Source organism: Nicotiana sylvestris, chromosome 1 (genome assembly GCF_000393655.2).
Source record: "Nicotiana sylvestris chromosome 1, ASM39365v2, whole genome shotgun sequence".
NCBI lineage: Eukaryota > Viridiplantae > Streptophyta > Magnoliopsida > Solanales > Solanaceae > Nicotiana > Nicotiana sylvestris.
This window is the reverse complement of record NC_091057.1, coordinates 72,437,846-72,509,934: the sequence shown is the minus strand read 5'-3', so window position 1 is coordinate 72,509,934 and position 72,089 is coordinate 72,437,846. Positions and strand designations below refer to the sequence as shown.

The window sequence follows — 72,089 nt, the reverse complement described above, 5'->3', positions numbered from 1 at the left end:
TGGACTGTAATAACTTTGTAATAAACGATTGGTATGGCTAGTGAAAGGGGGGGGGGAATAACTATGTATGTAAAAGGGGTAGATATCCTGCTTATAAGGAATTTCTGATCTCTGCATATTACATAGATATCATGCCTATAGGAATTCTGCACTTTTATATGTAGATACTATGCCTATAAGGAATTCTGCACCCATATAGATGTCCTGCCTATAGTTTTCTGAAATTCTGCATTCATATGGATATCCTGCCTATAGTTAAATTTTTGCATCTCTCATATAGATACCATGCTCATAGTTAACTGGAAATCTGAATCCTACATATGCATCTATCACTAGGCAAACCTGTTTATAGGGATTAAATAACTAACTGCACCTAGATATCATGTTCATAGGCTTAAACGAAGTACAACATTTAGATGCCATGCCTATAGGATTTCTGCACTCTTGCTATGTCTGTAAAAGTGTCCAAAATCGACAACACATAGAATGCATGCCTATAGGAGCTTTAATCGAATCTGAACCGCTTCATTTGCTTATAAGTTTAAAACCAGTCACAAATGACATGTGCTCTTTCGCTAAAACTCGCCTTTCTTTAATAACAAACGTTTTTTTTCTTAAACTAGTATGTATTCATGTTTACTTTATTGTTTATGGAATCAGTAGATATCATGTCTATAGTGTCTTCGTCTAACGCTTAGGCAAGCCATAAGGTAAAAGTTTATAAATTGAATAAGATTTTATATGCTACAACCAGCAGGCAGGCCTGACTCGGGCTTCTTATCTGAACTATGTAATAAAACACTCTGCCTCGATCCTTTAAGTTTAATCAGACCCTAAACTGTATGTGTAAGTCATGCTATCTACTTGCTTTTTCTCTACTAAGAGGAGGTCTGTTTGAGTCTTTTTATTTGTTTATATGCTTCCCCAAACATGCTATATGTGTTTTATTTGTCGCCTTAGTATTTTACCTTTCAAAACCACAGATAAGCCCAATACATCCTCCTTTTAGGATTAGTAGTCCCAAGTGCCTCCGGGGCTGATAGGATTGGGGCGGGTAACAGCATGCAATAAGTAAACGAGACCGTTCCGCACGTTAATACCTGAACAGGGTGGGAAAGGGTAGATATGAATATGATGACCACGCGATAACATCACATGTAGCCCCTCACTGAGGAGTGATTACCGGATGTTGGGTGGGGTGATCCATATTATCAGTAAACCTAGGACCCCCCCCCCCCTTCCCTTTGTTTTCTTTGTTTCTTTTAAATCTTTTTAAACCATTTCTTTTAAGGAAATCAACTCTTTTTAGTTCCTTTTTTCTTATTTTTGTTTATTTGTAACCATTACGTGAAAATCCCCTCTTATTTGAAGCCTTCATTTGCCTATGTGTTATTTGCGCTTATGTCCCAACAATAGTTTGGCCGGGAACCACACTAGTGGATCTTGAGGGGTGCCTAACACCTTTCCCTTGAGATAATTTCAAGCCTTTAACCAATCTCTGGTTATTCAAATCATACCTTCCCTAGTGTCCTAATGCACTCAAATCATTAGGTGGCGACTCTTCACTTCAAACCCAATTCCCGAAAGGGAACGAGTTGTCCTCCCAAATGTCACAAACCCGATTTCGCGAGAAAAAGGGGGCGCGACAGCATGGCGACTCTGCTAGGGATGACTTTTAGGCTTTTACCATTTCAAGCTATTACTGTGACATTACATTTCTTATGTGCTTTGTTTGTTGAATACCTTTAAGCATTTAATTCCCTCTTCTACTACAAAAACTAACTTGTCTCTTGTTTCTTTCCCTTATTTCTTTACTGTTTTCCTTTATTGCACTCCTTTATTACTGTTTTAAATTATTGTAATTATTACTTTATGAACGTTTAAATACATCATAGAGGATGATTGGGATCCCAAAGGATCGATCAGTTTAATCATAGAAGGTGACGAACCAAAGAAGCCAATAGTCACCCTCAATCTGATTGTAGTCCAGACTCAGCCTTCTGGGGATGCTGATATAAACATGTCTGTACCACTTGAGTTTAAAGCACCACCCCCGACAAACACGCCAACACCAATAGAGGTCGAGTTTGGGTCTCCAGCAAATGCACCCGCATTGTTTAAAGTTGCGGTATTACCCTCCAAAATACATGCTCCGTTCGGAGTAAAGGTGCCCATCCCAGTAACAATGTATGCCGTAACACCGTTCCATACAAATGCCATACCTTGGGATTACACAACCGAGGCGACAAGGAAAGGGAAAGCTAAATTTGGGGAAATAGTTGCGGCACAGGGTATGACAAGAACCGGCAGGGTTTATACTCTGGAGCATTTAGCTGAGTCGAGTAAGCAGGCCTTTGGTCGGCCGACCATCACTGAAACCGGGCCCGATGATCTCTGGAGAATGATACAAGCCAAGCAATACTCAGTCATTGATCAGCTGAACAAAACACTGGAACAGATTTCTATCCTAGCTTTGCTGCAAAGTTCCGACGTACATAAGAATGCCTTGTTGAAGGTGCTGAGTGAGGCATATGTACCAAGCAACATCACCGGAAGAGAAATGGCAAACATGGTAGGGAAGGTATTGGAAAGTCACAAGATCACTTTTCATGAAGATGAGCTGCCACCAGAAGGGTTGAGTCACAACAAAGCGTTTCATATCACCGTGCAATGCGAAGATTATTTTATCACTAGGGTCCTGATTGATGGAGGGTCCAACCTCAATATTTGTCCATTGGTAACACTCAGAACATTGGGAAAAGGTATGCATGAGATCAAGGAAGGGGCCATCAACGTCAAAGCTTTCGATGGTTCCCAAAGATCCACCATTGGGGAAATCAGCCTGTTTTTGCAAATGGGGCCTACTTGGTTCGACGTTGATTTTCACCTTATAGACATGTCGGCATCTTACAACTTGCTGTTGGGATGACCGTGGATTCATGCCGTTGGGGCTGTAGCGTCAACACTGCATTAGGTGGTGAAATTTGAGTGGAACCACCAAGAGGTGATCATTCATGGCGACGGTAGCAATCCCATATACAGTCGCCAAACCATCCCAGCGATTGGAGGAAGGAGAAAGATAGGCGGGGAAACCTATCACCACATCGAGCGAGCCAACGCCTTTGACAAAGACAAATGGTGGGACAACAAAATTGAAAGCATATTGAACTGGAGCAGATATGAGCCTGGCAAGGGACTTGGGAAGAACCTCCAAGGAATTTCCAATCCAATCAAACTAAAGAAACATGGCACCACTTTCGGTCTGGGATACGAGTATACTTGGGAGGAATTCAACAACCGGTCGCCACTATGGCGCGGCCCATACTACCCACTGGAGCAGGCAATACCACATTTGGAGCAGACTTTCCAGCTAGCCGATGTTATCTATGGGTCGGAAAAAGAGGAATCACTGGCAGCAGTGAGGAATTTGTTCCTAGAATAAGATGACATGGATTGTTGTGTCATTTTCAAGGAGGGGGGAGGAAGTCCCTTCCATACAAGTCGTAAGCCGAGGAGCACGCCTCAACAATTGGACCATCAGAACCACCAGAGCTCGAAAAGCCTCGGGGTAGCAAGGCTGAACAAAGCATCATGCACAATCTTTTATTTTTACTAGTTGATTTTCCTTTCGCATTTTTGAATTTTCTCAATAAGATCTTCCAATGTTCAAAACAGTTATGAAATTTATCAAAGCATTTCGGTTTCCTTACAAACCTTACTCTTATTATTTTCTCTCATTACTTTACTTATACAGCATTACTATTACATATCTTGATGAACCAATGGTTGTGACATGCAACGAGATAACGTAACAAACTGACATAGATTCAGAGGAAGATGATATACCGGAAGAGATTGTTAAAGAGGTTGAAAATTTTTAGAACAAACATAAGTCCAACCTATAGGAGGCCGAGATTGTTAACCTGGGAGATACAGAAAATATCAAAGAAACTCGGATAAGTGTTCATTTGTCACCGTCAGAAAAGAAAGAATACACAGAATTTTTGTAGGAATATGAGGACATATTCGCCTGGTCATATGATGACATGATTGGTTTGAGCACATCAATTGAGGCCCGCAATCTGCCAACTGATCCGACATGTCCACCGGTAAAACAGAAGCTCAAAAAGTTTAAACCCGACATGAGTCTGAAAATCAAGGAAGAAGTAACTAAGCAGGTCAAAGCTAAGGTCCTCAGGGTAGTAGAATATCCAACATGGTTAGCCAATATTGTGCCGGTGTCGAAGAAGGATGGGAAGGTCAGAGTCTGTTTCGACTACTGGGATCTCAATCGGGCCACTCCAAAGGACGACTTCCCCTTGCCGAACATAGACATCCTGATCGACAATTGCGCGAAGCATAAGTTGCAATCATTTGTAGATTGCTTTGCTGGATATTGTCAGATCTGGATGGACGAAGAAGATGTGAAGAAAACGGCTTTCATTACGTCGTGGGGGATGTACTGCTACAAGATGATGCCATTCGAGTTAAAGAATGCAGGGGCCACCTACATGAAGGCCATGACTACTATCTTACATGATATGATACACAAGAAGATTGAGGTGTATGTAGATGATGTCATCATAAAGTCTAAGAAATCCACTGACCACATGGAATATTTGAGGAAGTTTTTCAACAGACTGAGAAGATACAACCTAAAACTGAATCTCGCGAAATGTGCATTTGGGGTTCCTGCCAAAAAACTACTTGGGTTCATTTTGAGACACCGAGGGATAGAACTGGATCCATCTAAGGTCAAAGCTATTCAAGAACTGCCACCGCTACCAGATACATGCAGACATGATAAATGTGCCTCCAAATAAGCTTAATGCAACAAGCTTGCCGTGGTCGTTTGCCGCCTGGGGAATGGATGTTATCGGACCAATCAAACCCGCTGTATCAAATAGGCATAGGTTTATCCTAGTAGCGATTGATTATTTCACCAAATGGGTTGAAGCAGCATCTTACAAGGTAGTGACTAAGAAAGTCGTGGCAGATTTCATCCACGACCGTATCGTGTGTCGGCTTGGAATTCCAGAGTCAATCAATACTGATAATGGCTCCAACCTCAACAGTGATTTGATGAAATCCATGTGTGAAATCTTAAAGATCAAACACAAGAATTCTACAACCTACAGACCTCAGATGAATGGAGCCGTAGAGGTCGCCCAACAAGAATATCAAGAAGATACTAAGGAAAATAATAGAGAAGCATAAGCAGTGGCACGAGAAGCTATCATTTGCTTTATTAGGATACCGCACCACAGTCCGCACATCGACATGAGCAACCCCCTATATACTGGTCTATGGTACAGAGGCAGTCATTCTCACTGAGGTAGAAATTCATTCCTTAAGGATCATATAGGAAGCAGAGCTCGACGATGCAGAATGGGTGAAGAGTCATTACGAGCAACTAGCTCTTATAGACGGACAAAGAATGAATGCAATTTTCCACGATCAGCTCTATCAGAACAGAATGCCCAGAGCCTTCAACAAAAGAGTCAAGCCGAGACAATTCACACCGGGGTAGCTGGTGTTAAAGAAAATTTTTCCGCATCAAGACCAAGCCAAAGGGAAAAACTCTCCCAACTGGCAGGGTCCGTACATGGTTCACCGGGTTCTGATAGGAGGAGCCCTCATACTTGCCAAAATGGATGGAGAAGTTTGGCCAAAGCCAATCAATTCAGACGCAGTTAAGTGATACTACGTGTAATTTTTATGCTTTCCTTATATGATGTAATTTGAACTATGCGTGACCTAATTCCCATTTAAGAGGGGATATGTAGGCAGCCCTATGGGTTTGGTCACAATTCAATAAAATTTCCATTTCCCCCGCTATTGGAAACTGGGGTAGAATTTTAAGGAGGACCTTCAAAATTCTGAAGTCGATTCCAGCCATTTATCATTAACAGTCGTCAAAAGCAACAACCCAGTAAACTAGGGCAAAATTTTGAGGAGGACCCTCAAAATTCTGGAGCAAGAGAAGTTGCAATATCTTGAACCACGTCGCAGTCGTTGGTTCATCTAAAGAAAACTATTTTTAATTATGTACTTATGTTATGCTTTTACTAAATCATGCATGTTTATTACTAAAATTTCCTTGTTTAGCAACGCTACCCCAGTGATATATATGGTATCGCTGGATCAAAGCCGAGCAGGTCGAGCAAAGCCAACGGGGATACGAACTAACCTTTCCCCCTTTACAAACTCACGATTTTTCTTTGGATGCAGGCACTTGAGTTGCAAAATCATCAAATATAATATACACTCACTCACAAAGTTCAGGAATACAACTCTCTGAACCATTGCACTCGCAACTGCTATCCGCACACAACAGTGTCCCCAGAAGGCACAATATCCCTAGCAATCACGATACTGCAATCCGCTATCAGCTAAGAAAACTCTATCGTCGTTTGACCTTTTTACTTCCTGCATAAGGCTACCATTCTGCCTTCCGAGACTAAGCATTGTCTCCATCTTCATTTTCTTGCATTGCATAAGGCTAACATTCTACCTTCCGAGACTAAGCACTGTCTCCATCTGCATTTTCTTGCATTGCATAAGGCTAACATTCTGCCTTTCGAGGTTAAGCTCTACCTCCATCTACATTTCCTTTCATTGCATAAGGCTAACATTCTGCCTTCCGAGACTAAGCATTGTCTCCATCTGCATTTCCTGCATTGCATAAGGCTACCATTCTGCCTTTTATGGTTAAGTTCTACCTCCATATGCATTTTCTTGAATTGCATAAGGCTAGCATTTTGCCTTTCGAGGTTAAGCTCTACCTCCATCTGCATTTCCTTACATTGCATAAGGCTAACATTCTGCCTTCCGAGACTAAGCATTCTCTACATCTGCATTTCCTGCATTGCATAAGGCTACCATTCTGCCTTCCGAGGTTAAGCTCTACCTCCATCTGCATTTTCTTGCATTGCATAAGGCTACCATTATGCCTTCCAAGACTAAGCACTGTCTCCATCTACATTTTCTTGCATTGCATAAGGCTAACATTCTGCCTTCCGAGACTAAGCATTGTCTCCATCTGCATTTCCTGCATTGCATAAGGCTTCCATTCTGCCTTTCGTGGTTAAGTTCTACCTCCATATGCATTTTCTTGAATTGCATAAGGCTAGCATTCTACCTATCGAGGATAAGCTCTACCTCCATCTGCATTTCCTTGCATTGCATAAGGCTAACAGTCTGCCTTCCGAGACTAAGCACTGTCTACATCTGCATTTCCTGCATTGCATAAGGCTACCATTCTGTCTTCCGAGGTTAAGCTCTACCTCCATCTGCATTTTCTTGCATTGCATAAGGCTACCATTCTGCCTTCCAAGACTAAGCACTGTCTCCATCTATATTTTCTTGCATTGCATAAGGCTAACATTCTGCCTTCCGAGACTAAGCATTGTCACTGCATTTTCTTGCATTGCATAAGGCTAACATTCTACCTTTCGAGGTTAAGCTCTACCTCCATCTGCATTTCCTTGCATTGCATAAGGCTACCATTCTGCCTTCCGAGGTTAAGTTCTACCTCCATCTGTATTTTTTTGCATTGCAAAAGGCTACTATTCTGCCTTCCAAGGTTAAGCTCTACCTCCATCTTGCATGGATGAAAGATCACCACTTCATTTACATCTTGCATGGCTAAAAGATCGCTACTATATTTACATCTTGCATGGCTAAAAGATCACCACTTTATTTACATCTTGCATGGCTGAAAGATCGCCACTTCATTTACATCTTGCATGGCTAAAAGATCTCCACTTCATTTACATCTTGCATGGCTGAAAGATTGCCACTTCATTTACATCTTGCATCGGATGAAAGATCGCCACTTGATTTACATCTTGCATGGCTGAAAGATCGCCACTTCATTTACATCTTGCATCGGCTGAAAGACCACCACCTACTACATCTGATAGGCTAAAAGATCGCCAAATCATCCAAAGGCATCATTGTTCGGAGGCACCCTTTTCATAGTCCGAAAACGCCATGCCATGGCCTGAGGACCCCTTTTATCTTTTGCATATCATTATTCAAAGGCATCATAGTTCGGAGGCATAATTCTCATGGCCCGAGAGCACCATTTCATGGCCTGCGAATCTTTATTATACGCTTCATGGACTAGGACGTCATGGTCTGAGGACGTCATCCTAACCGTCCAAAGACAACATTTTATGGTCCGACGGGAACTTGCATCAGGTTTAAATTTCCACACAACATATTTTTCATTTGCAGGTAAACCGGCGAGCAACGGCCGTCTCAGCAGGAGCAATCCCTCTCCAGTTCCCGCAGCCCTATTAGACTTTAACCATCCATCCTAACCCAAATATCGCGTCCGTCTTGGAAAATCTCCATCGTCATATTCCTCCGACGGATCCCAAACTACATATGGCCTGATTCTTGTAAGACCAGGGATATGTAGGTAGCTTAGGAGCTAGAGCTCGGTCAAATTCTTCAAACCATTCCGTTCGTTCAAAATTGGCCATCATATCTTTACCCGATAGCTCTTTCATCCTTCCCGGGTAAACAGGGGTAGCTGTTGATAACCAATTTTTCCCTGTATATTTTTTTAAATTACTTTAAAATAGCATATGTATGCATATATAAGTGTGTTCAAATATTTTAGTATTTTTCCTAATTTTTTAAAGATTTTTAAATCAATTTACTACCCTATTTTAGTAGTACAAAAACCAATAATTATTCTTCAAATTATCATTTTGTTGATTAACTTATTTTTCTTATATTTATATGAAAATATAGTTAAGGTAATATTAACACATTTTTACAAATTTATTTAGTATTTTTAAAGCTAAATTGCATATAATTGCAATTTTAGCCTATTGTAAGATTTAATTGCATTTATAATTAAAAAATTGATTCCAGTATTTTTATTTAATATTTATACTTATTTATTAGTTTTGTACCTTTAATTTATTTCCATAAATCATTTATTATTTTTTATTATTTCCATAAATCATGATCAACGACCACGATTCTACCTTTCCTTTTTTAATTCACAAACACCCCAACCCTAAAATCATTTTCATTCACCCACCACCTCTGAAACCCCTCTCCTCTCTCAAACTCTCTTGAACCTTCCCTAACCCTAGCCACCTCTCATCATCTTCCACCTCGAAACCCACCGGAAACCAGGGCTTCCCAAGCTGTGAAGGCCCTATACTCACCTCCCCTTGCTCCTGCACACCTGATACCTGAAGATTCGAGGCCAGGACTTAAATTTTTGCACCCAGACCTCTGTCGATTCAAGGTTCCAGAGTCATCGCCGGCCTTGCTCCGGCGTACCATGGTGTTTCGAGCCTGGTTCTGACCTCTTCGACTCAGATCGGTGACCTTTTCAAAGCCTTTCTTATTTCTAGGGTTCTTCTGAAACCCTAACCCTTCGAGGTTTTCTCCGATCTCTTTAGATCCGTTGTGTATATGTGCTCTCTTTGAGTTTTCAAACGATCTCCCTAACGTTTCTTTCGAAAATTACTTTTCAAAGTCTTTCTTTTACGATTTAGGGTTTTCTGAAAATACTTAAGTGTTTCTCTGACTTTCTTTTCCTTTTCTTTTGTGTGTATTTGCCTGTACTGTGTTCTATGTTTTCCTTCTACCATGTATGTTCTTCTAATGTGCTTTCTATATTCCGTTCTTTTATGTTCTTCTACTGTGCTTTCTATACTATGTTCTTGTATATTTTTCTACTATGTCCTGCTATTTTCTTATACTATGTTCTGGTATGTTTCGCCTACTATATTATTCTACCGTGTTCTTAAGTTTTCTTACTATTTTTCTTCTATTGTACTTTGTTTAAGTTTCTTTTAAAAGGATCTTCTTAGGCATGCTTTCTTCTACTATTCTTATCAGTCTTTTCTTATGTTTCGAATTAGTTTCTTTACTCTGTTTTTCTTGAACCCATCTACTGTATTTACATGCTATTCATGAGTTCTGTTTCTGGAAGAAGCATGTTAGAAGTTTCAGTTCTTTTCTGAAACCTCTAAACATATTTCGATTCAAGTACTTGCCTCCTCATCTCTGTACTTGATTCAAGGTGGAAACCCTAGAATTTGGGGGTTCTGCCGAGGTTTGATTGAACTAGGGTTTTATTTTAGAAACCTTAACTCTTTCAGACTGACTTTAAGTCTCTGAACTGAGTTTGGACATCTTTATTTTCATACAATGCTGAACTTTTTGCTAAACTCTTGTACACTAGATTTTTTCTACTGATCTACACGACAGTCTTCTTTCATGCTCACATTTTCCTTATGTATGATGAATTTTCCTCTAAATGGTTTTCAAATTTGCAATTAGTGCAAACGTCCTTCTGTATATAGCTTGATTGATTTATTTCCATCTTTTACTGATTTCCTCTGTTACAAACCGTGTACTGTCAAAACTCTGTCCTTAAATAACCTTAATGTATTTGCCCTCAATTGTATGCTTTACACAAAGTGTTTATTCAATTCCTTTCCTTAAATTGTTTTACTCGTTTTGAATCTGAATCCCTTAAATAAGGGAAGCCTTGTGTAATTGATTGACTATCAGTTTTCAAACTATTTTCTTACCTTATTTCTGCCTTTTTTCTACTCTATAAAAGGCACGACCCTTTTCATAAACACACACTTCAGACTTTACAATTTCACAATCTCTTCTGAACTCACACTTATAGTATTTTGTCTTCCTGTTTGCACTTTGACTTTTATAAGACTACTGCCTTTTCTACTTATTTCTTCGAAACTGGTATGTCTTGATTTAAATTTCAGCATCACCCAAATGTGTTTACTCATAGTCTTTGTATCCAGGTCTATTTATTGTTTTCTGTAGAGTTCGACATTTAGTTTAGTATGCCTATGTTGTTCTGCCTGTTTCTGTTGTGAATCTTTGCTCCCTATTTCATTACCCCTATGTGTTTGTAAATGGTGGCTTAGGGCATGGCAATATGAGTTGTTGTCCAAGAACTGAGCTTTGAACCAATGGGTTCTTAACCTCTAAGCAAGCTGGACGGTGTGCCAATATATCCCATTGCTAGGTATGCCCATCAGGCTGCTCTTCTTGTGCTCTCGCAATCCCACATTCCCTATATCCCTATGTGTATTGTTTCCCTTCCCTTTTTCCCTTTCAGAATTATGCACTTGCACTCTCTCCTAGTCTCTAAGTTCTGCCCCTTCTTATGAGCCTCGCCTTGGGACCTTGAGTTCCCTCTGAACTTGGAGACTTGAGGGCTGGCCCTTCCACACTACACTTTGGCTTAATATGGCGATACATTTGGATGTAAGCACTGCCCAGAGTTCTTATGAAACTCTTAGGGAACTATGACACACCCAAGTGGTAGAAAGGCTTTGAAACATGATCTTTGGAGTTGGTTTACTTCATACATCAGGCAGGAAGTCTGAATCAGGCTCTCCTTGGTTGTAATTTTCAACTTCTGATGTATTTTCTTTACTTTATTTTTCTGGACTGTAATAACTTTGTAATAAATGATTGGGATGGCTAGTGAAAATGGGGGGAATAACTATGTATGTAAAAGGGGTAGATATCCTACTTACAGGGAATTTCTGATCTCTGCATACTACATAGATATCCTGCCTATAGGAATTCTGCACTTTCATATGTAGATACTATGCCTATAAGGAATTCTGCACCCATATTGTTACGCAACACCTTCCTGATGTTCTTTGGAAGGGCAACGTAAGGCTAAGAAACCGATGTCAGTGCGGTTGTTGTCCACCAATGAGGTCCCCTCCGCACGCTAGACTAGATTGTCAGTGCCTTGCGGGAAAACCAAAGTCATGAGCAATTTTGGAAGCTGAGAGAGAATTGGGTTTTGAATGATGATGATGATTTTATTGATGACTGAAATGATGATTACAAAGATGCGGTGTCGAGGGGGAGAGACACCAGAAAAATGCTTGCTTGAAATGTTTGATTGTTTGGTCCCCCTTAATAATGCTTAAAAAAAATAAATCAACATTACATGACTAGTCCTAATAAAGCTGTAGAAGCACACTGAAATGGAAATGATGTAAACTAGCCTATAATTACAATGAAAAGGACTTAGTGTATTACAAGGTAGAACTAAGTCCGATGGCAGCAACTTTGTCTTACGGGTCAGGGTCTGCGCGTGCGTTGCTGTGGGCGCGCGCGACACTTGCTGTGTTGGCTTGAGGCTGGGCACTGGTGCTTGGCATCAGGGTCTGTGCGCGAGGCGCTGCTGGAATGGGCCTGCAGCTAGGCGCTGGCGAGGCATCAGGATCTGCGCGCGCGGCATTGTCATGGTGCGCGACGCTGTTGTCATTGGCCAGCCCTTGGGCGCTGGCGAGAGGCATCGGTGGGGCGACAGAGGCGCATGCGCGCTTGTCACTTGGCGCAGCCAAGACCACGGGGCCGACCATGGCGCTAGGAATTGTGAGGCTTGCTAGGCCGCCATGGTCGGCCCCGCCAAGGGGTCATGGGGCGTGTCTGGAAAGCAGCCCATGACATTCTCCCCCACCTGAGTTGGCGCCGTCCTTGGAGCCTTATGATGATGATGATGATGATGATGATGATTGTTGGATGGGAGGTCTGCGCCCCTCTGTTCTATGATCTTGTTTTTGTAGCGACGTAATGATTTCATGCGACTGACATGGAAGACTGGATGGATCTTCCACCAGGATGGAGTTTTCACCTGGTATGTGGACTTCCCAATGCGTTTTTCAATGGGCAGGGGCCCGATGTATTTTTGTTGCAGGCGAGGGTCATGGGTCCTTTCTGCAAACAAGTACCGCTTTGGGATGCATAGCATTACTTTGTCCCCTGTTTGATGTTGGCAAAGCAAAGCTTTTGTTCGGTGAACCTTTTTGCCCGCTCTTGGACTTTGACGAGATAGCTCCGCACTATCCACATGTTGCGCTCCCATTCGCTCGAGAAGTTGGCCGCTCGAGGAGATTTCGGCATGGTTGATGCATTCACCGTTCGCGAGAGAAGCGGTTGCTGTCCGGTAACAATTTCAAAAGGTCTTTTGTTTGTATGAAGGTTTTTTTGAGAATTGAAACACGGTTGAGCAGCATCCAGGAGCTTCACCCAATGCTTCTGTGATCCGGTTGCAAAGTTGCGGAGATATTCCTCCAGCATGTCATCGAACCGGTCTGTCTGGCCATCCAATGGTGGATGGATGTCTAAGTTGTGACTCAATGTTGACCCAAAACACCTGAAGAGATGGGTCTAAAAGTTGCAAGTGAAGCGTGAGTCGTGCCTACTAACAATGTCTTTGGGTAGGCCCCAATGTTTGACAATGTGCGAGAAGAAGAGTCGAGCTGTATCTTCTGCTGATGCATTTTGCGGGGCTGCTATGAAGGTTGAATAGTTTGAAAACTTATCTATGACAACCATGATGGATGTAAAATTACCGACTTGGGGCAATCCCGTGATGAATCTGAGGGAAACACTTTCCCATGGTCTCTGAGGGACATGTAATGGCTGCGAGGGTCCCGGCTGTGATGAGTGATCCGACTTGTCCTTGTGGCATGGCTGACAAGTCTTCACACGATGATGAGCGTCACCAGTCTTTTGAGGCCGATGACATGATGACTGATTGTTGCTGCGAAGGGTAGCCTGAACCTGAGGTTCATGTCTGTTGACTACCTTCTCCAACTGCATGGCCGAGATGTTTTCAGCGGCCATCTTTATGGGAAAGCATGGTATGGTGCAGGGCTTGGCCCCGTTTTCTCCCATCATCAGGAGCATGTTGGCATATGGTACCGGTATGGTGTTGGTTTGCCTCATGAACTCCAAACCCACTATGATGTCGAAGTCATCTATGATTGCGATGCGCAGGTCGATGCTTCCTTTGTATGGGCCAAGTTTCACTGGGACATTTGTAGCTGTTCCACCCAATGTCTGAGGTGGTGAGTTGATAGCCTTGACGCGGCCTTTGCTCTTTTGTACCACAAGACCTAGGCGCGCTACTTGCGTTGATGACAAGTAGTTGTGGGTGGCACCCGTGTCTATCAATGCGTGAAGGGGCTTGCCGTTCACTTTCAATTCGACGAACATGAGGGTCCTCGCTTGTTTAGGAGGTCCTTCGTCCATCTTTTCTTTCCCTTTCCTGGTGATCGGGACTGATGTTTTCTTAGGAGGACATGCACTGGTCCCCGCTAAGGCATGAGGGATAGAGCCAACAATTGCATTGAAGGCGCCTACCTGGTTGTCTTCAGATGTGTCTGATGCATCTGTCTCATCCTCGACAGTCTGATGAGCATTGACCTTGATGTTTGGGCATTCATTGTTCCAATGTGCCCCGCCGCAATGACGGCATTCTGAGGGAGGCTTTCTCCCCTGATTGTTGTTGATGGATGCAGCACTGTTGCTGTTGGAGGGAGGAGTCTTAGTTTTGGATGCACTCCGATCTCCCCCACTTTTGCTTGGGCCACCATTGCTGGGATGGTGCCCGTTGGATCCCCCTCGGACAGACGGCTGGGGCCTGTCGTTCTGAGTTCCCAAATGATAATCGCCAAGGCATTCTGCAGCTTGAATGGCCTTGGGCAGGGTGTCTACCCGTTGTCGTTGTAGTTCCATACGGGCATGAGGTTTCAAACCTTCTATGAATGCGAAGAGTTTGTCTTTGTCCCCCATGTCGCGTATGTTTAGCATGAGTGCGGAGAATTCGCGCACGTACTCCCTCACTGATCTGGTGTGGCGGAGGTCCCGTAGCTTTCTCCTTGCATTGTATTCCACATTTTCGGGAAAGAACTGCAGGCGTATGGCTACCTTCAATTCGTCCCATGTCTGAAGAGTATCTTCACCGGCCTTGATGGCTTCGTGTTTGACCCGCCACCAAAGTTTGGCATCGCCCTGAAGATACATGGCAGCAGTCGCTACCTTTTTGGATTCTTCCAAATGGACCACGGCATCGAAGTATTGTTTGATGTTGAAGATGAAGTTTTCCACTTCTTTAGAATCCCGGGATCCGTCGTATGGCTTTGGCTCCGGTATCTTAAGCTTTTGTGGAATAGGGGTGAGGTTTGCTGCACCCCTAATGTGGTTGTCGCCTCCTCAAAGTAGGCTTTGTAGGGCAGCATTAACAATATTGAGCTTGCCTGTCAAGTCGTCTATGGTTTGCTGCATGGTAGTTAGTCTGTTTGCCTCTTGTTGCTGATGGGGTAAATCGTCGGCACTCTCCTGTTGGAGGTCCTCAAATTTGCCATGAATATTGGCAGTTTCGATGGCTGCCGTTTGTCGGTCATCGTGAGAGTCACGACTGATGTTTGCAATGTCATTTTCTGCCTGCCACATTCGGCGGTCCAGGTCATCCAACCTTTGCACTAGGTTGTTGTTTTAATCAGGAACCGTATCCATGATGGGTCGTAATCGGTCAACCGTCTCTTCTAGGGATGCTAGACGCTCCCCATGATTCACCATGGTCAGAAATGGTGATGATGGCAAATGTGTTCCCTCATCCGATGTCGAGCCTAGGCTCTGATACCAACTGTTATGCAACGCCTTCCTGATGTTCTTTGGAAGGGCAACGTAAGGCTAAGCAACCAATGTCAGTGCGGTTGTTGTCCGCCAATGAGGTCCCCTCCGCACGCTAGACTAGATTGTTAGTGCCGTGCGGGAAAACCAATGTCATGAGCAATTGCGGAAGCTGAGAGAGAATTGGGTTTTGAATGATGATGATGATTTTATTGATGACTGAAATGATGATTACAAAGATGCGGTGTCGAGGGGGAGAGACACCAGAAAAATGCTTGCTTGAAATGTTTGATTGTTTGGTCCCCCTTAATAATGCTTAAAAAAAATAAACCAACATTACATGACTAGTCCTAATAAAGCTGTAGAAGCACACTGAAATGGAAATGATGTAAACTAGCCTATAATTACAATGAAAAAGACTTAGTGTATTACAAGGTAGAACTAAGTCCGATGGCAGCAACTTTGTCTTGTGGGTCAGGGTCTGCGCGCGCATTGCTGTGGGCGCGCGCCTGAGGCTGGGCGCTGGTGCTTGGCATCAGGGTCTGTGCGCGAGGCGCTGCTGGAATGGGCCTGCAGCTGGGTGCTCGCGAGGCATCAGGATCTGCGCGCGCGGCATTGTGAGGGCGTGCGGCACTGCTGTCATTAGCCAGCCCTTGGGCGCTGGCGAGAGGAATCAGTGGGGCGACAGAGGCGCATGCGCGCTTGTCACTTGGCGCAGCCAAGACCACGGGGCCGACCATGGTGCTAGGCATTGTGAGGCTTTCTAGGCCACCATGGGGCGCGGCCAAGGGGTCATGGGACGTGTCTGGAAAGCAGCCCATGACAATATAGATGTCCTGCCTATAGTTTTCTAAAATTCTGCATTCATATGGATATCCTGCTATGCATCTCTCATATAGATACCATGCTCGTAGTTAACTGGAAACCCGAATCCTGCATATGCATCTATCACTAGGCAAACCTGTTTATAGGGCTTAAATAACTAAGTGCACCTAGATATCATGTTCATAGGCTTAAACGAAGTACAACATTTAGATGTCATGCCTATAGGATATCTGCACTCTTGCAATGTCTGTAAAAGTGTCCAAAATCGACAACACATAGAAAGCATGCCTATAGGAGCTTTAATAGAATCTGAACCGCTTCATTTGCTTATAAGTTTAAAACCAGTCACAAATGACTTGAGCTCTTTTGCTAAAACTCGCCTTTCTTTAATAAAAAACGTTTTTTTCTTAAACTAGTATGTATTCATATTTACTTCATTGTTTCTGGAATCAGTAGATATCATGCCTATAGTGTCTTCGTCTAACACTTAGGCAAGCCATAGGGTGAAAGTTTATAAACTAAATCAGATTTAATATGCTACAACCAGCAGGCAGGCCTGACTCGGGCTTCTTATCTTAACTATGTAATAAAACACTCTGCCTCGATCCTTTAAGTTTAATCAGACTCTAAACAGTATGTGTAAGTCATGCTAACTACTTGCTTTTTCTCTGCTAAAAGGAGGTTTGTTTGAGTCTTTTTATTTGTTTATATGCTTCCCCAAACTTGCTATATGTGTTTTATTTGTCGCCTTAGTATTTTACGTTTCAAAACCACAGATAAGCCCAATACATCCTCCCTTTAGGATTAGTAGTCCCAAGTGCCTCTGGGGCTGATAGGATTGGGGCGGGTAACAACATGCAATAAGTAAACGAGACCGTTCCACGTGTTAATACCTGAACAGGGTGGGAAAGGGTAGATATGAATATGATGACCACGCGATAACATCACGTGTAGCCCCTCACTGAGGAGTGATTAACGGATGTTGGGTGGGGTGATCCATATTATCAGTAAACCTAGGACCCCCCCCCCCTTCCCTTTGTTTTCTTTGTTTCTTTTAAATCTTTTTAAACCATTTCTTTTAAGGAAATCAACTCTTTTTAGTTCCTTTTTTCTTATTTTTGTTTATTTGTAACCATTAAAGTGAAAATACCCTCTTATTTAAAGCCTTCATTTGCCTATGTGTTATTTGCACTTAAGTCACAACAATAGTTTGGCTGGGAACCACACTAGTGGATCTTGAGGGGTGCCTAACACCTTCCCCTTGAGATAATTTCAAGCCTTTAACCAATCTCTGGTTGTTTAAATCATACCTTCCCTAGTGTCCTAATGCACTCAAATCATTAGGTGGTGACTCTTCACTTCAAACCCAATTCCCGAAAGGGAACGAGTTGTCCTCCAAAATGTCACAAACCAGATTTAGCGATAAAAAGGGGGCGCGACAGCGTGGTGACTCTGCTGGGGATGACTTTTAGGATTTTACCATTTCAAGCTATTTCTGTGACATTACATTTCTTATGTGCTTTATTTGTTTAATACCTTTAAGCATTTAATTCCCTCTTCTACTACAAAAACTAACTTGTCTTTTGTTTCTATCCCTTATTTCTTTACTGTTTTCCTTTACTGCACTCCTTTATTACTGTTTTAAATTATTGTAATTATCACTTTATGAACGTGCAAATACGTGACAACTTATTTTAATTATTGCAGAAGCATGTTTTTAACATCATATTCCACTCGTGCCAAACAAAACGCCATAGCAACGCTTATAATGAGTGGTTGCGCTCTTCCGATATTATCACCCTTTAAATCCGACAAAGGCATATTAGCGGTAAAAACTGTCGATCAACGGTGTAGTCGACGGTTTTGTGTCTTTCCCCTTAAGTTGTCCGCTCAAGGGTACAAGTCTAAAACCCCATAGAAACCTTACTCTGTTTAAATTGTGTATGCATCAAGGTCAAACCTAACCGGGTCAGTTATGTTTTTCATATAATGATCCTTTAAGATAGCCTTGTCCAAAGTCCACTGGGTTTTCCTAAACCCAAACGGACATTACCACGTTCTATGCATTTATTTGGAGAAATAATGTTTCATGCTAATTGTTGGTATTTAAAAGTCGAGTCTGGTAGGGGTAAGGGCTTAACCTTATTTGTCTTGCAGAAATATGAGGCACGAAGTCCCCAGATTCGGCATGGTCACCAACATCCACCCGAGATTGCTAAGCTGGTAGAGAGATTTGCACTCTAGTGACCAAACTCTTGTTAAAAAATATCTGGGAAATCTACTATCCCTCCTAGAGATCCAACCTAACAACATGATCATAGAAGCTGCCACATTGTTTTGGGATTGCGAAAGGGCTGTGTTCTTCTTTAGGGACATTGAAATGATGCCCTTGCTAGAGGAGATAGGAGGACTGGCCAGTCTAGTGTGAGAAACTTTGGGTTTGCTAATGCCTGACAACCGTAAAGAAGAATACATAATTAACATGCCTGAAGGAATCATACATCCCTTTCGACTACCTGTATGAAAGGTATGGTCATAGAAAATCCTACCGTACCTACCCTGACGAGTTTGCCATCACATCCTTGGGACACATCCATCGTAGGGTTTTCGTCTTCATGTGTTGTTTCCTGGGTTTGATCGTGTTTCCGATGAAAAAAGGGAGAATCCATACCAGTATGGCTATGGTAACTAAGACCCTAATAGAAGGGATTGTTGGGAAGACATTCAGCATTGTGCCCATGATCATTACAAACATATACTGAGCCTTAGAGAAGTGCCAACGAGGAGCAAAACACTTCGAAGGCTACAATCTACTACTTCAACTCTGGCTCATGGAACATCTCTAGGACGGTGAATACCGACAAGAAATTTAGCGAAGGTACTGGGATGACCACATCGCTTTCCACCATCCAAAGCGAATGAATTACATCCCCGACATGTTCGCTCATCTTGAGAATGCCAAAGGATGGGTTGAGCTATTTGATAATCTGACTGAAGAGCAGGTTCAATGGATGTTCGAGTGGTTTCCGACCGAGGAATTCATTTCCCGATGAGATGCACCTTTCCTGATACTGATTAGTCTAAGAGGAACATACCCTTACATCCCTCTTCAATTTATGAGGCAAGCTGGTAGGAAGTAAGTTATACCCAGGGTCGACAAGAGGAGCCATTTCTGAGCTGACTTCCAAAATGATGACAGTCCCTACAAGTGCCAAGCCCAACACATATGGCACTGCAAGATCATAATGGGGAAAGACACCATCGACTCAGATAGGTATCATGCAGGTTGCGCTCCTTTATACTCAGGTTGGTTGGAAGACAATCATGATGGTCTTGGCCAGCCAGGGTTTTTTCGAGGTCACAGAATTATAGATGAAAGGGCCGAGGTGCAAGTCAAGTACAACCAGCTGCGCAAAAGGATCTGTGAGTACGAGAGTGAACATCGCGAGATACAAGAGTCCAACCAGAAACTAATTGAGGAATGGAAGGACATGGCTGTCAGTGCCAACAAGAGGCTAGGGTACTTGGAGCGAGGCATAGTAAAATTGGAGAGAAAATTTCTCAAGAGGGTTGAATATTGTCAAAATGCTAAAGGGACCGAAGGCAGACATCTAGCCAGAGCATACCTGTTGTTGGGGCTTCGCGAGTTGGGGAAGCTGTTCGACGGAGCCAAGGATGCCGAATCTGGGGAAGATCCTTCTTGGACCAAGTAGATATGAGTTTATATTTTTCGCTTTATAAATGTAATAAGGCCAACAACCATTAGTGACTTTTATTTCTTATTTATTTAGTGTCGTTTTGGGATTCGTCTATTTCTATCAATAAAATGAGGCATTTAGCATTCTAAGTTCTCTAAATAAATTTGTCGCTAGGCCTACCTCGGGCACAAAGAGGTTCCCAAATTAGGATACGTTTTACTTTCCCGCACTATGTGTTTAAATATTGCAATACTTTTTATAATCCTCACTAACTTGATTACCTTTTGTTTTTATTATTTTTCTTTCTTCTATTGTTACCCTCCCCAAAGGTTAGTTTGTGCACTCTAGTATCATCATCTTATTCCACGAGATCCAGGGGCCCTCCACCCACTCCTCCTCTTAGTCCTGTTAAGAACAAGAACAAAAGCAAGATGGAAGATCGGAACAACATCAAGAAAGAAAACCCAACTGAACAGGTTTAGGCCACTGATGGTCATGGTATTCGGGTTCCTAATGAGAAGATCTAATAGCTTGAATAGAAGATGCTGAAATTTCAAGAAGAGCTCGATCAAGTTCGAAATCTAGCAAGACTGTCATTTTCCCTCAGCACCCTAGATATCAACTTCCCCAACACTCAAAACCCTACACCTCCTCAAAATATCCAAAGCAACAGAATCATCCCGCTCCTCACCATCACACTGTTCCACCAAAGACCCAATGCAACACCTGCCATACCCCAAAGAACGCTCCATTACTAATCCTAAAACCTTAGAACTCCACAAATGACCATTTCCACACCCATACACCAGGCCACCACAACACTCCTATCTACGTGGAGACCATGCCACACTCCACCCAACCTATCTCGAGCATACCTGAGTTTGATAAAAAGGATCTGCTTATCAAGAACCTGGCTGAGGAACTTATGAAATTGACTAGCCGGATTCAGGGTGTTGAGGGATGTAAAGGAATCGAAGGGCTGAACTATGAGGACCTTTGCATACAGCCTGATGTCGAACTGCCCGAGGTATAAAAACCTCTTAAGTTCAAGATATTTGATGGTACGGGTGATCCAAGGGTCCATGTGAGGACATATTGCGACAAGTTGGTTTGAGTAGGAAAGGATGAGATGATCCGCATGAAGCTGTTCATGAGGAGTTTGAAAGGAGATGAGTTGTCTTGGTACATCAGCCAAGATCCCAAGAAGTGGTCCAGCTGGGTAGGCATGGCGTCTGACTTTATGGATAGGTTCAATTTTAATACAGAGAATGCGCCAGACATATTCTATATACAGAATCTAAAGAATAAGCCCATAGAGACGTTTCGCGAGTATGTTACTCGCTAGAGGTCCGAAGCTGCTAAGGTCAGACATGCCTTAGAAGAGGAACAGATGAACAAGTTCTTTGTCTGGGATCAGGACCCACAGTATTATGAATGGCTGATGATGATTGAGAACCACAAATTCTCCGACATTATCAAACTAGGAGAAAGAATTGAAGAAGGTATCAAAAGTGGTATGGTTACAAACTTTGAGGCCTTGCAAGCTACAAATAAGGCCTTATACTCTGGTGGTGTGTCCAAGAAGAGGGATGTAGGGGCCGTGATTGTTGCACAAAGGATCAAATCTCCCCTCAAATAATTACCCAACACCTCTACTCATATATCAGCCAACCCCAAATTACCAAGCACTTTCACCCTCATGCCAAGCTCCCCCACCAACTTATCAGTCACCTCCACCTCCTACACATCAACCTACCTCACCGAGATACTCCCAAACCGCTCATGTCTACCAAACCTATAATGCTCAACCTTCCCACTATCAATCACCTCCTACACACCAAAACTTCCCTAGACCTCGACCTAATTTTGATCGCAGACCTCCAAAACAATATACAGCCATCGCTTAACCCATTGACCAACTGTATGAGAGACTCAAAGCTACTGGTTATGTCACCCTCATCCCTGCAACAACCACTGAGAATCCTTCTCAGTGGATTAACTTAAATAAATCATGTGCGTACCACTCTGGCATGAAAAGGCACACCATCGATGAATGTCGTTCCTTGAAAGATACGATCCAGTCTTTGATTGACAACAAGATCATTGTGGCAAAGGAGCTTGCTCCAAACATCTGCAACAACCCTCTACCAGAACATAAGGGTGGAGGTATCCACATGATCGAAATAGAAGATGATTGGGATCCCGAGGGGTTAATCGGGTTAATCTCAGAAGGTGATGACCCAAAGAAACCAAAAATTACTCTCAATCCAATAATAGTCCAGATTCAACCATCTGAGGATGCTAAGGTGAATATGTCTATACCACTTGAGTTTGAAGCAACATCCTCCGCAAAGACACTGACACTAATTAAGGTTGAATTCGTGTGTCCAGCAAATGCACTCGTACCATTTGAGGTTGTAGTTTTGCCACCCAAGGCGCATGTTCCATTCGGAGTAAGAATAGCCACACCGATCCCAATGGCGATGTCAACCATGAACCATTCCATACAAAGGCTATACCCTGGGACTATACAGTCGAGGCGAGGAGGAAAGGCAAGGTCAGAATTGGGGAAACTATCGCAGCACAAGGTATAACAAGAACCAATAGAGTCTATACCCCTGAACATCTAGCTGAGTCAAGAAAGCAGGCCTCCAATCGGCCACCCATCATTGAGACAGGTCCAGACGACCGTTGGAGGAAAATACAAGCCAAGGAGTATTCGATCATCGACTAGTTAAACAAGACGCCAGCACAAATCTCCATCATCTCCCTACTGCAAAACTCTGAGGCACACAAGAATGCTATGTTAAAAGTGTTGAGTGAAGCATACGTATCAAGTAACATCACTGGCAGGGAAATGGCTAACATGGTAGGACAAGTGCTGGAGAGCCATAAGATCACCTTTCATAAGGATGAGCTGCCGCTTGAAGGGTTAGGGCACAACAAGGCATTACACATTAATGTGCAATGCAAAGATTATTTCATCACCAGAATCCTGATCGATGGAGGTTCCATTCTCAACATTTGTCCGCTGGTAACATCAAGAAGCAGGGTAAAGGACTGCACGAGATCAAAGATGGAGCAATCAATGTGAAATCCTTTTAGAGGTCCACCATTGGGGAGATTATCCTATGCTTACAGATGGAACCAACATGGTTCGATGTCGATTTCCAAGTGATAGATGTACCAGCATCTTACAACCTGCTGTTGGGACAACCATGGATTCATGCTGCTGGGGTTGTAGCATCAACACTGCATCAAGTAGTAAAGTTCGAATGGAATCACCAGGAAGTGATCATTCACGGCGATAGTAGCAACCCTATATACAGTCGCTACACCATTCCAGCGATCGAGGGAATAAGGAAGCTGGGTGGAGAAACTTACCAACACATTGAGCGGGTCAATGCTATCGACAAAGACAAATGGTACGATAGAAAAATCGAGAGTATACTGAGTTGGAGTGGGTACGAACTCGGCAAGAACCTTCAAGGAACCTCTAAACCCATAAAACTCAAGAAACATGGCACTACCTTCGGTTTAGGATATGAATACACCTGGGAAGAATTCAACAATTGGTCGCCACCATGGCGTGGTTCTTACTATCCTCTAGAGCAGCCAATACCGCATCTGGAGCAGACTTGCGAACAGGCTAACATTATTTATGGATCAGATGAAGAAGAAACACTTGCAGCGGTGAAGAACTTGTTCCTAGAAGACAATGACATGGATTGTTGTGTTGTTCTCGAGGAGGAGTGGAGGAAGGCCCTTCCATACAAGCTATGAGCAGAGGGGCACGCCTCAATAATTAGACCATCAGGACAACCAAAGACTGATGAGCTTTGGGGTAGCAAGGCTAAAACAAGCATCGTTCAGTGTTTTTATTTACTAAATGATTTTCTTTTTCGCATTTTGAATTCGCGCAATAAGATCTTTGATGTTCAAAGCAGTTTATCAAAAGCATTTCTGATTTTCTTATGAATTAAAAGTTATAGCTATCATTTTCTTTCCCTACTTTACCAATACAGCATTATTATTACTTATCTTGATAAACCAACGACTGTAACACGCAATGAGACAATGCAACAAACGGACATTGATTTAGAGGAACATAACATATTTGACGAGATTGTCAGAGAAGTTGAGAACTTTGAGAACAGACCTAAGTCCAACCTGGACAAAACCAAAATTGTCAACCTGGGAGATGCAGAAAAAGTCAAGGAAACACGAATCAACGTTCACTTGTCGCCATCAGAAAAGAAAGAATACACAGAATTTCTAAAAGAATATGAGGACATATTCGCCTGGTCGTATGATGACATAGCTAGTCTAAGTACATCTATTGTGGCTCACAAACTGCCAACCGATCCTACGTGTCCACCAGTAAAGCAAAAGCTCAGAAAGTTCAAATATAATATGAGTCTGAAAATCAAGGAAGAAGTCACCAAACAGGTCAAAACTAAGGTTCTTAAGGTAGTAGAATACCCACATGGTTAGCCAACATTGTTCTAGTGCTAAAGAAGGATGGGAAGGTTAGAGTCTATGTCTACTACCGGGATCTCAACATGGCCAGTCCGAAGGACGACTTCACTTTGTCGAACATACACATCCTGATTGACAATTGTGCTAAGCATGAGCTGCAGTCGTTCATAGATTGTTTCGTTGGTTATCATCAGATCTGGATGGATTAGGAAGATGCTAAGAAAATGGCTTTCATTATGACATGGGGAATGTATTGCTATAAGATGATGTCATTCGACCTAAAGAATGCAGGGGACACCTACATGAGCGCCATGACTACCGTATTCCATGATATGATACACAAGGAGATAGAGGTATATGTAGATGATGTTATCATCAAATCCAAGAAGGCCACTGATCACATGGAAGATCCGAGGAAGTTCTTCAATAGACTGTAGAGGTACAACCTGAAACTGAACCCCGCAAAGTGTGCATTTGGGGTTCCTACTGGGAAATTTCTTGGGTTTATTGTGAGTCGCTGAGGAATATAACTGGATCCATCAAAAGTCAAAGACATTCAAGAACTACCACCGCCAAAAAACAAGAAGGATGTGATGAGTTTCTTGGGAAGGCTCAACTACATCAGCCGATTCATAGCCCAGTCTACAGTTATCTGAGAGCCAATCTTTAAGATGTTGAAGAAGGACGTCGCTACCAATGGACTGATGACTGCCAAAAGGCCTTCGACAGAATCAAGGAGTACCTGTCAACAACACCAGTCTTAGTCCCGCCCGAGCAAAGTAGACCCTTACTACTCTACCTTGCATGTTGGATGGAGCTTTCGGCTGCATTCTGAGGCAGCATGATGAAACGGGGAGGAAAGAGCAGGCCATTTATTATCTCAGTAAAAAGTTCACCCCATACGAGGCCTGGTATTCTTTATTAGAACGCACATGTTGTGCTTTGACTTGGGTAGCTAAGAAGTTAAGACATTACTTCTATGCCTATGCTACATATCTCATATCAAGGAGGGATCCTTTGACATATATCTTTCAGAAGCCCATGCCTACCGGTAAGCTAGCCAAGTGGCAAATCCTGCTGAGTGAGTTTAACATTGTTTATGTAACTTATAAAGAAGTCAAGGGTCAGGCACTGGCAGACCACCTCATTGAGAATCCCGTGGATGGAGAATACGAATCCCTGAAAATGTATTTTCCTGATGAAGAGGTATCATTCATAAGAGAAAACATCGCAGAATCCTATGACGGTTGGAGAATGTTCTTCGATAGAGCGACAAACTTCAAAGGAGTCGGCATAGGAGCAATCCTGGTGTCAGAAATCAGTCAGCATTATCTGGTGTCTTCAAACTCAGGTTCCCATGCACCAACAATATGGTCGAGTATGAAGCCTGCATCTTAGGACTCAAAATGGCCATTGACATGAACGTTCAAGAACTGCTAGTGATTGGAGATTCGGCCTTACTTAAACATCAAGTACCAGAAGAATGGGCAACCAAGAACTCCAAGATACTCCCATATCTGCATCATGTATAGGAATTGAAGAAGAGGTTCACGAAGACGGAATTCCAGCATGTTCCCAGGGTCTAGAATGAGTTCGCCGATGCATTGGATACCCTGTCATCTATGATACAGCATCTTGACAATAATTTCATTGATCTAATTCTAGTAAATATCCATGATCATCCCACTTACTATGCCCATGTTGAAGAAGAAGCATATGGAAAGCCTTGGTTTCATGATATCAAGGAATATTTGGCGAAAGGAGAGTACCCGGAGCTTGCTAATCCTATTCAGAAATGCACACTTCGGAGATTGGCTAACAACTTCTTTCATAGTGGAGTAATCATGCATAGGAGTACTCTTGATTTGGACTATTAAGATGTGTCGACGCAAAGGAAGCATCCACACTGCTAGAGGAAATTCATGCTGGGACCTGCGGTCTACATATGAATGGTTTTGTCTTAGCAAAGAAAATACTTTGGGATGGTTAATTTTGGATGACTATGGAAACGGACTACATCCAGTATGTCCGAAAATGACACCGCTGTCAGATACATGCCAACATGATAAAGGTACCTCCAAATGAGCTTAACACAACAAGCTCACTTTGGTCGTTCGCCGCTTAGGGAATGGATGTTATTGGACCAATCGAGCCCGCCGCTTCCAGTGGACACCAGTTTATCTTAGTAGCCATCGACTATTTCACCAAATGGGTTGAAGCAGCATCTTACAGAGCAGTAACTAAGAAAGTCGTGGTAGACTTTGTCCACGACTGCATTGTTTGTCGATTCAGGATTCTAGACTCAATCATTACTGATAATGGCTCCAACCTCAATAGCGACTTGATGAAAGCAATATGTGAAACTTTCAAGATCAAACACAAGAATTCCACAGCCTACAGGCCTCAAATAAATGGAGTTGTAGAAGCTGCCAACAAAAATATCAAGAAGATATTGAGGAAAATGATAGAAAAGCATAAACACTGGCATGAGAAGTTATCATTTGCTCTATTGGGGTATCGCACCACAGTCCGCACATCAACCGGGGCAACCCCCTATATGCTGGTTTATAGTACATCAAGATCCGGCTGGGGTTAGAGTAAACCAAAATGGTGAATGGATTGTTTGTGGTAGTTGACATTTTCGAGGGATATTACAAAAGTGCTAATAGATCTCCTTGTGAAACACCTAGATGGTGCATTTTAAAGTAGTACCACTAGATATGGGTGCTAGAAAGATAGGCGCTGGAAGCCTGGAAAGGATAAATATTATCTTAGTATGACTCATGTCCCTAGTAAAGAGATAATGCTAGGCAACCCAAAGATCCATTGAATGGAGCAAAGGGGAGCTAAAAGCGAAAGAATGTCGAATTGAAGTTTTCACAAAAAAAGGGGGATATGCAGAAATATTAGCAGAGTAATGAGAAGAGAGATAAGGAAGCATTAGAATAAGGTGTGATACATGGATGATAACGGTAGAGTGTCACAGAACCTATAGTCAAATGAAGTAAGAGATGAAAGGTGATGGACCTTAAGACAACAAAAGAGTATAGGCCATACAGTCACATCCTCATTTCGAGAAATAAATTTGCGACTCTAACGTGATTAATAAAAGGAAAAGTTAGACCCTAGAGTAATAGAAATCAGTATGGACTGGTGAATAAGATAAACTAAACCTGAGCAAGGGATTGAGTGACTTAATAATAGTCAGCATCATGAGAATTTCAGATCGCGCTCCGACAATAATAGAATGGACAACAGAAGAAGATTCATGATAAATTCAGAGAATGGTCATTCAGGAAGATACTTCCATAAAGCAAGCAATGGGAGCAAAGTGAAGCTTAAAGGAATGTATGTGCCATTTACACTAAGTGTCACCATCGTGAGCAAGGATTTGTTTTCCATGGTACAGAAGGATTACCGCAGGGTGATTAAGGGTCATCAATTATGTGAAAGGACGCCAAAGATGAAGAGGTAAAATATTTATAGGATAGTCGTCATAGCTCTAACTCTTAGTACACTCCTAAAGGGGGGAATATGGAGTGATGTGGCATTAAGTCAGAATTAAGTGGTTCTAGTGACTATGGAATGGTAAAGGAAGAATGCAATAAATGAAAGAATAATGAGATGGCACTTATCCAAATCTTACAGATACGTTATGATTCAAGAATATTGTGAAAGCACGATGTCAAGGAGAGGAAGTAAAGGTTCCTGCCGAGTTGTTATTAATAAATAAGGAGCCAGTGCATGACGTAAGTTAAGACAAAGGAAATAACCCCAGAAAGATTACAAGGAATATTGATATGAGAATGGGCCAATGAGTAGTTAGTAATTGGTCAGAAAGATACCAGTTATGGCTAAACAGGAGGTTACAGACAAGTCATCAGATCGTGTGAGATAAACATAGTAGAACCCAACATGGAGAATTCAGCCTCAAAGAATATCATTATAATACTTGAGATATATTCAAATAGGAGTCGGGGTAGTTAAAGGTACTGTATAAGTATTACGGGGATAAAAGAAAGTGCAACGGGGAAGACAGTCAAAATATCAGTTCAAAAGCAACCCTAAAAGCTCAAGGACATAGAAGTAAGCAACTACGGATAATTATAGGCAAGGAAGGACATCAAAAGGTCTGTAATAAGCTCACATCTTTTACAAGAGTCAAGGGTTCTCCCTAAGTACTACAACGAAAGACTAGCTGAGGAGATAAGGGAGAAGGCTTCAAACTAAGCACAAGGACCTAAAGAGGAAATGGTCGTGTAACAACAGTCTCACAACAACATTGTAAGCACTCCAACGGAAAGTGGCACCTACCATGGCTAATGAACGAGAAGTAAAATTAAAAGTAATATCGAAGATCATATGAGCTGCACAAACTCTAGCATGTGTGGGCACTAAGATAAGCTAAGTATGGACGCAACAATAGGGTAGAAATACCATAAAATAGCTTACGTTGAAAGAAAGCTAAGATGGAATGAAAGAAATTATTCAATAAATGATCCAGAATTGGTTATGTTATGGACACACATAAGGGTTCAGAGTTTTATGCATGCAGCATATGCAGCCGTAGAAGATTCTGGTATATGTTAAAAGAAAGAATTGAACCCAGGCCATAAACGAGGGATTAAATTGTTAAAGGATTGTATCATGCATATTCCTCAGCGCCCTTGAAAGGCTAAAAAGAATAACTAATATCATGAACCCCAAATCTGGAGATAACTTAAGTAGACATAAAGGTCGATCAGGAAAAGGATGAAACTAAAGAGTTACATCAACGAAGTAAATCAGGAATTCTATTATTGGAAACAGAAGTGATAGGAATCATGATTAAGAACATAGCATAATCACTCTTAATATTAGAGGTGCAAGAGAGATAGCACAACAACTATATTCTATAACCGCTCTACGATAAAGCCAGTTAGAAGAAGTCAGTATGGAGCTCCTACCGGATTGTATAGGCATCAGAGTGCAAGTATTATAATAGAACTTCAAATGGTGAATGTGATTTATACCTATGTGGGTGGGAGGTTATGAAAGAAAGATAGAAGAATGTAAGGTGGTACTTTAAAGTAAGTAAGGTAAAGGTGCACAACGTACGAAATACTCAAGTATAGAAGGATGAGAGTGGTCCATACTTTAGGTAAAATATTAGAAGCACTGGGATTCAGTATCCAGGGATAATAGCAGCGTCATCAGTAGCATACCTTCCAGCCTATGGTTTCTAAGTACCGAAAGGTCTAATTAGAGAGTAAAAGAAGAGTTAGAGACGATGCAATGTCTCTCTTGATGTCCCAGAAAATCCTAAGGGAATCAATCGCAAGCTAAAGTATGATAGAACAACAAGTTTTTAGAAAGACAAGAGTAATGATAAGAAGAAGGAAAGGGAGAGGGTGACGAAAATGGATAAGCCCTCAGGATTAAGCCCGTGAAAACAAAGGAGCTGATGGTTCCTCTAAGTTATAAAAATTTCAATATAGCCTGAATGAGCTCAAAGGAGTCTAAGACTCGTGGCATTTAGAAGAGATGGAATGATGCCCTGGTAATATAATGAGGGTATAATTTGGCCCTTCGATTGAGTAATGATCTGACGAAGAAAAGAAAGGGATCTCATGAATTGGACAGGATTAAAATACCCACACAAGGTGAATCACATTGAGATGTTGTGAGATACAGTTATGAAAGCATGCTATCCCCCAGGTGGATCAGTTTAATCATTTCAGATGTTCCCCGATGAAACTTTAACCCTAGCAAAGTGTTACATAAAAGGTTATGTTATCAGGGGTAGATTATAGATCAATATTAAGGTGAATCAACAATGGATGGATAAAAGTTATAAAGTATGAGATGAGAGTAGGTTGTCATTCTTAAGATGGACAGTAATGTGGAAGAATTAAAGGACATAAATTTATACGTATGGATAAATAATGAAAGTAACCTGGAATTTTGTAGCAGACCTTAGTAACGAGAAATCGAGGTAAGAGTTACAGTATAATATGACCTATCTTGATGTAGTAAAATCATACAGATGGATAAATGAATTTATGAAAAAAGGTATAGCAATATTCGTAAGTTCAACAAAGTACCGAGTGAAGGACTTCAGTACACCTATAGATGCCCAGAGAGGCATCCTATTAAGCCTTGTGTATATTTACAAAGTAACGCTAGAGATTGGCTAAAAGACGGAGGAAAAATGAGAGGAGAGTCGCATAGGCACACTTACAAGGTCAGTATCGTAGAGGCTGCATGATGAAAGGTAGCAACAGTTACGAGATTTGAAGGATTCCGACTACAAGTTGTGGTGTGAGAAGGAGGCCTAAGGGAGGAATGCCCTGGACTTTGGACTTATTCACAGAACAGTCGCCTAGATGGCAAGGAAAGTTCTAAAGTATTCGGAAGATATAAGTTATGAAAATGATAAGTGCATCAGTCAGCATTCAAGAACGAATGTTCCAAAGGGGGGAATGATGTTATGCCCTGCAATATTACGTTGATATTATGCCCTGCAATATTATATTACGATGATCTTATGCCTTGCAGTATTACATTACAGTGATGTCATGCTTTACAGTTTTAAGTTACGACGATGTTGCACCCTGTAGTATTGTACGTTGAATTTGTGGTAAGGTAATTGACATCAGTCCAAGGAAAATATTATTTGGAGATTATAAGGATTATGTTATTTCACAAGTGATGAGTAAATTCGTGAAGATGAAAGGGGAAGCAAGTCAAAGAAAATGAATTTTCATCGAAGTTTGTCGATTTGGGATAAAATACGGGTCAAGTAATAATACCCAATAAATATAAACTAGTACCATGCGAGGTGCCATATGATCACGATAGTATAATATATAAAGTATATATGAAGTATTTTGAAAATAAATAGAATTTTAAGTAATTTGTGGTAATTTTAAATTATGTGGATAAGTGATTAATTACCGGATAACATAACATTACCCGATTAACTAATAAGTGAATAAAAAATTAACAAAATCACACCCCCCAAGAAATGTGGCAGCTTCCCCCCCTTTAAGGTGACTCACTATTCACCTTTTACATGTGGCCACCTAAGATAAAATTATCACATTAGCATGAATCTGATTTTCAATTAGAATGAGAAACACTTTCTTTTCAACATTTTGATACCATTTGAACCAAAAGAATTCAAAAAAAGTCTCTTTCCAAGACTTCAAGAAGCAGAAACGTTTTCTTCCTAACATTTCAATCCAAGAAACATTGGAACAAACGTTTATGTTTAAATCGTTTCATCAGTCCAAAAACGTGAAAGCTGAATAAATTTCGTCCATATTTCGCAGAAGCAGATTCGTTCAAATAATTCTGAGAACAAGTATGTTAAGGTCTTCCCTTCTTTCTTTTGGCATGGTCCAAATTATATTGAATAAACGAGCAAATACACAGTTTCCAAAAATTACTCTATTCATGGAATTATTAGGGGTGTCTATATTTTTGATTCCCCATGAAAATTATTATTATTTTTTGTTCATGGGTCTCAGAATAATACGCAGTTGGAAAAGTTTATCTGGAAGGAAATATTGAGATTATTATGTAATTTTCATGCATTTTACTCATTTATACATATGCATTGACCCATGACCAGATGGAGTTATATACGCGTATATATGTAAATATATGTATATGGGATATGGGAAAAGGTTACGGCGTTATATACACACTACCACCTGATCAACTAGTATATGATGATAATGTTGCCCACAGTGGCTGAAATATGATTCAAACGGCGTTATATACGCGTATATATATGTATATGGGATATGGGAAAGATTATGGTGTTATATATGCACCACCACCTAATCAGCTGGTATACATTGATGATTTTGCCCACAGTGGCCAAGATGATATGATGGGATGACCTCAGAGGCTGATGATGTTATGAAACATGTACATATGCACGATATGACATTCATACGCACATGCATGATACTATAATTATTTCGTGATTTAAAAGTTATTCAAAATTACAGGTTGAGTCATGTACTCTATATTTCTTCCATGTCTCTTATGTATATATTTATGTGCCTTACATACTCGGTACATTATTCGTACTGACGTCTCTTTTGCCTGGGGACACTGCGTTTCATGCCCACAGGACCCGATAGACAGGTCGAGAGCCCTCCAAGTAGGCTATCAGCTCAGCGGAAGATATTGGTGCACTCCATTTGCTTCAGAGTTGCTCGTTTGGTTAGTATGATTTAGACTTGTATTGTTTGGTATGGCGGGACTCTGTCCTGACATTTATGACATTTATGTACTCTTAGAAACTTGTAGACATATGTCGTGTAGATAAAAGATTATACGGTCTTGTCGGCCTATATTTTGAGTTTATAAAGGATCATGTTTGCCTATTAGGCCCGTATGTCATGTGTATATGATGATGTAATAAGAAAGATACGTTACGTTGGTACTTAGTTGAGTAAGGTATCGGGTGCCTGTCGCGGCCCATCGGTTTGGGTCGTGACATCAATCATTCTCAAATTAGTTTTCTTTCCTTAATTATTCATGTCAGTATCTGTTTGAACGGTAATTCATTAATTAAAGGAAAGTACTTGTATTAATTGATTCTGATTGTGATTATTTCCATGTTTGTGTTAAAACTTTACTTGTTACCTTATTTTTCTACTCATTTCCGAAGCTATAAATACCCTGCCCTCTCTTCTCTAAAGACACGAACTACTGAACACACACTTACACACTCAAAACTCTCTCTCTTTCGCTACTGCTACTTGTGTTACTGCTTGGTCTAGCCGGCTGAAAGCCAAGGCTAGACTGTGAAATCCTACTTGCTTTACCTTTCTGCACCTTACTTTCTCTACTGGTATGTTCTAGTTTAATGTTGAATCTTCAACAACAACATGCTTCTTTAATTTATTTTAGCTTCTTTCATTTTTTGTCTACTCCTGCCTGTGGTTTTGTTAAGATGCATTACTAGCATCTATAATGTATCCCCTTCCCCTTTAGATTAATGAACTTCCCCTATGTGTGTTTTAAAGCATACTTTGTCAATCACTTATTGTGTACTTGCCATCCCAAGTCCCTATCCCTTCAATGTGCTTATATTATTTTTGACTAGCATGTGATCATGCCAGTATCAGTTATTGTTGTGCATATCCAACTAGTCCTAAGACCCTTGGGGGGGCTTATGTGTTTATAGTCAAATGTATGTGTGTCCTAAACCCCTTGACCCCCCTTGTATGACTACTGATTCTGTGTGTGATCTCATCTTGGGAGTTTGAGTTTTGTTTACTGCTACAACTGCTTTCAATCACCTCTGTTACTGATTACTTTCAAAATGGACTTGTCAGTCCAGTTTTTTTAAAACAAAATCTCTTTCAAACTATGTCAAGCATTCTCACATACTTTTAGAATCTAGGTTCTGCCCTTTTTGTGTGAGCCTTGCCTTGGGACCCTTGAGTTCCCTCTGAACTTGGACATATAAAAGTTGGCCCTTCCACACTGCACTCATTCTGTTTGGTTATGCAAATCTGGGTGTGAGCACTGCCCGGGATCCTTTGAGGTCCTTAGGGAACTCTGACACACTCAAATATGAGAAAGGCTTTGGAACAATATTGACTTTTGAGGTGGTTCATCACATAACTCAGAGAGGAAGTCAAGATCATGCTTCCTATGGTTGTAACTTCTTATTTTTGCACTTCTTTTTTTGTAGTTCAATCACTTGGTCTGTAATAATTTGTAAACAATTATGGGATTGGCTAGTGAAAAGGAAAGGGGTGAATATGCATGTTTTAGCTATCAAAAGGGTAGAAAGTATGTTACTAGGTTTATATTCCTACTTGCGCAATAGAAATAGTGCCTAGGACTCATTTCATGCATTAAAGATCATGCTCCTTAGGATTTACACTTACTGTTTTCAGCATGTCCATTTCACTATCATATCACCTAGAAATTCCTGCATTAAATGCGTTAATAATCAGTGTTTTTCTGCGATCAAGTTCCTACTGCCATGCACACTTAGAGATCCTGTTTTAGGCTAAACAATACTAACAAACATATCATCTCTGCATATTCTAGTAATCATGTCTAAACGCTGTAATATTTGTGCATATAGATCTACATCTCTGCACATAAGATACCATGTCTCTAAGATTTAATTTATATTCTCTTAAGCACACTTAGTCTAATTACGAAAGCATAAAAGGAATAAAACAAGTTTATTTAGTCTTTACAATTAACCGGCAACAATTCAATGTGCTGTACACCTAGAACAGCATGTCTTAGGTAATAATAAGCTCCAAACTGTCCTAGCAATTCTGAATAACTACTGAATGCTGCTTACGCCTAGGCAAGCCTTAGGTAATTGCTTAAATAAAACTGGAACTGTCTTTGTTTTATTATCAACTGCTACAACCAGCATGTAGGCCTGATTCAGAATTCTTTTCTGAGTGATATAATGAATCTAGTTTTGACTCAAACACCTTGCTTTAGGATTTTAAAATTCAGACCTTAACTGTGTTTAAGTCATGCTATTTATATGCATTATTTGCGGAGGTATACATGAGCCTTCTAGTTGATTACGTGTTTCCCCTTTAAATGCAGTCCTACTTGTTTTGTATGTCGCCTTAGCGTTTTACCTTTAAACCTTAGAGTCAGCCTAGAACCTCTTTCTTATAGGAATAGGAGTCCTAAATTCCTCCGGGACTGGTAGGAATGGGACAGATAACAGCATGCAATAGTGGTCGAGACCAACACTCGATTTAATTACCTTAACAGGGGGAAGGGTAGATATGGATATGATGGTCAGTGCGCTAATACCATGTATATCCCCTCTTCTGAGGAGTGTCATACCGGGTGTTGCATTGATGTGATCCATATTACAAACAAACCTAGGACACCCCCTTTATTTTTATAAGCACTAGATTATAACTCTTTTCAAAACATTGCTTTTATTAATCGTTTTTCAAACACTTGTGTATTCAAATTTAAATCCCCTATTACTTGAGCCTTATTTGTTTCCTCGCTAATTGCACAAATTCACAAAAAACTATCTGGTCGGGAACCACACTAGTGGATCTTGAGGGGTGCCTAACACCTTACCCTTGGGATAATTTCAAGCCCTTACCCTATCTATGGTTGTGAAACATAGTTGTAGTTGAACCTTATAGGTGCCCTAACACACCTTAAAATCATTAGGTGGCGACTCTTCAAATACCCAATTCCTAAAAGAAAATGAGTCATCACACCCCATGAATGTCGAAACCCGGAACTCCTCTCCAATAGAAAAAAAAAGGGGCGCGATAGTCTCTTACTGTTCATTGTTGATACATATTATTATCTCTATTTGGGCTGTTTTATATTATTTCTAAGAGCCCGAGAGACTAGGGAGGTTGATGACTGAGTGAGGCTTAAGGCCAAGTAGTGAGATATTGATATTATAGCACGTGAGTTGTCCGTGCAGTACGTGAGTTGCCCGTGCGGATCTTCATTTGATATTATAGCATGTGAGTTGTCCGTGCGAGCCCTGTTCAATATTATAGCATGTGAGTTATCTGTGCGGATTATAGTGCTTGGGTTGAAGGAGCCCCTCCGGAGTCTGCACACCCCCAGCGAGCGCAGGTACTTATTGAGTGTGAGTACTGAGGGCTGAGAGCCTAGTGATTGAGCTGTCGAGATGAGCTAAGGGACTGTTCTTGCTTTCAATTATTGATGCACTTAGCTGTTATCTATCCTTTTTGTGCAACTCTCTAAAAGACTTGATATCTAGATTACTTGAGCACGAACTAATTTGACTTAAACTGCTAGATTTGAAAGCATGCCTATTCTTTATTGAAATTTACTAAAATAAACAATATTTTGCATAGCTCATCACTACTTATTAGTTCCTTATTTGTTTTTATTACTTACTGAGTTGCAATTACTCACGTTACTCCCTGCACCTTGTATGCAGATTTAGGTGAGACCGGTCGCGGAGGTCATTGAGTTCGTGCACGGTCATCTATCGGAAACATACGAGGTAGCTGCCGGCATCCGCAGTCCTTGTCTCTCCTGCCTTGTTATCTTTCTTACTAGTTTTTTCCCATGGCAGACTGTTGTAAACTTTGAAATTCTAGACTGGTTGTCGATGCTCATGACTTAGTGTCACCCAAATGTTGGGCTATCTTTTTCGCATTTTATTTTGAGTTTAACTCTTTTTATGAAACCTCTGCTATGAAAAGGTTTTGAACTATCTTCTTATGAAATATCAATGTGTTTTGGAAACGTCGGCTTCCCTAGTACCGCGATAGGCGTCATCACGACGGGTTAGGTATTTGGGCCGTAAAAGCTCGTTTCTTCCATAGTTCCATAATTAATTGCTACTTGCCTTACTTGTCTTATGTGTACACTTTAATTGTCATATATTTTGCTTGTCTTGTTGCTTTGTATTAATTGCAACATTTCTTAATTTTGGTACGAGGTTCCTTTACGGCTTTGCTTACATATTTTTTAATCATAGAGATTCTTGTGAATTGAGTTGTTGAACTGATTACATTTATTGATTTTATTTATGGATCGGGTTGCACGCCGCAACGGGTGGAATAAGGGAGGATTGGTATTGAAATAGTGGGATCGGGTTGCACGCGCGTAACAAATTTTTATGTGATTTGATATGGTGAAATAAGGGAGGATTATGATATTGATTCTGTTATATGGGGGAACGAGTTGCGCGCCGCAATAGATTGTGTGTTATGTATTCATTGTTGCATTGTGTTAGCTTTCAATGTTTTCATATGAGATTCTGTGGACTGATGTTTCTGGTCTTCTTGATTTTAAGGATTGAGTTTATTTTCATAAGTTAGCTGCCTTACTTTTCCTGTGTTCCTTTTCTTGTTACTATTATTATATTGCATACAGGTTATTGTAAGTGACCCGCCTTAGCCTTGTCACTACTTTGTCGACGTTAGGCTCGGTACTTACAGAGTACATGAGGTCGGTTGTACTTATACTACAATCTGCACTTCATGTGTATATTTTGGAGTCAGTCCTAGCGGCGGTCAGTAGAATGCTCGAATTGATTGCTTTATGGAAACTTGAGGTACAACTCCACGTGTCCGCACCCCTGAAGTCCCCTTTCATATCTCTCTAGTTGTTTACTGTATTTCAGACTACTATGCTTTCAATCAGACATTTATTTATAGTACTTTAGTCGCTCATGTACTTATGACACTCGTTCAAGGATTGTATCTAGATATCGCTGTTGTTATGATTTTCTCACTCTATTTCAGATTATTCAGTTTCTGGGTTATTACTTAATTTGAATTGTCAAAAATGGCTAAAAACTATTCTATCATTGGCTTGTCTAGCAAGTGAAATGTGTATACGGTAAAAATCAGAGGGTCCGATTTTATGATCATTATGGCGCTTCGTGAGACCACCCCCTGAAGCCTCGAGGCCCAGCTCGGGGTTTGACCCCTAGGGTTCTTAACGATCGACCTCGAGGTAGTGCAAGTCAAAGTCTATGATGGACAAACAGGAAGTTCCCAAGGCACATGATTAAAGCTGACCAGGTCTATTAGGCTAGTTCAAGCTCGTACCGTGGCATTAAATGGTTGTACCAACCTCAAATCCTTGTAATAAATGTTGTTGTACCATGTTGGGATTCCCCCTACTATATAAAGGGGACCCTTGTTATTTTGTACACACATGATATTCAATACAACATTCAATATAAGAACATTCTCTGCTCTCTAACATAACATATTCTTCTTTGATTCTATTTGAAAGAAACTAGTATAGAATCACTTACCAATGTTTTGGGGAAGAAATGGTCTTTGGAAAATCGCCTCTTGTGTTTTAGGTTTTGAAAATTTAAAGAATGGGAGAAAAATCCTATCTAAGTCACTTTTACCTATTGCAGATGTTGCAATGCGAAGCCCGCAAATGCGAAGGAACCACTGCAAATACGAAGTCCTTCACACTTCTACTACCTTCGCAAATGCGAAGGTTTGTCCACAAATGCGAACATGGACCTTTGCAATTAAGACTCTAGGAGCACATTTGCGATCACTGCCTTTCCCAGCTTTACTTTGCAAATGCGAAGAATGCTTCGCAATTGCGAAGACTGTATGTCCTAGCTACTCCTCGCAAATGCGAGAAATAGCTCGAAAATGTGGAACCTGCAAAGCTCGCAAATGCAATACCTAATCTCGCATTTGTGAGATTAAAGGCCTACACCAGTAACTGAAACACGAGCTATGTTCTAAGTCTTAATTTCACTCTGTAGCCTATCCAAAACTCACTCGAGCCCTTGGGGCTCTAAACCAAACATGCACACGAGTCTTAAAACATCGTACGAACTTGCTCGCGCGATAAAATTGCCAAAATAACACCTAGAACTACAAATTTAGCACCAAACCAAATGAAATTCTCAAGAAAATTTTAAAATTTCTATTTTCTCAACCGGACGTCCGAATCATGTTAAACCAACTCCGTTTCCCACCAAATTTCATCGACAAGTCATAAATAGGGTATTGGACCTATACCGAGTTCCAGAACCAAAATACGGACCCGATATCCAAAAAGTCAAACCTTGGTCAAACATCTCCATTTCATTTAAGTCTTTAACTTTAAAACTTCAACAAAGTCCGATATCTTGGGCTAGGGACTTCCGCTTTAGATTCTGGGCATACGCCCAAGTCCCAAATTATGATACGAACCCAATTGGACCGTCAAATTATGAACTCGGGTCCGTTTACAAAAAATATTGACTGAAGTCAACTCAAAAGAACTTTTTAGGCAAAATTTCTTATTTTCATCAACTGTTAACATAAAATCTTTTCGGAAACACTCCCGGACTGCGCATGCAAATCGAGGAGGATACAAATAAGATTTTTAAGGCTTAAAAGCATATAGTTGAGTTCTAAAACATAAGATAACCTTTCAAGTCATTACAACCACACAAATCACCACCTCTTGTGGGGTATTGAAGTATAAAACATCATGTAGTAGGTTTTCACAACCTGAAATTCCCACCCTCGGGACCGTGTTGGCGCCTAATATTTTGTTTACCTTGAAAATGATAATTACATTTAGATTTGATTTTGTGGTTCTAAAAATACGTGATTTGTTTTTATGCTAGTTGTTAAGTAGTAGATGCTAAGTGTGAGACTAAAAAATGAGATAAGAACTTGAACGAAATATGTTTCGGTAAACCAAGTGGTTGAGAATCGGGGCCTCGAGCCAGGTTATACAGGGCCTCGAGGTTGAGCTCGGTACTGAGCTGTGGACAGCCGATGAAGGACTAACAGTTCTAAGAGCTTTGATGAGAGCTCCTTATGATCAATAACGAGCAATAAATAAAGAATAATTAATGAAAGACAATAAATGTAAGCAATAAATATAAGTAATAGAATCAAAGGAGAATATGTTATGTTAGAGAGCAGAGAATGTTCTTGTGTTGAATGTTGTATTGAATATCATGTGTGTAAAAAATAACAAGGGTCCCCTTTATATAGGATGGGGAATCCCAACATGGTACACACGTATTTATTACAAGGATTTAAGGTTGGTACAGCCATTTAATGTCACGGTACGGGCTTGAACTAGCCTAATAGACTTGGTCAGCTTTAATCACGTGCCTTGAGAACTTCCCATTTGTCCATCATAGCCTCTGACTTGCACTACCTCGAGGTCGATTATTAAGAACCCTCGAGGTTGAACCCTGAGTTGGGCCTCGAGGCTTTAGGGGGTGGTCTCACGAAGCGCCATAATGATCATAAAATTGGACCCTCTGCTTATTATCGTATACAGATAGTTCCCGCGTTTCTTAGATTAAAATGATAAGAAATGATTTTGACGTCGATCTCCTCGAGCCTCTCGTGATGACATCATGCTTATGACGTAAGTTTTTGTGATAATTGAGACAACCAACGGTTCATCTTTCCAGAAGCATTCAATGTAGTGACGGTTTATTTTCCCAAAAGCGATAATATCACCGCTGATCCGTTTCCTAAAATGCATTGATTGTGCCTGCCGATATGTTTTCCAGAGGCATAGATTGCGTTGTCGATTACGCTACTGCCTTTCTATAAATGGAAGCTTTCTTAAACCCAAAACCCCATCCAATCATTTTTCAACAGGCTTTAACTCTTTTCTTCTCTTTATCCTCTTCAAACTTTATTTTCCATGTTCCGAGCCCGTGACCGTAAGGTCACACGGCAGCGGTTTTGCCAGTTATGCCATAGTTCCTTTTCAGAGCCTTTTCCCACTGAGTGGGGTTATACTAGTTTGTTATTTTTATTGATGTTGTTGGCCCAAAATAGTGAGAGGGGAGCATTGCATTATCCCCATATTAGAGGATGTGTGGACCATGAACTGCTGCTCATCTCCCTTAACTTCAACCTAGTGTGGCGCTTCACTCCTTTTGCTTTCCATGGAGTGAGGTGGTGCCATCTTCTAACTTTTGCATCCCACACCGGTGCAATGTCTTAAGAAGTGGCTCCCCAATAACAGTGCTGGCTAGACCCATACTCGCCAAATTTTTCACCAAGCCATAATTTTCCCTGCCTGCTAAAGGCTTTTGCTTTTTGACAGGCTGCAGCCTCTTCCTTATCTTTTTCTGCTTCGGAGTAGGTTCTCAAATACATTGTTTGGAAGATCGAAATGGGGTCCCCGAAGGAATAGTTCTCATAGATATTGCTTCCGAGGATGTACCTCCGAGAGTATATTAGACTTTCGCTGTTATTTTTTGCTTCTTTGGTTTTGTGTAAGGACCCTTTGTGGGCTTATGCAATAATCGTTTATTAATACAAAAATGCTTCTTTAATTTGTCTTTGATTTGTGATGGATTTCCCTTTGTCTACGTTTGTAAAGAATCTCAGGATGTGACTTTTACCGATCGGTCCGAATACTGGGTCTGGGCGTAGGAATTCCCTTGGTTCTGGATTGGTTGATATGATATTCCATGAATCCCTTTGCCGTTCCTCGGACCAAGTCTGGATTGACTTGATACAAACTTAGGCCGCCGAAACTAGCAACTTTGAATTGAGTGAGAGCAGGGCCTCGAATTTTAGAACAAAACTTAGCCCTTTTAGGCCCCATTGATAGTCCTCGTGGGACGGAGTTGCTTGACCACCTGAAAATAAAGAAAGCCTTCGGGCTTTTTCAAATAGTCCCCGAGTGAGAGTTTATCTGAACTCGAGCGATCTCAGAAACTTTCTTTGAAAAATGAAGATAACCCTAAGGCGTCTTAGATAGACCCCGGATGAGGATATGCTTGGATTAGGATGGTCCCTAGGCTAAAGTAGCCAAAAGAGCATTTAAATTGATCTGAAGGTGAAACTAGCCCTGAGGCTTTATTAATAATTCTCTAGAGAGAGAATCGGCTTGGGCTCAGGTAGCCCGAGGTCCGAGGAATCGGGTGAATGACCCGTGTTTTTAATAGCAAAGGTCCTCAAGATTGGGTACCATATCAAGGCTTAGGTTTATATGGATATCTCCTTAGATTTCATAGGTATAGTAATGGGGATCCTCGGGGTCGGGCACCATCTCAGGGATAGGTTGACCCCTCTTTTGGAGCGCGTTCTGTAGTGCCAGAGGTCCTCGAGATTGGGCACCATCTCGAGGCTAAATTGGTGTTGATAGATCCTTAGAGCTTATATTCACTTTGACAGAGATCCTCGAGGTCGAGCACCACTGTGAGGCTTAGATTGATATTTATGACTCCTTAGATCTTGTAGTTATGGCAGTAGAGATCATCGAGATTGGGAACCATCTCGAGGTTCGACCAATACAGGAATATCTCACCCCTCAAACGTTGTACAACAACTTCACTTGTATGGCACGGCCATGAAGCACCCGAGATTGTCTCATCGGTACATTTTTCCTAAAGTGATAATGGCCTAGTCAAAATTAATTGGCCTTTAGAGTAGGAGGAAAGTTGCTGCTTGCTCTATATACGAGTATGTTTCCTCCCTTTTTTGAAGATTCCGCTATTTTGAGCCGCTATCCCTTTTGATAGAGTTCTTCCTTCTTGCGCCAGCTTGTCCATCATTTTAATTCAAAGTTTTCGCCTGAGTTTTAATTTTCCGTCTCTTTTATCATAGCCATGGTTGCTGCACCCAAATCCATTCACCAAGAGGAGGAGGGGTCCGCCTCTTCTTCCCACTCAATCGGTGGTACACCGCCAGCGTCTGGCGAGCCAGGCTCAAGATGCTTTGTCTCGAGGAGGGGCCTTTCATTAAAGAGACCTCCCAATGTCGAGGGCCATTGGGATCATGCATCATGGTTCACTTTATCAATAGGAGAGGAACACCTCGAGGCAATGATGAGAGACTGCAGATGGGGAGAAAAGGTAGTACTGCAGGTACCTTCCCCCTAAGAGAACATCACGGCTCATATAGAGGGGGTTTTACACGTATACATGTACCCCTTCATGTTGGTCCCTCTCGATAGAGTCGTGCTTGACTTTTGTCGAAGATATCGGGCTACCTTGGAACAGGTTCACCCGTCGTTCTGGAGGATAGTGCTGATGAGGAGGTTCTTTGCGGAAGAAGCCGCGTTCGAGTTCACCCTTAGCCATCTCATCAGATTGTACCAACCCTTTCATTGCCGAGTCCTGACAGCTTTGCGATGTCGATCCACCAGGCCCTTTGTTGTTGATAATTAAGAAGATAGGGAATTAGGGTGGATGAATCAATTCGTCCGAGTAAGGACTGTTGATGTTATCTCCATGGAGTTCTTGCCGTTTCCTGAGAAATGGAACATCATACGTAAGTGGTAGACTTGTGTTTTTATCGTTTTTGCTCATGGTGGAGACGGATTCTGTAAAGATGCTTTCTTTTCTTTTTTGCAACAACCTCGTGGATGCTATGCGAGGTCCCCGACCTGACGGGTTGGGCTTGGAAGCTGGCAGCCCACTCGACCTATGATAAGCATAAGTAGCAAGATCTATCCAAGGGTAGATGGGAAGCAAAACACCACGATACGTGCTGCGTGGTTTGCTTTTTTTGGAGGGTACTTTCCTCTATGTGTACTAACTCCGTTGTCGCAGGCATTGGAGAATTTCCTAAGGTGAGATCACGCTCCCTCTGAGAGGAGGAGTGTTCGTCGGCTTTAGGACTGAGGAATAATAACAAACAGAAGGAACCCTTGCAGGGCGAAGGTGCTCATAGTGAGACAAATCCTGCCCGGAGGCCCAGAGAAGATGTCTTGGCTGAGCCTGCAACACCCGAGGATTCGGACCTTGGAAAAATGGTTCCTCCTTTGCCGTCGTCTTCTTTTCCCGTTGAAGGTACTTCGAAGGACAAGGATTCTCTGCTGCCGTCTTCTCTTCTCGTCGAAGGTACTTCGGGGGACAAGGATTTTCTACCATTGTCTTCTCTTCCCGTCGAAGGTACTTTGAGGGGAGTTCGAGGCCAGGGGATGCCTAAATCAAGAGAGGTCTCAAACGATCACGTTCCTATTGGGAGCAGTTCTGCTGGGGCCGATAAGACCAGGCCTGTAGGTGTGCGTTCGACTTTTGAGGAGGATCAACGGCTCTGTTCCGTGGTGAGTTTTGTCCAATTGTCCCAGTTTTTTAGTTTTGCACTTCCACTTTCTTATTGAGCTCCCTTTTCATAGGCCTTTGACAAGTTCAAGTCCGAGCTACTCCGCTGTGAAGTCAGGTTGAGGAAAGCCTTGGATGGGTAGAAATCCCTCAGGCTCCTTTGTGATAAAAGGGGAGATGAGTTGGTATACCTGCAGTACGAGGCAAATCGGAGCCTGAACTACGAAAGTCACCTTGAGAAACAGGTAATATTTGCTCCGAGGGAGTGCATGCTTCTTCTTCTATCCTCAGAGATTAATGCTTTGATATTCAAGTTGGAGATCAAGACAGAGGATCTGGAATGCCTTTGAGGCGAGGTTGGCCAGGCCAAGTGTGAGTGTAATAGGCTAAGGGCTCAGATAGATGCCCATGTTGCGGCCAAGAAGAATGCTTTGGCCAAGGTTTTTACCCTCGAGGTGCAGCTCCGGAACGCCTGTAAGAACAGTTCGGTTCAGACGAGTAGGATTGCGAGGCTCGAGTCTGACTTTTGGAGATGAAGGTCGAGGTCGTGGACGCCTGGGCTAAAGCTGAAGAGATTCGGGCAAAGACCGACAAGAAAGTGGTCATCTATTTAAAAGATGTTGCTGAAGATCGGGCTGAGCTAAGAGCGGCTTCTGAACGAGAAAGCAGAAGCAATAAATATTCCTAGTGTAAATCTTGGAGGGAAACCCTCGAAGAGCTTCACAATAGGGGCTTCAATCTCTCGGAAGCCAAATTCCTCGTATCTGATGCCGAAGATAATGGAGAAGAGGACGACGGGGCCGTAGTCCCCGAGAGGAAAATAGACTAGGCTTTTTCTTTTTTATTCTTTTTATAGGGCTCTAAGAGAGAATTTGCAAAAATAGCCTTGCATTGTTTCATATATGTATAAATAAAGAAAACTTTCGGTTTTCTCCTTCCATGAATTTCCCTTTGCTTGAGTATGTCTTTCTTTGTTTTGAACTTATACGTTTGTCGATGATTGGCCAGGTGAATTGGACTTCAAGGTAAAACCCTTAGGCTTGCAAATCGGCCCTGAGGCTCGTTGGGTTGGCTCTTAGGCTCTTACTCATTTGCCCTTAGGCATTTTTAGTTAATTGTCTTGAGCTTAGTCTTCGAGTCAGATTTTGACTCAAGCTCATTGACCCTTAAGTTTTTGAAGTTTAAGCTGGCTCTTAGGCTCTTACGCGTTGGGTCGATACGACCTCTAATATAGGCTTGCGTCTAGGCTCTTACGCATTGGGTCGATATGACCTCTTGATATGGGCTGGCGATAGTGGCTCTTATGCGTTAGGTCGGTATGACCTTTTAATACAGGTTGGCGATAGCGAATCTTACGCGTTGGGTCAGTACGACCTCTTAATATGGGCTTTTATTTTCCCTCGTTAGAGATTTTTTTGAAGTTTTTGTGTTCGCCCGACTCTTTGACGGCTCGATAAGAGCCTCAATTGTGAGCCGTTATGTAGCGATAAATGAGCACCTCGGGAGGTTTCGCTCGATGGCTGAATTATTTCAAAGCCTATTATATCGAGATGATATGATCGAAGATCTTTTGCTTATGTCGAGGGTAGCCTGATTAACTGGTTCTTTTCGAAGTTTTTTTTCGAAGTAATGGAAGGCCTGTGATTTTATAGCGACGGTCGGGCGTCTTCGAGTCACGTGAGTTTGGCCGGAGCCTTGTGACTGGATCATTGCATTTGGCCGGAGCCGTTCAGTCCCCGAGTGAAGTAGTTTTGTCTTTTACATCGAGGGTATGCCTTTTTAGGGGTCTTACAAATTCAAATGTATAACCTTAACTTTAAGATCGGGATTTGTGCCTTTTTGAAAGGTCTTATAAATTTTATCATGCCTTACTTGAGGTCTTAAAGATTTGGTTACTTGTTACAAGTATAGTTCACGCCTTGCTTGAGGTCTTACAGATTTGGTTACTTGGTACAAGTATAATTCATACCTTGCTTGAGGTCTTTACAGATTTGGTTACTTGGTACAAGTATAATTCACGCCTTGCTTGAGGTCTTACAGATTTGGTGTTGCCTTATAAGGGTCTTATGAGCTCGAGGTTGCCCTCATGGGGTCTTATAGCCTAGGGTTTTCGAAAAAATCGATGGGGGTAACAGTCGACGACAGTCCCCGAGTCATCGAAAGTTTCTTGGCTCTGGAGCCGTTCCTTGCAAACTTGGTATTGCCTCATTGAGGGCTTATGATTTCAAAGTTTTGGACCCAGAGGTCATGTGGCCTCGAGTTTTTAGCGTTAGTCCCCGAGTGTTCGGGAAATTTTCGGCTCTGGAGCCGTTTCTTGTAAAAGTGGCATACTTCTTTGAAGCGCAAAGTGTTTTGATGGAGGGGAAACATTCTTTGATTACTTGGTACAAGTATACATATTTTTTATGTCAACAGCTCAATTATTCTATACGTACACGGTTCATTCGATCATTTGGCCCGATACATTATTTTCCTATTGAGACCCTTTTTTGGCTCATCTTGACTTCTTCGAGAAGGTGATCTTCCGGGGGGATGCCCCCCAGTGTTTGAGGTTGATTGAAGAGAAGCCTTGAAAGCTTGTGAAATTCTCCTTAGGTAGCATATAGATGTTGCCTCGTTAAAAACCTTATCGGTAAAACCCTTCTTGGGATAAAACCCGATCGAAAGAAAAAGAATGCAATGTATGCTTTGAAACCTTAAGGCCTTCGAGCTGTACAGCACTTCGACTATTTTGATCGGACATCTGCACAAAGGTTAGTGTATGATGTAAATAAAAAGGGAGATGGTTATACCTTAGTAGTGATGGCGCTTTGAGACTCGATATGCTTCAAACGTTTGCTTCGGGGACACGTCATGGTCCTTTGCTTATTTTATTTGTGCGTAGACGAGAATATGTCTCGTGATTGCTACTTCACTGTTTGCTTATCCTTTGGCTCCTTCGATGTTGGAGGTGTTAATTCCGGTGCCACATCATGCACCGCGAACATTTCCCTCGCTGCATGTTGTTCCCCATACACGGTTTTTATTCCGTCCTTCATCAAAAACTTCATGATTTGATGAAGTGTTGATGGCACTGCTCTCATGCAGTGTATCCATGGCCTTCCGAGCAAGGCGTTGTATCTCATGTCTCCTTCGATGATATAGAATTTAACATTTTGTGTTATGTTGGCCACGTTGACCAGAAGGGTAATTTCCACTTTCGTTGTTTCGCTCACCATGTTGAATCCGTTGAGGACTCGAGAGACGGGCACAATCTAGTCGAGCAGTCTGAGATGCTCCACCACCCTCAACCTGATAATGTTGGCCGAGCTACCTGGATCCACAAGCACATGCTTAATTTAAAATGTATTCACAAGAAAAGAAATTACCAAGGCATCGTTTTGAGGTTGAGATAGGGTCTTGATGTCCTCGTCGTTGAATGTGAGAGCATCTTCGGGTATGTAACCCTGAGTTCGCTTCTCCCTGGTAATGGATATTTTTCTTCTTTTGATAATGGGTTCCTGCGGAATGTCAATTCCTCCAACAATCATGTGGATGATATGTTGCGGCTCATTTGTTTCATTCTTCCTATTTGTCTCTCTTTCCTGGAACAGATTTTTGGCTCGGTTGCTAAGGAACTCCCGGAGGTGCCCCTTGTTGAGTAGCCGAGCTACTTCTTCTCAGAGATGTCTTCAATCTTCGGTCCTAAGACCGTATGTGCCATGAAATTAACACACTAAGTTGGGGTTCCTCTGTGACGGATCTGACAGCACAGGTCTTGTCCACCTGGTGTCTCTGATTTTACCGATGGAAGATACGATGTCTGAAATGTCAATATTGAAGTTATATTTCGACAAGCAGGGCGCCTCCGTCGGTCCTGTGTGTCTGTCCAATTCATATCTGCTCACGAGTCCCCAAGGATTCTGATCTCGATCTATCCTGGGATCATTTCATGGTATGTTATGCCTTGGGGTGTTTCTCCTATCTTCGGTGTATGGTTGGTAACCTTCCTTGTTTGGCTTTGGCTCCTTCGCCAGGAGTCTACTTGGATATATCAAGCCCGAGGGGGCTCCCAGTTGGTCGTCCTCGACCTTAATCTTCGACTGATACCGGTTGTGGACATCCGACAATGTCACGGTGGGGTATTCAACCAAATTCTGCTTCAGCTGCTTTGAAGCCACTGAGCTTCATTCGTTCAAGCCTTGGGTGAAGGCTTGTACTGCCTAGTCATCAAAAACTAGTGGTAATTACATTCGCTCCATCTGAAAGCGAGATACGAACTCTCGCAACATCTCGTTTTCTTTTTGTTTGATTTTGAAGACGTCAGATTTCCTTGATGGCACCGGCATGTGCCTTTATGAAAGAATCTGCTAGCATGGCAAATGAGTCTATTGAATTTGGAGCTAGGTTGTGATACCACATCATGGCCATTTTCGAGAGTGTTTCTCTGAACCTTTTTAGCAGGAAGGATTCGATCTCGTCGTCCATCGGGTCGTTGCCCTTCACCACGCAAGTGTAAGCAGTGACGTGCTCGTTGGGGTTCGAGGTTCCGTTATACTTCAGAAGGTCGAGCATTATGAATTTCTTCGGGATGGGCTTTGGAGCGGCATTTGACGGGAATGGCTTTTGTACAAATTTCTTTGAATCAATACCCTTCAGGATCGGCGGTGCGCCTGGGATCTGGTCGACCCTTGAATTGTAGGGTTCCACCTTTTTGTCGTTAGCTTCTATAATTTTTTCGCCCGATTCGATCCTCTTTATGAGGTTCTCGAGCATCTTCACAATAGCGGGGTCAGCTGCTGACCCGTTGTTACTCGATCTTTTTGGTACGTGTTTGGCTCGAGGGGCCATTTCCGGTGCTACCGTGCTTGGAGTTTTTTGGTGGCTTTACAGTTGAGCAATCGCCAGTTGTTGTGCCTGTAACATCTAAAAAATAACGTGAAGGCTAACCTCCTACTCCCCTCGTACTGGGATTTCTTGAGCTTCTTGTTGGTTTTCTTGGCGTATACTCCTATTGGTGTGGGAGCTTATGTCGACGTGTTGGGCATTGCGCGAGACCACGTCCACGGGAATTGGTTCTGGTGCATCATCAAGGTTTCGTGGTGGTACACCAATACCTGGAATAGCTATATCATTCTCTCCATGGTCCTCAAGACCATTGTTTTCATGTGCATTTACCGAGTTAGACATTTTGACCTGAAATCAAAGATTTTTGGACAAGATAAAGTGTGAAGAATATCTTGCATTATGCAGTAAACTAGCAAGAAAACAACCACGATTATTTTTAGCCCGACGTGGGCGCCAAACTATTTACCTTAAAAATGGTAATTACAATTACATTTGATTTTGTGGTTCTAAAAATACGTGATTTGTTTTTATGCTAGTTGTTAAGAAGTAGATGCTAAGTATGAGACTAAAGAATGAGATAAGAACTTGAAAGCAATATGTTTAGGCAAACCGAGTGGTTGAGAATCGGGGCCTCGAGCCAGGTTATACGGGGCCTCGAGGTCGAGCTCGGTACTCAGCTGTAGAAAGCCGATGAAGGACTAACAGTTCTAAGAGCTTTGATGAGAGCTCCTTATGATCAATAACAAGCAATAAATTAAGAATAATTAATGAAACGCAATAAATATAAGCAATAAATGTAAGTATATTTCACTTTATTTTACAAGATTTCAACTTAAAATCTAAGGTTTTCATGGTGGAATTGGGGATTTTTGGGTAGAAATTAGGTATTTGATAAATTAGGGATTTAGACCTCAAGTTGAGGTCGGATTCCAAAACCAATTATCTATTCGGGCCTGGGGGTAAAAGGGTAATCTGGTTTTGGTCTGAATTTCGGATTTGGACCAAGCGAGCCCGGATATAGTAAAATCAAACTGGATATTTTCTCCATTAAACCTTTTAAGGCTCCTGGTCCCGAGAAGGAGGAACAAGATCCTGTCCCTCAAAGATGACAGTGAGAACTGGCTCTATGACCAAGGAGACATTAAGATCTCCATAATGCATTTGTTTAGGAGCCTTTACACTTCCTCCCACATACAAGCCCCCATTCTCACTAACAGTCATCTGGACATGATCCATACTCTTTCAAATTGCCAAAGAGAAAGCTTGGATAGGCCCATAGAGTATAGTGAAATCAAACTGGCTATTTTCTCCTTTAAACCTTTTAAGGCTCCCGGTCCTGATGGGATATACCCTTTCTTTTACCAAAGACACTAGAGCATTGTGGGGAAGTCAATGATAAACTTTTGTAATTCCTGTTTTGACACACACTCCATGATGAAACTATGAACAAAACTCTACTTTGCCTCATCCCCAAGTGTCCCCAAGCTATCATGCTCAAAATTATCAGAGCAATAGGACTTTGTAATACTATCTACAAGACCATCACAAAAGTCATTGTTAACATAATCCAGCCTTTCTTCCCAAATATAATTGGTCCTATCCAGAAAAGTTTCTTATCCAATAGAAGGATCTCAGACAATGCCATCATTGTCCAAGAATACATCACCCACTTTGGGAAAATGAAAAGGAATCAAGCTCACATGATCCTCAAAATTGACTTAGAAAAAGACTTTGACATCATGGAGTGGGCTTTCATTAGAGACACTCTACAGGCCTTCAACTTCCCACATGAGCTAACTAAGTTAATCCTATCATGTATTAGCTCATCAAACATCTCCATCTTAGTTAATGGTGCCAAGATTGACACATTCAAGCCTTCTAGGGAATTAGGCAAGGGGACCCCATCTCCCCCTACTTGTTCATTATGTGCATGGAGAGGCTCTCTAGGCTCATTGATAGGGCTGTTTAGGATAAGAAATGGCTTTCAATCAGTATTAGTAGGTCTGGTCCAAAGATATCACATCTCTTCCTTGCTAATAACCTTACCGTGGTTTCAAAGGCAAACATTAGAAACTGCAACACAATCTAATCTATCCTGCAGTCTTTCAGTGAAGCCTCTCGTAAAAAATCAATCTTTCTAAGTTTGGGGTGATCTTATCCTCTAACATAAAGCCTGACATATTGGACAACCTTACAAATACTCTTTCCATTAAAGCTACTACATCTTTTTGGTAGCTACCTTGGGTTACCAGTGTTCCATAAGAGACCCTCCAATAGTGATTTCTAGTTCATACTAGACAATATGCAATTCAAGCAATCTGGCTGGAAAATAAATTGCCTAAATATGATTGGAAGAATTATTCTGGCCAAAGCCTCTCTTAGCAACATCCTAAGCCATATCATGCAATACATCAAACTTTCCTCCAAGATGACCAACCAAATTAATTGAATTCAAAGAAATTTTATCTGGGGTACTACACCAAATAAGAAGAAAATGCACATGGTTAGCCGCGACAAAGTCACTAGGCAAAAATCACATCGTGGGATGGGATTACAAAAAGCTAAATGCAAGAATAAAGCCTCCCATGTTGGGCTGGCATGGAAGATTTACCATAACACCTCTAGTGTGTGGGCTAAAGTCCTAATATCAAAATATTATAATTGGAACCATACCCCCAAGAATCCAAAGTCCCCAATCTTGCAATGTATCCTCAAAGGTTGGGATACTTGTAACAAGGCTAGTAGATGGATTTTTCACAAAGGGAACAGAATGAACTTCATTAATGATGCCTGGATTCCAAATCACCCAGCCATTAGGTACATGATTGAGGGTCCACTCACCCTAAATGACATTGCTACTAAAATGGACACTATCTACAGTTCAGGAAATTAGGATATCTCATCCATCTCCATGAACCTTCATGAGGATATTACTAATCTAATCAAATGAATCTTCATCCCTACTAACTCTTCCAAGGAAGACATGCTAATTTGGGGGCTGACTCCAAATGGGTCCTTTACCACAAAATCAACCTATACATTCCTTAGCAACACCAATAAGATTCTGATGAATGAGGAAGATGGTAACTTCAGATGGATATGGAAGTTAAATGTCCTGAATAAAATAAAAACCTTCATCTTGCTGTTGGCATAGGAAAAGCTCCCTACTGGAGCTTTCCTGTACAGAATTAGAGTCAATTGCAACCATGCATGCCGTTTTTGCTCAACCATTCTTGAAACTAGTGACCACATCTTCTTTGAATGCCCATATGCAACCAAATGCTGGTATGACGTAATATCCAAAGGCACTACTGAAATCCAGTAATTAAATCCTATCCGTACATTCCAGCTTTGGCCAATCACTTGGAACAAGCTAAGGAAACTATCCTTTAACAATATTATCTCATGGGAAATCATTCTCCCTTTATGCTTCTGGAACATTTAGCTAGCTAGCTAGAAACCATATTCTTTTCAATAAAAGTAAAGAATATCATCTCTGCTAACAACATCATTGTCAAATCAATTTAATACTACACATTGGCCCAAAAAGGCATGACTAGGAAGCCTTTTTCTACCAGAGTTAAATGGGAGTCCCTCATGAAGGGGCACTATAAACTCAACGCTGATAGGGCGGCTAAGGGTAACCCAGGCATTGGAGGAATTGGTGGGGTATTCAAGACTCATAATGAGGATTGGATTCTAGGGTATGTGGAAAACATGCCACACACTACCAACACAATGACAGAATTACAAGCTTTGCTAAATGGTCTCCAAATTGCAGAACAAAATGGATGGATACCTCTAGAAATAGCTATAGACTCGGTAGAGGTAATAAGAATGCTACTCACAGATAATATAACTTATGATCCTATTATATGTGAATGCGGGTTGTTGATCTAAAGGATGGACAATGTGGTGGTGAGGCTTCGTTACAGGAAGCAAAATAGAGTGGCCGATGCACTGGCAAAGGAAGCAGCATAATTAAATTTTTTGGGAAGATCTACCATGCTAACAGTTCCTCTAGTGTTCGCAAATGATGTATTTTGGACAAACATCCTAGTAACTGAAGTAATTAGACACTTTTTGGCATGTAATTTTGATACACCGGAATAAAACATGTCCGTTTAGGAGGATTACAGTACCCCATCTAACCAGTACTCTATAATGTAGTTCTTAATATATATAATTTTTTCTTTGACCCAAAAAAAAAACGAACCAAGAGGGGGGGGGGGGGACACATAAGGAAGATTTTTATATGGCTCTCATTTACATTGTTCCAATTTTAATTTAGATCAAGTAAAACTCATGTTAAAATGAGATGCATAATTCGTCTCTTACCTTCTGTGAGTTAACTTGAAGATTTTTACAATTAATTGCTTCTCATTGGCAGTTCGTAAAACGATTTAAATTTTATTAATAACTAAATATTCACATGTTGAAATAAAACAAAGATATATACTATAGATATCCTTCTAACTTTTGGTAAGAATATTATTGTGCCAATGTTTGATTAATGCAACTCATGAGCAGACAATGTATTGATTTGATATTGAGCGCTTAAGCAGGTGCTGAATTTTTATTTACGTCAGCTCGCACTGCGACAGAGTTGGTGCTTCTATGGAATAGTCTGTAAGAAAAATGAGTAGATAATATTGACTAAGCACAAGAAGGGAAGAACAACTTATAAAAAATATTGTATCGTGGCAAGCCACTGCCTTGAAACCGATTTCGGCCTGATTGGATGCAAATCGTTAAGACCGGCCGCTCCCTAAGGTTTCACATCACCTCCAAAGACGTGCACTCGTGGCTGGAAGTTTAGAACTTGCACAAAACAGTTGCCCAGAAAGAAGAGAGGATGAAGGTATTTTCTGTAGCTATTACAGAAATTAAAATATTATAGGAAGAAAATAATGATTAGCAAGATGAATTATTTGTTAAGAATTGAGTGAATATGATGGCTAATGATCATCCTATTTATAGGCAATTAGGGAGGTTGCATATATGACAAGTGTGGAGAGCCTTTTAATACTTGTCCAAATATATTAGTCCACTTGGTTTCAATATTAACAAGTGTACCTAATCTTCCATGCATGAAGACACATGATACATTTGCATAGCCATTTGTCAAAGCCATTCAACACTTTTAAGGCTTCATGCAAGAAGCCACTTGGAAATAGTTAGAACATTTGAAAAATAAAAAGTCTCATGGCTATTGATTATAAATGGATTTTCAAAAAGAAACTATTGACTTTGCATTATAAATAATACCAACAATCCCCCACTAATGCAAATATAAAAATAGAATAATTCTGGACAAAATAAGGAACATGTACTTAAATGTCAATATATTTCGATTTGAATTGACACATAGTGAAATGAGGTAACAACTAATATCTACAAAGTGAAGTACTCTTGAACTGAATGGACATTAGTTGAGACCCTCACAATACATACTATATCTTTAATTTTATGCAAACTCCGAGATACTAACAAAGTGCTTTTATGGTCATGCACATACTTTGGTCTCATGAGTGCTCTAGAAAGACATCCCAAGTCTTTCATAAAAGGCGACCGTACCTTTTTTTGGGACAGTTTAGGTATGTCTTTTGGTCATTGTGATAGTACAAGGATGTAGTTTAAGTCTTGAGTATAGCTGAGATATTTCTGGCCATTTTCTCAACATTATTTCTACTTAAACATGTGAGATGTGGCTTTTTCTTCTAACCTTTTCTCTCTGACATTAAAAGTTAAGTACAAGCAATAAAAGTAATTATCTTCTCGTCATTTCTACTGAAAAAATTAGCCGTGTACTTTTGACTTCCTAACATGGAACCTGCAGTGTTTTGGCATACATGCTTAGCAATTTGTATCTTCTTTTCTGGTTTCATGGTGTCATGTCATCAAACAGATAAGCTTATTCTCCAAGAAAACTCAAACCAAGTTACATTGTCAAGCAATTTCTTGTTTGGAACGGCCTCTTCATATTACCAGGTTCTTCTCACAGTTCTTTCCCTTTTTCCCCGATATTCTTGTTTTAACCGCTCTTCTTTTTTTGTCCGCAGTATGAAGGAGCTTATCTGAGTGATGGGAAAGGCCTCAGCAACTGGGACGTTTTTACCCATGAAGCTGGTGAGCTTTCAAAATGCCAATTTCTTTCAATGTTTGCAACATTTACTGTGTTTTTAGGCTACCAAATCAAGCAGCACCTGCCACCAGTCACCAGCTCCCCGCACACCCCACAAATAGAGAAAAAGGAATTCATGTAATATATTATTTTTGTCTTGTTGCAGGTCATATTAAGGAAGGAAGCAATGGAGATGTTGCTGTTGATCACTACCATCGTTATTTGGTGATCTAGTTGATGCTCAGTCTTTTTTTAAAAAAAAAAAGAAGCTTCAAAAATTAATTAATTTCTACAAATTAACACAGAACCCACTGCCCCTTAGTCAGGGATTACTGGCTTCTTAGGCATTTCCGAAGGCCAACATTTTCTTGGATGTTTATCTAGATATCTTACCTACTTCATTGAATATTTTCTTTCTTTCTTGAATCATATGTTGCTTGTTTTACCTTTTTGTTCTCTTCTTAGACTAAGAATGTCTTTCCATATATTTTAATCTTTCTCTTTCCAAAAATTATTTACCAAAAAAAAAAAAGCATGAATTTATGTGTTTGATTAATATCTTTTTTCTTTCTCTAAATATTTTTTTGGTTCTTTCCTTATAAGGTTGTGTGTGTCACACGGCTTCTTTCCTTGCAAGACTGATGCTCAATTCGAACTATATATAAGATTGTTGTTTCAAATACTATAAGGTCCTATATAAAATTGATCTTCTGATTGTATGATTGATAATTTATAATTTTCACGTACTAGATTAAAGAAGGGAAAAGGTTCAGATTTTTCCTTGTACTATTTTAAATAGTCAATATTTATTCCCGTTATACTTTCCGTATAAATTAAAGAGTTAAAGAAGTAAATAAATTTGCGCTCATCCCTAACGGTTATCTATAATGGCACCTGACCTCTTAACTAAAATGCCACATAAGAGTTCATGCCACCTTTTATTTATAATATTTTCTAAGATAAATAAGCCACTTAAATCTGTTCAGCCTAGTATTTATTTCTTTTCTCATTTGACTATTTGACCAGGAAATTTTCATTTCGTCGTACAATTATTTCCTACCTTCCGCCCCACCCACCTACTCCCAACCCTTTTCAATTTTTCCCGATTCTTTTCCTTTACCTTTCCATTGCAGACATCACCTTCACCAAAATAAAAATTTCGTCTTCTTTTCCATTCAAGTCCTTCAATATGTCAACAATGGTATTCTTGAAATATAACCAGCCAAACTCAACAAGCAATAGATATAGTTCTGTTTCAAGCTCAATGAGTCATTGTCAATCAGTTCTCACACTTCAAAACACCACAAATCCTAAATCTCACAATTTAATTTTCATACCAAACTTCAAAGATTACAATGATGGTGATGTATTAATTTTTTCTGCTTCAAAAAAAACTTGTTTGGAGTTGTTATTAGAGCTAAAAATCAAATTCTTCTTCTCATTTGAAGAATTTGTGGTGAAATTTTTGAAACCCACTATGTTCTTTGGGTGCTGAAATTTTTGAAACCCAATTCGATTTGTTGAAGTGTGGCTGTTTTGAGCTTAAAATCGTGAATCAAACACTGATTTGAGTGAAAAATGAACTTGAAAATTCGAAGTTGGAAAATGACTCAAGAACCTGAAATTTCTTGCTTGATTCTTACAGAAATGAAGTAGCAAAACAAATATTGGAGCTTAAAATGGGAAGAATAACACTGGTGTTCAAAAAATTAAAAAAAAAAATATCACCATTGAAGGGTTTATAAGAGAGCTCTAGAACATAAGATTTAAGTACTCTGATTCGTTGAACCGGCTTCACCCAAACAAAGGCTGCGGATCAGCCGTAAAGAGGGTTCAATTAAGAACCACGGTCACAGGTTCAAGCCTCCATTAAAGCAACAAACTAATATATTTTACCCTGCTGTTAAACGTCCATTGTTCAGTTAATTTGTTTATGTTTTCTATTTGTCTTGTTTTTCATACTTCTATTTATATTTTTTGTTTAGGTCGAATAAAATTTATTTAATTAACTCTACTTCAATAAATTAAATTTTTCTACTAAATGAATTTTCGTTCTCTCTTACATAGGTTTTGCTAAAAACATAAGAATGCTTTGCCGAAATTATTATAATTTGTTTACGTAATTTAGTATATTTTATCTTTTTAGTTTAGTGGATCATCTCTTCTCCTCTAATCGTTTGTATCAAAATTTTAGTTTATAACTCTTTTTTTCAACTTTATATATATATATATATATATATATATATATATATATATATATATATATATATTGTACTAAGAAGAAAATTTGTAATTTTTTTAAAGAAACATTCCCCAACTTTGTTTTTTAAAAAAATAGCATGAATTTAAAATGACTTCATTTTGGCTCTTGAGAGTACGTGGAAAAAAAAAAAAGCAATGAGCAAATTTTGTTTATAGGAGCGGATTATACAATTGGCTACCTTGTTTTTGCCTGAACTCACTTGTACAAAATCCTAGGTCCGCCATTAGTAGGGACGGCAAAAAGTGAATGAAAAAAGAATGATAAGCTTGAAAAAGAGAGAATTATATATATATATATATATATATATATATATATATATATATGCCTGCAGACCAGTTGATATGAATCTAAAGTGAGGGACGTTGAGATTAATTAGATGGTTTTTGCTAAATAATTTTTTCTTACTGAAACTCACTCAAAACGTTTTCATGGTATTATGAAATATAATACTGCTCACACAACAATAAACTAGATAGGAGGTACTTATGATTGAACAATTTGTGGCTTTATTAGGAGATCAAACTTAATTTGTTCATACATAAGAAAAGTGAACAGCCTAATTGTGCTGGACAGAAGGCATACATGCATATGCATGTTGACACAAAAGGGCGAAAAAAGTTAGATTCTTCTTTGTAATTAGGATTTAAAACTCACATTGGTTTCATTTTATGGGCCAAAACTGATCAGCATCATATGAAAGCAGATAAGAACATGTGCATTTGTTGCTAATTTCAAAGCTGCTTAGACTAATGCCGTGTATTAGCAATAATATAAACGCGTAAATCATGAAATGGAAGAGTTTTGATCTGTTTGGTATTAAAATGTAAACAGGAGGACATCAAACTCATGGCAGATATAGGGGTGAATAGCTATCGTTTCTCTATCTCATGGGCAAGAATTCTGCCTAGTAAGTTATAACTATCACTGCTCTCTTTCCTTCATCTTAAGCAAATAAGGCAGCCTGATGCACTAAGCTCCTGCTATGCGCGGGTCCGGGGAAGGGCATGACCATAAGAGTTTATTGTATGCAGCCTTATCTAGCATTTCTGCAAGAGGCTATTTCCACGGCTCGAACCCGTAACCTCCTGGTCACATATAGACAACTTTACCGGCTACGGCAATGCTCCCCTTCCTCATCTTAAAAAAATAATCTCCTAATTGTCGTTTACAATGAGAATCTCTTTTTCTTTTTTTTTTGGTTGGTTATAATTTTATTCAGAGGGGATATTTGGAGAAGTTAATATGGCCGGAATTGAGTTCTACAGTAAGCTCATTGATGCACTCCTACAGAAAGGTCAATTCTGCTTCTCTTGCTAGCAGTTTTATGCTTTAGATAATCCAAAATGTAGAAAAGAAGTAAAATTTTGAGCTCAGACGAATTCGTTATTTGCTATGGCTTCAGGGATCCAACCGTTTGTCACATTAACACATTTTGACATACCACAAGAACTTCAGGACAGATATGGTGGTTGGCTAAGTTCACAAATACGGTAAGTGTCACAACACAATTTTATAGGAGCCCAATGCTTTAAACTATGTATCAAGTGAAACAACTGAACATCTATCCATGACATGAACATGCATTCTACATATCTTAAAACATTTACAAGAGCATGCATTCTACGTTATAAACATTTCTAAACATTTTCTACGTATATCTTAGGAAATATGTATTTTTCAAAAAAAAAAATGCCTTAAAGGGACATACATCTCAACTTACATCTACCTCACACTCCAAATACTTAAATGACGTCAAGCACGTCCAATTAAATCAACCAACATGTTAGTTTGTATCAAACCATATCAATACTTGTTATAACAATTTCTAACTTACTCCATTTAGGTTCACAATTGGTTACAAGCCATCCATATCCCATTCCATTTGATTACTCCAGTAATTTAAAAGGTCGCCATGTCAAGGTATATATTAACTCATTATTAGAGTCATTAATTAACTCGATTTTTAACTTCTTTGCCACACTATATCACTGACAACTACTTCTAACTAGCGGAGTACTATAAATACGCTCACACGTCCCAATGAACTCATAACTTGTGGACCTCATGCTCGCTTTAATCACATCGTTAAGATTTTATTTAGTCCAAAGAATTGTCCATATCTTACGGGACTTTAATTTACCATAAGTAGTTGGGCCCCTCTTATACTTAAAGCTAGTTGTAGATTCTATCAAAATCCAAAATGATGAACAAGTTACATTCGTGTTGCATGGGTTTTGTCTCAGGGATGATTTCAGCTATTTCGCAAACATATGCTTCAAATACTTCGGAGATAGAGTTAAATACTGGGTAACGATGAATGAGGCTAACTTTATGGCCATAGCTGGCTATAGAGATGGGACTTACCCTCCAACTCGATGCTCTGGTATATTTGGGAATTGTAGTGCTGGGGATTCAGAAAGGGAACCCTTCATTGCAGCTCACAATATGATCCTATCTCATGCAAATGCTGTCAGCATTTACCGCACCAGATATCAGGTTTTTTCGACGGCTCTTTCCCTTTTCTCCATTATCATGTCAATTCTCAACATGGCATGATCTGGGACGCAACTTTTTCAAACAGTAATTACTCTTCTAGTGCAATGCTATTGTTGGTCTTTATGTTGTTCGGACTCTTCGAAAATAATACCGTGTGCGTGCCGGATCCTCCAAAAGTAGTGTATCTTTGAAAGATTCGACACGGGTGCAGCCGCATTTTGGAGAGTCCGCGCAACATAGGTTGACTTGTCTATAGAAAGGAAAGGGAACACTAGGTAAAGCAAGATATCATCACGAGTCTGTAACTATTTTTGGTGAAGTAAAATAGGAAAATTGTATATTTCTGCTGCTTTTCAGAAAAGTCAAGGAGGCATGATTGGCATTACTATGGGTTTCGAATGGTTTGAACCGTTAAGCAATTCCTCAGAAGACATAGCTGCAACTCATAGAGCTCGATCATTCTATGACAGTTGGTAAGCCTTCTATATACTAATATTTATGCATCGGAAAGAGAGTAAAAGAATATTTTTTACTAACTACCCACATGCAGGTTTTTAGACCCTATTATATTAGGAAGATATCCTAAAGAAATGGTACAAATTTTGGGATCTAATCTTCCGGAATTATCAATGAATGATTTGAGCAAGTTGAGTTATGGCCTAGATTTCATTGGCATCAATCATTATTCGGCTGTCTATATCAAAGATTGCTTATATTCTGCCTGTGAACATGGAAACTCTTGGTCAGAGGGTTCTTATTTTAGGACTACACAAAGAGACGGCATCTACATTGGTGAACCAGTATGTTTCCTTAAATCACATCAGTATTCTTATCTTTAATCTTTTTCTGCAAATTATTACTTGCACTTTCTACACTGCTAAATTAATTTTTTAAGGATTTTTTTTAATAAATCAGGGGGAAGTGGACTGGCAATTTGTGTACCCACAAGGGATTGAAAAAGTTGTGATGTATTTGAAGGACAAATTCAACAATACTCCAATGTTTATCACTGAAAATGGTAAGAAAAATATTACACTTTCTTGTCCTTTAGACTGAGATACATTTCATCAACTAATTACTTGAGCAAGATGCAATTTGATCCACCGGCGGATACAACTGCTAATATAACTGGCAATGTTGCAGGCTTTGCTGGGAACAGTTCTTCTATAGAGGATGCCTTGAACGATGTTCGTAGAGTGAAATACTTGCATAGCAACTTAAATTCATTGGCAAATGCCATCAGGAAAGGTGCAGATGTAAGGGGATACTTTGTTTGGTCCCTTCTTGACAACTTTGAGTGGCTAGATGGATATAGCATAAGATTTGGACTTTACTATGTCAACTATACTAATCTCCAGAGAACTCCAAAATTATCAGCCACCAAGTATCAAGAGCTCATGTATAACTTTCACATAGAGCTTGAAACACATACTGCCCTGAAATAGCGTAATAAGAGGATGTATATGTGGAGACTTGTTGAAGATTTTTATTTAGGTCTCTGTTGTTGGAAAGCAATTACTGGGCAATCATACTATAATTGTTCAGCCTAATCCCTTCCTTTATATTCCACAAATAAGGCCAAGCCTAATCTTTTTATTCACTCTAATAACGTAATGAAGATTTATTGTATAAGTAGAAATATTCTGTTGAAAGCTGAATTTTGTCCATTAGCTCCCCTTTCTTCTGACAGGTCAACTTAATGTTCCAGAATTCTACCAAATGGGTGTAAACTTCTGCCGTTTTCCAGAATTCTACCAACTTAAGTATCATGATTAATACTTAAGCATATGGGATGGAAACGTTATATTCATGAAATATAGACCATAATAACAAACTCGTGGATGCTACTCCCTCCAAGGTTTGCCTGCTATCTCAAAAAGTTGTTGCTACAATATCAGCCAAAATATTGCCATAGAAATAGATTATAAGAAAATAAATGATCGAACTAAGTATTGATGGAAAAAATGTGTCATACCTTAAGTCTGAATGGGATGGACTATGCTCTATATGCAACTAACATGTACCTGTAACAGATTACATGCACTACTAGAAATTTGGTAAAACGCGACCACATATAGCGATCAACGGTGGTCGCTTATCTCAATATACCGATCAAAATGCGTCCAAACAGGCTTGGTAGTTATATTGGTGGTCCCTTTACCTTAGCGACCAAAGTTGGTCGCTAAAGAAAAATGACCAAATGTTCACTGTAAACAAAATACCGACCAACTTTGATCGGTATAATATTTTAATAATATAAATTTAGCGACCAAAGTTGGTCTGTACATTTAAATTACTATATTTTTTAAATTATTATATATCAAAAATTAGCGACCAACGTTGGTGTGTAAATTAAAATATTTTATTTAAAAAAAAAAATATATATATATATATATATATATATATATATATATATATATATATATATATATTTAACATTCTGGGTTCATAAGCGACCAACTTTGGTCACTTATTTGTAATTTATTAATTTTCTTATACATAAGCGACCAACCTTGGTCGCTAATTCCCAGGATATTTTTTTTTAATAAAATCTGGGTTCATTAGCGGCCAACCTTGGTCGCCAATTTTCAACTTTTTATTTTTTTTAGATATAAGCGACCAACCTTGGTCGCTAATTTCTAGATTTTTTTTGAATGGGTAATCGACCAACTTTGGTCACTTTTCTGGGTAATAATTTTGGCATAAAATGCCTGTTTTGGAAGCTACACCACCTGCCAGCATACCAAAATCCCTAAATAATAATATAATTCAATTCATAAACTACAATTTCAATACCAAAATCTCCACAACAACAACAACAACACAATTCAAAAAACACATTAAAACCAACAAATTAAAGTTCAATAGAACTAACAAATTAAACTAACAAAACTAAGTTAATGCTTATTACACCTAGTTTAAAACCGATTCTATTTGTCTAGTTCAAAGTATATAAATGTCAAGGAGTGTTTTGTACAACATCATTATCATTACCTTTTGATGAACTTTCATCAATAAGACTGTATACAGAAGGGTCTACTTGTCGAGGACGGGAAGAATGATCACGGGGAGGATGGGAGGAATGATCACGGGGAGGACGGAAGGAACGCTCACGTTCATGTCCAGCCTCTGGCGATGACTCACGAGACCGGGGAATTGGAAAACCTCCAGAAGCTAGGAGAGATTTGAGCTGCTCTTGCATGCCATGGTGTTGAGCTTGCATGCCAATGTACTGAGCATCTCTAAGCTTTTCTCTTTCCTTGGCCGCTTCTAGCTCGGATGTGAGCTTTGTCACAGTCTCGCGCATAGCGGAGAGGCTCTCCCCATAAACTTGCTCGCCTTGCGAGGAAGTCCCTATTCCTTTCATTCCACGCTTATAACGATGGAATTTCTTAGTAGGAAGCCCATATACCCTCCCCCATTTTGGACCGTCAGCAGCCCCCATCCACATTCTTTCAGCATCTTCGTCCAAAGGTTGGATTGGCTCGCCCGACTCATTAGGTGGCTGACTGCGTATGAATTTCTCCACGTCAGCTGTGAAGCGACCCTATAAGAAAAATTACATTGAATTAGTATTTCAAAATTTATATAAAAGTAAATCAAAATACTTAATCAAAAGTAAAAACTTACATGTACAGCCGAGGCTCGGCCCTCGACCCACCTTTATTGATCCGTCTCTTTCTTCTTCTTTACAATATAAGTCTCCATGAATAGCTCATCTTGGTTCATTGGATGCCCCGACTTCTCTTCCTGAAAACTCATACATTTTAGTTAATAAACAAAATAGATATACTTTGAAAATTAAAATAAATTAAGCAATTAGGTACCAATCTTCTTTTTATTGTCCCTAGGCTGATCGCACCTCCAGTATGCAAGGAGCCTCCCTTCTCAGATGCGCGAGCTTTCTTTTCTTTTTCGCTCTTCTCTAAGAACTTTGCAGTAAGCCATTGCCTTTGCAAATCCTCCTATAAATTCTGAAGCAACCAGTCAGGATTTCGGTTCAACTTTCTAGCTTTGGAGAAACTATGCGACAACCACTTGCGAGCTTTTTGATGAAAATTTGCAGCCACTTTCGCGCTATAGCGGTGTTCCCATACACACTTGCTTTGTATTTCAAAAGTTAAATATTATATAGAAATATCATAAACATAAATAATTATACTGCTTAAAAGAACATTTGTACCTTAAATTGATTGAAAATTTGCTCCTTCAACGAGAATGGGAATTCACTCCAAGTCGCATAAGGGCCATCATAAAGCTTTCTAGTGGCTTTGGTGATTATCCTCGTAGTAATATTACTCGGGATGAACCTGCAATTTAACAAAAAATTACATTAATATCTTAGTACAAACTGTACAAAACAATAAACGTAAAAATAACAAATAACTCCTACCCATCACCCTCAGGGACTATGATGATCCTGCCATATTGATCATAACGCACCTCCTCGTCATCATCAGCACCATCCGAAGCATGTATATCAGAGGCATGTGTGGAAGGTGTAGGTGGTTCAGAGCTACTATCTCGCAGGCGAAGGCCTGAAATAGATGGAGTCACTGATGAAGATGGCTGCGATCCTTGTGACTGCGACATAGCTTGATGGACCGCAAGTGGTTGTGATACTGATGGCTGTGATACTGATGTCTATAACCCGAGTGGCTGTGACACGGATGGATGTGAACCATGTGGATGTGACATGGATGGATGCGATCCATGCGATGCAGATGGCTGCGATCCACGTGGGCGTGAGGCAGCTGGACTGTATGCCGGACGTATAGTCCTATGGCCCTATGATGAAAGACCCAGTGTCTGTATGAAGGTGTAGGGCTCGTGATGCTGTGGTAGCTCAGAATAGCCCTGGGGTGGAGGATAAGACATAGGCATATGCATAAGCATCTCTGAAGAGGGTGGAAAAGATAGAGTATTATCTTCTACCCTCCTCCTTCCCTTCCTAGCCTTTTCTCGACCCTGAGAACCAATAGGGTCATTGTTACCTCGACCCTTGCCTGTCATCTACATAATAAAATACATATTTAGATTGAATCATATAAGAAACTAGCTATAAAATGAGAGTTATTAAAAAAAACCAACTTTTTAAAGCTCATCAACATATTGTTCTTGTCCGAGAATTCTTCTTCCTTACTAGTTTGAGCTTCATCAGTTGATTCTTCTTCCTCATTTTCTATAATTGTTACTTCATTTATATCAAATTCTTCCAATATGTGTTTAGCATGTTCCAAATCATTTTCTAAAAGTTCGTTCACTATTTGGTGAACACTGGAGATATCGCTTTGATATACAACATCTAACACATTCTCAACATCGAACATATATGTTAATAAGTTACATTCGTGTTGCATGGGTTTTGTCTCAGGGATGATTTCAGCTATTTCGCAAACACATGCTTCAATTACTTCGGAGATAGAGTTAAATACTGGGTAACGATGAATGATCCTAACTTAGTGGCCACTAGCGGCTATAGAGATGGGAATGGCCCTCCAACTCGATGCTCTGGTATATTTGGGAATTCTTGTGTTGGGGATTCGGAAAGGGAACTGTTTGACTCATAATATATTGAAACCTTTTTGAACAAATCAATTAAAGATAAATGGGTACATCCTAGATGAGAATAATAATCTCTAGAAAGAGTGATAGATAAAGAGAAGACGGGTCATGAGGTTTCTTTTCATTCATAAATAGTAATGTTTCATTCCGGTTACAAGGTTATTGTCCTCCTTTTATACTAAGAGAGAAATTCTTCTAAACTGTAAAAGACAAAATAAAAGGAATATTTGAAGGGATATTCCCAATGTCCCCTAATGGTGACACATTATTTCAAGGGTCGTCCAATCTCTGGTTTGTCTTAGGGTCGTCTCTCTCAGGACGTCAATTCAAGGAGGCTCCATCAATCGTCCTACTCGTTGTCGGTCATGGTCGGTCAAATTTGGACCCATATAGTTAGTCCCTCCGCTTGTCGAGGTCGCAATTGGGTGCGTCCTCGATGAGCGAACACCATGCGTTCCTATGGAGAAATTTGAGCCGTTGTGACGTTACGAAATGGCCAATGAAGGAATGCTAGTGTGCTTAGCAAGACACTAGGTAATATGCTTTACCGGGAAATGATGTCATCTTCACGTGCGTCATTATCACGCATGTTTTCAAGGCAAGAGTTGATGGCTTGATGCTTCGGTTTAAGCGCTACTTTGTGACTTTCCGCTTCGATTTTGGCGCCACCCAACCCTATAAATAGGTGAAGGGTTTGTTTTTTTGAAAGTTTTTGGCCATTCCACTCCTGATAATCTCCTTCATTCTTTCAAGCTTGCCCTCGTACCCTTCTGCTTCTTCTTACGTTCTTCACTCGAAGCTTCTTCCACCTCCTACTTTTTGTGTTGATACCCTTTTGGACAATACTATGCCGAGGTCTCGTCATTCTTATGATGAGGTTCCTGAGGCCACCCCATTGTCCACGGCTCCCTCTTCTGGCAGTGAAGATACGATGGTAGAAGAGGGTGACAGCCTTTCTTCGGTGGAGGAGCTACTACCGAGGCATCCCTTATCTCGAAGTGACTTTCTCAAAGATCCCCCTCCTACTCAGGACCCCGTATTCTCTAAGACGGAGCAAGTTCATATTGACTCTCTTCCTGTAAAGTACGGCATTCCCTCTTATGTAGATATGGTTCCGGCGGGGAGAGATTTCATAGATGTTCACAGATTCTGGGTACTGTGCTTTCTATGAGTACCCTTTCATGATTGGCTATACCCTTCCTCTCTTCCCCTTAGCGGAAGAATTCTGTAGGTTATACCAAGTTTGTCCGGTGCAACTTTTGCCGTATACGCTCAAGATACTTCTGTTGGTGACCAAGTATGCAGAGTTGGCGGAATGTAATGTTTCTATCCACCACCTTTTGCACCTGTTCACGCCTGGCTTCTACAGGGGTACCATGGTGCATTTGAGGCTCTTTGGTACGAAAGGGTTGGTGATCAGGGCAGATGACCGGGAAAGTTGCAAGTTTTGGCATAAGTATTTCTTCGTCAAAACCGAACGTCATTTCTAACTCTGCCAGGTTACTGGAGCAATGGAACGATACTCGTAAGTGTATCCACTTGTTTTACTTTTCTCTCATCTGTATTCATTATAAAGTTTGTCTTCTTTCCGTTTGCAGCTATGGGTCATCCACCTCGCCCTATTGTGGATATCAGGGATTGGGTAGCCCGTTTGTTGCCTCATGCAGCAGAAATGCGAGATTGGCCCGCCTTCGTGAAGCGTTACGGCCCTAAAGTTCCCTTTGGTAAATGTTTTCCTTACCACTTCGTTGGCCGTACGAACTTGTTTATTAATACGACCTTTCGTGATGATAATTCGAGGGGGCTTCCAAGCAGAGGGCGCCAGTCCCTGCATTTTGACAGGCCGTTGCTGCCGCGGACACGCAATTTGTTTTGAGTGAGTCTATTTAAGAGGGTCATCCCCAACCTATTCAATTAGAAGGTCCCTCTCGAGTCGTGGTCGTGAGGGAGGAGGCTTTTTCGGTACCAGCCCCACACCCTTTGGACGAATCCTCTAATGGGGATGAGCTGTTATCAAGAAAAAGGAGGAGGCTGGAACTTGGGAAGGGCATGGCCATAGACGCTGATAGAAGCAGGGCATCGGAGATGGCTCACATGCCCGTATTCATGGCTAACGCCATTTTATTGGGGAGATCTCCCCAAGTGGAAGGAGTTTACCCAGGAGCTGGCTCAATGCGCTCTGCTGAGGGTGGTGCGTCGTCTAACGTCAGAGGACGTCGTGTTAAGGGTGATGGCTCAGGTTCAGATGTCGACCTAGAGGATGTCAATGAGTTCGTAGGTCGCCATACTCATGTGGAGGTCAGAACGGAAGGGTCTAATCGTCACATAGTCATCTCGGGGGACTACAACTTGCTGCTGAACTGCGAGCAAGTGGCATCTGCTCTAGCTCCTCTATGTGCTGCCCCTAAAAACGAGGTGCTTAGGGCGATGAGCAACGTGGAGTTGTCTTATAAGGTCTCCGGTGTGGCCTTGCAGGTAGGTGCCTTTCCTTCTCTTTTCGTTGTTGGGTTTGTGTGGTGATCATCGTTCTTCATTTTGTTTCTAACTTCTCCCCTTTTTTCAGACCCTCGTCATAGATATTGAGGGAGAGCGTAGGGAGAGGAGAAGGATGGGCCTTTATGAGAAGATGTCTTCCAAATATCAATAGTATCATGCTAAGCATCGTGCGATGGCCGACATTTATCATTAGGACCCTGGGTTTCAGTTGTTTTGCGAGGGGCTCAAACAGTGGGAGGACCAACAAGAGCGTAAGATCAAAGATTTGATGGAGCGGGATGAGGAGATCATGAAGAGTGCCGCTCATAATAGCGAACTCGAGGCTTCCCTTAAGGTGAAGGATGACGAGCTTGAGTTGAGTAGGGGGTGATGGCCGAAAATGCCGACTTGCAGGAAAAGGTGGTCAATTTGACCGTTGAGTTGAGTGCAAAGGCGGTAGAGGTAGAGGGGCTTAAGGGCGAGCTTAGCATACTAATAAGTTGGTGGCACCTATTTCTGGAACCGCATCTTTGGAGAATTCCCTCTGCGTTTGCATGTCGGAGCTGGCTGAAGAGAAGGAGGCCTCTAGTCGTAAGGTTGCAGGGCTCGAAGGGCGTGTCAAAGAAATGGAGGCAGAGCTGTCTACGTTAAATGGACAAGTGGCCTTGCTGAGGGCGGAGGATGAAAGTTGATGTTCTCAGCCTTCTACGTCTCACACCTCAGCCAATCTGGTCGTGCCTCGTCGTTTATATGAGTTGTAGGTCAATGTTGAGTCTTGGCTTGACATGTACAAGGCTTTTCACGCCGAGGGGAGGGCAATTGAGGCGGAGCTTCAAGCTGTGCACACCGAAGCTCGTGAGGCATGCGGGTACGACCCCCTCACACCTGACGGGGATGACATTAACTCTAATAATGTGAACCGTCTTGCTTCGGACTCGTGGTATGAAGATGCTTACCCCACCGGGGATGATGTGTAGTCTTTATTTGTACTTGCTTTTGTTTTTTGGGGTTTTTGCAGGGGGCATACTTGAGCCCCTTTGTAAAGACAAGTGTAAATAACATTTTGATGCAATGTAAGATATATTTTGTCGATTTTCTCTTCTTTGTAATGTTTACGATATACGGTATACTTGTCGAGCCATTAAGTCGATTTAGGTTTTGGGCGAAGACTCCTCTTTCCTTTTTTTCTGATGGCCTTGGCCATTGGGATATCGCTTCGGACTATCGTCGAAGTAGTATCCCATCTTAGTTCAAACGAGGTCGAACTCATGTTTTCGTTGATAGCCTTGGCCATTGGGATGTTGCTTCGAACTGTCATCGAAGTAGGATCTCGTCGTAGTTCGATCAAGGTCAAACTCATGTTTTCATCGATGGCCTTGGCCAATGGGATGTTGCTTTGAACTGTCGTCGAAGTGGGATCCCGTCGTAGTTTGAACGAGGTCGATCTTATGTTTTCGTCGATGGCCTTGGCCATTGGGATGTTGCTTCGAACTGTCATCGAAGTAGGATCCCGTCGTAGTTCGAACGAGGTCGAACTCATGTTTTTGTCGATGCCCTTGGCCATTGGAATATTGCTTCGAACTGTCGCTGAAGTAGGATCCCGTCGTAGTTCGAACGAGGTCGAACTCATGTTTTCGTTGATGGCCTTGGCTATTGGGATGTTGCTTCGAACTGTCGTCGTAGTAGGATCCCGTCGTAGTTCGAACGAGGTCGAACTCATGCTTTTGACGATGGCTTTGGCCATTAAGATGTTGCTTCGAACTACCGTCGAAGTAGGATCCAATCATAGTTCGAACGAGGTTGAACTCATGTTTTTGTCGATGGCTTTGGCCATTGGGATGTTGCTTCGAATTGACATCGAAGTAGGATCCCATCGTAGTTCGAACAAGGTCAAACTCATGTTTTTGTCGATGATCTTGGCTATTTCTTGTTGGAGATTTGATCGTATTCCCCTAGGAAGATATATCGACTTTATTCATGCAATGGAGGTTTGATTATATATTTGTAAAGGGTCGCACATCGGCTCTTCACATACAATGGATATTTGATTATATTCTTGTGAGAATCACACGACTCTGTACATATAATGGAGACGATTATCTATATCCAGTAACATGTCGGCTCTGTGCATACAATGGAGATTTGATTATATTCTTGTGAGAATCACACGACTCTGCATATACAATGGAGACGATTATCTATATCTAGTCCCTTCATTACTTTGCTTCAGATATCATGTCGATGGGTCGGGGTAATGAACATCACTTCGAACCTCGAGGCATCTTCCTTGCCGCCTCATTAAAAACCTCCCCAGGAAAACCCGATTGGGTCAAAACCCGAGTGAGGGAAAAAGAGTACGACTTAGGTGACACCCTCTTTTAGAAGTGGAAGTACTTGAGATGGGTGACATTCCAGTTGTTTTGGAGTAGTTTTCCCTCTATTGTTTCTAACTGGAATGCTCTTTTGTTTGTTGCGGCTATGATTTTGTATGGTTCGTCCCAGTTTGTTCCCAGTTTTCCCTCATTACGGTCTTTCGCTGCTTGTGTTTTAGCCTTGAGGACGTAATCTCCGACTTTGAGCGGTCGCACCTTGGTCCTCTTGTTGTAGTACCTTTCCGCTTGTTGCTTCTGGGCTACCATTCTTATGTGGGCCATATCTCTCTGTTCTTCGACTTCATCCAGATCTTGTAGCCTACTTTCGTCATTGCTAGGTTTGCTCTCGTTGGAGTATCTCAAACTGGGCTCTCCGACCTCGACGGGTATAACTGTGTCGGTCCCGTAGGCCAGCGAATACGGCGTTTTGCCTGTGATGGTTTTTTTTGGCGTAGTGCGGTATGCCCATAATACTTCCGGCAGTAGTTCAGGTCATAGCCCTTTAGCATCCTGAAGCTTCTTTTTCAATATATTCAGTATTACTTTATTGGAGGACTTAGCTTGACCATTGCTGGCAGGGTGATATGGCATGGAGAGTATTCATTTGATGTGCCATTTTTCGAAAAATTCAGTTGTTCTTTTTCCGACGAATTGAGGTCCATTGTCGCAGCTGATTTCTTTGGGGATGCCAAAACGACATGTTATGTTTTTCCATATGAACGCGATGACCTCTTGCTCACGTATCTGAGTATATGCACCTACTTCCACCCATTTAAAAAAGTAATTAGATAAAACCAAAGGAAACGTACTTTACCTCGTTTATTCCCTACTTTATGAATAGCCATGGTGAAGTGATGGAATGAAGGAGTTCCCCTGCTTGATGTATCATAGGGGTGTACTTCTGAAACTGTTCACATCTCCTAACATAGTCCGCGACTTCTTTTTTCATGGTGGGCCAGTAGTATCCGACGCGGATAAGGCATTGGACGAGGGTGCGGTTTCCCGTATGGGCACCGCAGTGCCCTTCATGTACTTCTTCCAGTACTAGTCTATTTTGATTTGGCCCAAGACATTTGGTTAGGGGGCCGCTGAACATTCTTTTGTAGAGATCACAGTTTACGAGGCTATATCGAGCTGCTTGTACCCAGAGTTTTTTGGCTTCTTTTTTATCTTGCGGGAGCGTTCCATCCTGCAAATATGCTACGAGGCGGTTACGCCAGTCCTAAGTTAGGTTTACAGAATGTACCTCGACGTGGTCTATTACGCAATGGAGGAGGGTGCCCATGTTTTCCCTGTTGATATTTTTGGTGGCCGCAGCTAGTTTGGCGAGGCCATCTACTTCGATATCCTGCGCCCTAGGTATCTGGTCGAGGCGGCATTCATCGAATTCCGGTAGTAGTTTGCAATTTTCTGACTGGTACTTTTATAGTCTTTGTTCTTTGATTTGGAAAGTCCCAGTGACCTGGTTCACCACGAGTTGGGAGTCGCAATGAAGGACGAGCCGTCAAGCATCATATTTGAGGGCTAACTTCAAACCTACAATCACGACTTCATACTCAGCCTCATTGTTAGTTATCTCGAGGCATCATGTGGACTAGCAAATTACTTTGCCCATACGGACTTCGATGACAAGTCCCAGTCCTGATCCCGAGGCTTTAGATGCACCATCAGTGTAGAGGACCCAGAGGTCAATATGCGTGGAAGCGCGGAGCGCTTCCTGTTCTACTTTAGACAGTATTCCTATGCTAAAATTAGCGACAAAATCGGCGAGCACTTGCGACTTAATGGCAGTTCATGGATGGTATGTTATGTTGTGCTCGCTTAATTCTATGGCCCATTTGGCCAGTCTACCCGATAGTTCAGGTTTGTGTAGGATCCCTCTTAGGGGGAAGGTTGTCACCACATTTATGGGGTGACATTGAAAATATGGTCTAAGCTTTTGTGAAGCTACGACTAATGCCAAAGCTAGCTTTTCAAGGTAAGGGTACCTTGTTTT

The 72,089-nt window shown here is 41.0% G+C and overlaps 2 protein-coding genes across 2 annotated transcripts; both read left to right on the top strand.

Annotated features, from left to right (window-relative positions):
* The first annotated feature begins 25,864 nt into the window (after positions 1 to 25,864).
* On the top strand, positions 25,865 to 26,335 carry LOC138871240 (uncharacterized). The gene is made up of 2 exons (XM_070149115.1): positions 25,865 to 25,984; positions 26,090 to 26,335. The coding sequence occupies exons 1-2, from the start codon at positions 25,865 to 25,867 to the stop codon at positions 26,333 to 26,335; spliced, it is 366 nt and encodes a 121-aa protein (XP_070005216.1).
* Positions 26,336 to 54,388: 28,053 nt separating this feature from the next.
* On the top strand, positions 54,389 to 61,339 carry LOC104249253 (beta-glucosidase 18-like). The gene is made up of 11 exons (XM_009805634.2): positions 54,389 to 54,789; positions 54,861 to 54,927; positions 55,089 to 55,147; positions 58,017 to 58,092; positions 58,405 to 58,479; positions 58,588 to 58,675; positions 59,429 to 59,681; positions 60,039 to 60,154; positions 60,232 to 60,481; positions 60,597 to 60,699; positions 60,825 to 61,339. Exons 1-11 carry the CDS (start codon positions 54,625 to 54,627, stop codon positions 61,124 to 61,126), a joined length of 1,554 nt encoding a protein of 517 aa, XP_009803936.1. The 5' UTR covers positions 54,389 to 54,624; the 3' UTR covers positions 61,127 to 61,339.
* The last annotated feature ends 10,750 nt before the right edge of the window (positions 61,340 to 72,089 follow it).

Bases quoted from the DNA above. Each gene is read 5' to 3' on its own strand.
- LOC138871240 (XM_070149115.1), top strand. From the start codon at position 25,865: ATGGCCATTGACATGAACGTTCAAGAACTGCTAGTGATTGGAGATTCG. The intron at 25,985-26,089 runs GTATAGGAATTG...TCTATGATACAG, and splicing joins TACTCCCATATCTGCATCAT to CATCTTGACAATAATTTCAT.
- LOC104249253 (XM_009805634.2), top strand. From the start codon at position 54,625: ATGGAACCTGCAGTGTTTTGGCATACATGCTTAGCAATTTGTATCTTC. The intron at 54,928-55,088 runs GTGAGCTTTCAA...GTCTTGTTGCAG, and splicing joins CGTTTTTACCCATGAAGCTG to GTCATATTAAGGAAGGAAGC. The intron at 60,482-60,596 runs GTATGTTTCCTT...TTAATAAATCAG, and splicing joins GCATCTACATTGGTGAACCA to GGGGAAGTGGACTGGCAATT.